Below are 68,963 nucleotides of genomic sequence, written 5' to 3'. Positions count from 1 at the left end.
GTGGCACTGGGACTTCCTGCCACGCTGATGGCTTGGGATTGTCCATTTTCCTTTGTGTTTGTTGCCTGACATGAGTGAAACTGAATTTTAAAATAAGAACTTGACAAGTGTGTAAAGCTCGTTTGACATAATTCATAAGCAGATAGGAAGAAATATGATGATACCTTGGATTATAGTCAAACGCTTTCCTCAGCCAAGATGATACAGCCAGAATCACCGTGTTTCTGTCTGAGGAAGAATTACGTTGGATCCGCTGTGAGGACAAAACCTTGACACACAGCTGCTTTACAGAAGCCAGGCAGGGATTTAAGGTTGCTAGAGCTGTTATCTGCAAGGGAGTGCCCGGAGAGCTGAAGATGAGCAGGTTAGGGCTTCAGCTCTTCCCATCCCTTTGTGGAAGGAGGCCTTGTGCCCAGGCACACCGGGCTCAAAGTCTCTGTGTAACTGGGCACTCGGTCAGTCTCCAAGGCAGCAACCCAGCTTGGAGTTTTAGAAATCAGACTGTCCTTCCTGAGGAAGTATTAATCTGATGCTGTTCTCAGTTGTTTTCCTTATGTTTTCATCACTCTGATCATACTCTCTTTCAGACATTAGGGGTTTAACCAATGCATCCCAACTAGAGCAGCTGAATAAGCGGTACTGGTACGTTTGCCAGGACTTCACAGAGTACAAATACCCGCACCAGCCAAACCGTTTTCCAGATCTAATGATGTGTTTGCCAGAGATACGATATATTGCAGGTAACTTCTAAGCTCTTCTCCCACTGTGATTGTTTGCAAATGGTGAAATCTGCCTTTGAAAAAAAGTTAATGTATGAGAATGGAATCCTTGCTCACATTTCTGGAGGGTGTTCACGTGAGACCTTGTTCTGTTCAGGTTGCTCCCTGGCTTTGAGGCAATCTCTGCCACCCAGCCAGGCCGACTCCTTGGTGTATTGTCCCCATTGTGCTGCTGTGCCAGGCACAAGTGCTGAGTGCTCGCTGTCCTGCTCCCAAGGAGCTGGACCTCACCCCCAACATGCCCATGTTCAGCACTTCACTCAGGCTCATATTTTGTTTTCTTCCCTCCAGTCCTGGCTCATTTTGTGTGGTGTGGTGTGGTCCTGCTTGTGAGTTGTTTCAGGAGGGGCAGGGAGATCCCCGCACGCTGCCTGGGCTGCTCGGTGAGCAGGGCAGCAGCAGCCCTGCAGGTAATCCCTGCCTTGGCTGCTCTGAGCCGTGGCACCTCTGAGACACGCAGGTGAAGTTCCTAGTTCGGTTGTGTCGCTAATTAGATCTGCAGGGTCTGGTGTTATTAAGACATCGTTTGTTCACAGATGTTACAGTAAAGGAAGATATTTGTCTCCTTGTGTCAAGGCTCTGTGTGCTTCGTCCTACCCTGTTGTAACAGACCAGATAATAATCACATAATAGCTCACATAATTTACTCACCGAGATCAACAAGGGAGTTTGAGGAGAGAGACAGGATTTAGTCTTTCCCAGTTTCTATAAATACTGCTCCATTGTGGAGAAATCATTTTGATCTGACTTTGCCCATTTATTTAGCTTTCGTTTCAGTAAATAATAAATCCTGTTGTGCCCAAATGGGTATCGAATGTCTAATGTAGCAGTAGGATGATTAACTGTTTCTCTGAGAGGTTCAAGGTAAAACCGTCATCAGTGGAGCTGGCTTAGGTGTCTCTCGGAAATCTGATTCAGGAATGGCTGCTAATTCTGATCTTTTTCTTAACAGGAAAGATGGTGAATGTCCCACTGGAGCAGCTGCCTCTCCTTTTTAAGGCCGTTCTGCATTCCTGCAAGACAAGTGTGAGCAAAGAGTGAGCCCAGCTTGCCTCCGGCCCATGCCTTACTCTGTGCCTCAGGCAGGGAGCGGGCTCACCTCCAGATGATGGGGGAAAAGTGATCAAGGCAGGAGGGAGGTGCTGAGACAGGGACAGGGTGTCCCTGCCATTGTAGCAAGAATCTTTTGTTTGTTTTTTTGTTTTCTTTTTGTTTTTTGGTTTTTTTTTACTCTTTTTCCTTATATATTTATTTCACGACAGAGTTGAATGTATGATCTTCAACACGATGCACATGGTTCTGTATGAATGCAGCAGATGCATTCTCCAGCAGTTTACAGAATGTGAAGATGTTTAAGGTTGCAGTGTTTGTTAGGGTTAGTTCTTTTGTATTTTGGGGCTGGGGACTGAGATGACTAAGACTACCTCAAGGAGAAGATGCTGTTCGCACACTGCTCTTTTCATCGTTTGTATCCATTAGTGTTTGTGGTAGGATGCAAACTGCCTCACCTCATTGACAGAGCTGTCAGTTATCCCAGATGGACAATGTTGGAAAAGGGGGTGTTAGAGAAGTGCCAAGCTTGGTTTGTTTGTTTAAAAAAAAAAAAAAAAAACCAAAAAAAAAAACAACCCAAAAAACAAAACCAAAAACCCTTAAAAAAAAAAAAACAACTGGAAAAAAAAATAAAAAAGGGAAGAGGACAGGGAGTGGAGATGAAGGGAAAGTCTGTCTGGCCAGTAGGTTTCTCTTCCTCCAGCAGTTCTCAGCTGCAGGCGGCAGTGCCTGTGGTTCTCTTGAATCCTGCCACCAGGATTGCAGGGTTCCCACACCAAGAAGGGCTCTCACCCCCACTCTCAGCTCAATCTGTGGGATGGTGAGCTGCCCTCCTTTCATAGCCTCCCCAGCTGGGCTGTCCCTGTTGCTGCAACACCTTTGTGTTTAATTGAAACTGTGCTGCTGCAGTTGATAGCAGGCTTCCGACATGGCAGCAGTAAGCTACTCCTGTTGAGAGAGTGAGAATTGTAAATAATTTCTAATTGATTCTTTAACATCCATTTTAGTGTTCATAAAAAGAGGAAAAACCTACTGAGGGAAGAGTCAGGGTTGCCCCTTTTAGTGTGTTCCCCCAAGATGTCATTAACTGCTGAGGAGACTTCTGCATTACAGCCATCAGAAGCAGCATTTCTGGGAACTAACTTACCCCGAGGTGAAATGCAGCCTGCATAATGGTGAGAAAGGAGTCCAGGATCCTCTGGCATGGCTTCCTCCGCTGGACTCGGGGAGTGCATGATCCATAGTTGTATCCTGCTGGGACAGTTTTGTTTAGTGGAATCCCTTCTTACCAGGAAAAACTGATATGACTACAGAACTTGGTGAGCTGTTTGTCCCAGGTGTTGCAAGGCTTAGGTTTTCCATCTAGCAACCTCCACACCACGTCAGTGCATGGAGGAATGGCTTAGTGACAGCCAGTTTGCTGTCTGAGTAATTGCTCAATCCTGGCATTTGTCTCAGTTTGAATATCTTGTGGGTAATCTCATGGTGTCCTTCCCGTGGTGATGGTGGGGAGATTAGGGGAGGTGCTCTTGTTCTGATTTCCTTCATTAGCTTGGGACAACACAGACAACACAGTCATCTTAGGGCCGTGCTGCCTTGGCTGGACTCCTTTCCCCATGTCCCTGCTGTGATCTTTTGAATGTAATTTTTAAAATACTTTGGGAAACAACTTCTGCTCACTCAGGGTAGGAGGATCCAGTTGCTCCCTTTCTGTCTTGTCCTGATAACAGCTGTGTATTGCTCTGAAGTACTGAAGCTGCTATTAGAAGAAGATGAATGTGAGGGTGAATGGGAGAAAAATGTTCACCAAAGTCATCTTCCCTTCCCTGTACTCATTCTGTTGAAACCCAGGAGCCCTTGTGAGACTGGCTTGGCACTCTCTGGTTTAGTCAGCAGCGATGTGGTGCTGCCTGGAAACTCAGCTGCTCGCTGAGGCTGCCCCTCGAAGTCGTGCTGCTGGTAACAGAAGGCCCAAGGCAGCATTGCATTCTTTGGAATTCTGCCTGGGAATCTTTCAGCTCGACAGTTTCCCTTTCCTAAAAGTCCACTAGCTGTTCGTTTTTCACTATTTAAATACGATGTTACGGGTAACAGCTGCTGGGACCAGCAGCAGTTCAGTTTGATAGAGCTTCACAAACCCAAAGTTGGTTCTGTAAATCTCATTTACTTTCTGATTGTAAAATGAGACAAGCACATATTTCTCAGGAAGGCCTTCTGCATACGTCGTATACCTCAAGTGTAAATGGGAAGATTTTAGTATATCTGTTTGTAAGTTAGAAAGTATTTCTCTGCTTTTAACTTTAATTTCCAAATAGCTTGATATGATCTTTTGATTACGGGTTATCTTCTGACTTGCTGTTCTATACACTCAAGGAATTGTTGAATAGGAATGATTTTATTCTACAATCACTGAACTTGTATAATCTGCTGATGAATGAGAGTTAGTTTTAGTAAGTGTACATAAAAGCAGTCATCTTATTGCCAAATACCCAACAAAGCCAATCCGTTTGTTATTCTGAGTTTATCCAAAATGCTCCCAAGACTCATGCTGTACCAATAATGAAACCCCTAAATTCATTCAGGATGACAAATGGACAACTTGTGTTCTTTCTGTTGTATACACCAAATTTTGTAAAGGACAATTGGCAGCATTTATTGTAGGGAGTATATCCTTACTAAACCGAGAAGTAAGGGAGAAGCGTATATACCAAACCAGAATGTAACTCACTGGACAGTCATTCTTAATACCTTCTGCACCAAGTCCTCTAATGACTTGTATTTTTTAAACAGGGTAAAGTGAATGTGTTGCTTTGCAAACTCAGGTATTATGAGAAGGTAGGAATGTAGCTAGAAATGTAGAGATGTTAGGTCAGTCACTAGATGTATTTGTGAATTTGGTTTGAAGGACACCCTGGAAAGGTTGGAATTTTTGTTCCATTCTTCACGTAACATTCGGTTTACAGGGCCTCATATTTTATTTGTGCTTAATGCTAGCAGGGGGAAGTTCATTATCTTTGGTATCTATCTGCTGTTGCTTATCTGACCTTCTGTCATAGAGGAATCAATCAACAATAATAGTCTTTGGTAGAATTTTCTGCCATGACAAGTCAATTTTTATCCCCGATTTGAAAGATAAATTGGCTGACTGACCCCCTCCTCTCCTTCATAGTATTTGTGCAAATGGAAAGCTGAAGAGTTACTTTTAATCCGAGCAAAGATCTGGGACATAAATTTGAAAAGCAGGGACTCACCTTTTCAGAAGAGCTCTGTGTAGGAACCTTGTTGCTGTTTTACAGCTCACAGCTTGTCATCAGCAGAGAGAATAGAGCAGAAGCTGCTGCTGCAGGTGATGGGGGTGAGACCCCAGGACTTGAGCAGAAGCTCTGACAACTGCTGGCTATTCCTTCCTCTGCTTGCTTTGGGTTGGGCTTCTGTCCCAGGAGCAGAGCCGTGTCCCTGTGGTGTGTCAGCAGCAAGATCTTTCCTCGAGGCTGCTGCTCCGAGATGCCAGGAGCCTTCCTAACCTGATGGTCCTGGAAATGACAACAGTGGCATGCCGGGGCAGTCCCCGCAGCCATTTTGCACACACACCAGCTGCTTTCTAAGGGTGAGCCATGCTGGTGGCTGCCATCTCACTTGTCTTTCCTTGCTGGCCTGCACTGCTGCTCAGGGGCATTGCCTGCTGTGGGACCCAGCTGTAGCTCCAGCATCTGTAGGTCTGAAGTGTTGAGCTTTTCCAGTCCGTTGTCATGTAGAGACTGACGGGGAGCGACTGAGCCATGGGGCGGGCACAGCCAGCTCAGGTTCACTATGTGAAGTCTTGTCCTTCAAACCAACTTTTTTAAACAAAAAACTTGAATTTCTTTTTATTACATTTTTTTTTAAACTACAAAACAAAGAAAAAAAAAAACCCTTCTGTGAATGTGCTATTTACCATTCATTCTTTCTTTCTTGGTTTTGATTTGAAGCTATGAAGCTTGGTGTCTGTGAAGTGTTGTTATTTCTGTATTTCTCAGGATAATAAGCGGCAATCATCCCTGCCAGGTCGAAGGCAGGAGAAAGGGGGAAACGTGGGGAACTACTTTAGGTGTGAAGCTGATTTTTAAGTTGTAGATGATGTGTGAATTGGGGGTGATGCATGAGACGTCAGCATCAAGCCGTAGCGTTTCTCTGGGTTCTCAGTGTGTTGTTTGTAACACACAGCAGCTCAGGGATAAGTATTTAAACGTGACCCAGAGAAACCCTAAGTTTTGATGTTGCGGTGGTTGCTTCTTTCATGCCTTGTCTGGAGGATCCTCTTAGATCTGATTGGAGCCTCCCCTGGATATCTGGGGGCTGGGAAGTGTGCTGCCTCCTGCTTAGCGCCCTGGGAAGAGCAAAGGGCGACGTGCTGTGCTCGTGGGGAGCTGCGCTTCCCCTATGGGTGCATCACTGCGGGGAGTGGGAGATTCCCCCCCTGTGCTCCCATGTCCAAAGCACCTCACAGTGGAACCGTTTTGGTTGGAAAAGACCTCTAAGATCACCAAATCCAACTGATGTACCCCGTCTTTTTTTATTTTTATTTTTTGCCCTCTGTGTCAAATGTGTTCAGATGCTCACAGGAAAGCTAAAATTGGGTGTTACTCAATAGGACGGTCTCTGGCAGACAGTCCCATTCCTGCAGTCAGTTGGTTACTTAGGAATTGGAGCATTTTGATTTCCAGTTGGTGCAGCTTCCTCTTGGTGCTTCTCAGAGCACCAGCTCTCAGACCTGTGCACGGTGCTCACTGCGGCCGCCCCCAGCAGCACTGGGCCAGGGCCAGTGTGGACAGTGGGGCCACAAGCTGCTCCCTCAGCCGGCCCAGTGCCTGGGGTGCATGCAGAGGTTACAGCCGAGCTGGGGGCCAATGCAGGCAACGTCTCTGCTGTGAAAATTGAATAGAAAAAAACAAGAGATACTGTGCAGTTGACCTCTAACAGGTCTATGAAAGAAGCAACACGGTTCAGTGGCAGAAATGCCCCCAAGGGCAGAAAGAAACAGAAATTGAAACCAGATGACGATCAACCTTAACAAAGCCTTTTGTGATTCATTGTTTTCTTTCCATTTATAATATGTCTTGTAATAGTTGATAACATTATTGACTCAATTTCCATGACAAAACTACCTCGTGTGACATCCTGTTTATCATCTCAAAGGGATTGTGTGAAAAACAAAATGCTGCCGGTGTTTGGTGCTGGTGCGGCCCAGAGGGAGCTCCGCAGTTGTTCCCTTGGTGCAGGAGGTGGCTCTGATGGAGCGATGCTCTGCCCCATTGCCTGCCAGCGCTGAGTTGCAGGGTCGAAGCGCTGCGGTGCCACACAGGGCTGAGCTCCGCATTCCCTTGTGGTGCAGAATGATGCAGGATGTGCTCTGCTGGCTTGGCTTGCTTGGTGCCCAGCCTGGAGCAGGCTGCAGCCCCATCCCTGCGCTGCTGGCCAGGGCTTCATGGAGCTTTGCGTCCTGGCTTATAGGGCGTGCCCAAAGCAAGATGGTCCTATTCCTTAGGACCCTCTGCAGATGTTTCCAGCGATGGTTTCTCCCAGCAGCACACTGTGTTTTTCCCACGATCCCTTGTGTAAATCAGGGAAGCAGGATGTCTCCTGGCATGGCATGCTGTTACAGCTGGAGCTGGCCCGGCCTTGCCGCGGCCCCACCGGCGTCCCCCAGCCCACACGGGGCACGGTGCCGTCCCCGCTCCGCTGCTCCGCTCTGTGACTTGACTACCTGTGGAAATGTGACCAATAAGTGTTGAACGCATGTTTAGCGAGTGTTAGCTGTATGAACTAATAAATGTGAATTGTTCTGCACCGCTGGCCAGGCTGCCGTCTGCTTTCATCCTCCACCCTGGAGAGCGGCTGTCCCATCACTGGGGGGCCAGCACTGGGGACTGGTGCTGGCCCTGGAATGTGTCTGGGTGCCACACTGTCTCATGGGGTGCACGAGTGTGTCTGTGCCCCACCGAGAGCAGGCACTGGGATGGGCCAAGGGCACTACGAGGTGATGATGTGGGTTGATGGTATGGGGCCATGGGGGGTGGCTGGGCAGAAGAGAGCTGTGCCTGGGGGCACTGACAGCAGCTGTGGGTGACTGTATGAACCCCTCGGAGAACTGAGATGGTGTGAGGTGGACACTGCTCTGAGCTTCTCATGCTTACATCTTTGTGTGCAGTGGATGCATGTGGCACTCTGGGGCACTCTGTGAACTGCTGAACATACAGATGGTGGTTCTTGGTCCTCCATGGAGCGGATGGATCTGTGTAGGGTCACTCACAAGGGTAGTGCTGTCCTCCTGCAGCAGACATTTTGACTAAGGAAAGTTTCCAGCATCTCTTTCAACAACAGAAATCCTTTTGTTCAGACCCAAAAGGGCTTTGCTCTGGGAGCAGGATGGAGGAGCTGCCTCATGCTGGGGCCAAGCCAAACAGCACAGGCTGCAGGATGGCTGCAGGTTGGTCGTGTCCCAGACCACAGCTTCTCTCTGCAGCATTGCTCACTCCTCCCTTGCTCCTTCCATGAATTATGGAGTCCCAGCAGGAGCCGTGCTGCTCTGCTGCTCCACCGCATGCTCTCCCTTTTCCTGTCCCTCTCCACTGTGCTCATTTTGCTTGTTTACAGCGCTTCTCCTCCCAGCAGCGTGGCTCTGATACCTCTACTCCATACTGCCTGGATTTATTCCTCCAAGGGGCCCTGGAGGTTGGCGGTGCATGGGACGGTGCAGAGGACACTGTACTTGCAGGGTTGGGTTTATGCAACACCAAGGCAGAGCCTGGGGACGTGCAGCAGCATGGGGGCTGCTGTGGTGGGAAAAGTACCAACCCGTTTTAATTTCCAGCTGAACCTCTGCTGACCACTGTATTTTGATTAGAGCTCTGCTTCCTTTTCATCTCCGAGCTCGGGCTGGTGACAACTGCCGCAGCCTCGTGCGCCGAGTGCCATAGTTTATCACCGAAGGCCAACTGCTCTATGAATCCAGAGCCAGCGCTGAACAAATCACGCTGTCACCAACGTCAAACTTGTTAACCTGATCTTTGGTGGATCACCAGTGTCAACATTGCACGGGACATACATTATCGGGCCCAAGGTCTTTGGGAGATGCGTTTGTCAGGCTGTTCTGTCACAGTCCCACTCTTGACCTTAGCAAAGTAACTTTCAAGGATAAGCTGCCTTCCTCTTAGAGAGAGATGCTGTCCCCCAGGGGTCACCCACAGCCAGGGTGGGATGCAGGGTGAAGATGGGGCTCCCCTTGTGGTGGGTGAAGGTCTGCAGGCATAGCTCTGGACTGGGGAGACCTCTGCTTCATTCCCCACCACTCTGCCTCCTCTGGGCTCCCACCAGCTGCTCCCACTTTGTGCAGGAGTTGGATGAAGGACAGCCACTGCTGCCAGGATGGTGACAGTGTGTCCCCCTGCAGGCTCCTGCCTGCTGCTCCCCTCTGGTGCTTGGTGAGGGGGCTGCTCAGGGTGGGGAGCAGCCGTCGGCCCCCGAGGCAGGTACTGGGCTCCAGCCCCGCGCTGCTCTCCCCACAGGGTGACCCCGCTAATCAGCTGTGAAAGAGAAAGAAAGCCAAAGAGAAATCTTTCTCTCCACTAACCTCATCACAATAAAGATTCCTATAAAGAGCTCTTATCCTTGAAGAAAATGAGGCACATAAGCAAGAATAGTAAACAAAAGGCTGTCATTTTGACCCAGGAGTGCTTCATGTTGTTGGCAACTGCCAAGAGGAAACATAAAGAGAGGCTGCATCCAAGTCCCAATTATGCAGAACTATGTGACTGATATGTCAATGAGTCCCCCCGGGAGGAGACCACCAGCGCTTCGCGGCACTGCCTGTGCACCATCTGCACACAGCGCCATGCGCCGGGCCTGCCCGCGCCCCCGAGCAAAAGCGTGCGTGGCATCGGAAGAATGTGGGAGACAAGGTAATGTCAGCGGCAGCTCCACTGCCAAAGTCCTCACCGCGCACATTATCGGTGCAGGCCGCGGAGTCAGGGACTGTGGGCAGCCGGCGGTGCAGGCAGCAGGCGGCGGCCAACAGTAGTGCTGACCACACCTGCTGCAGGCACGCTCCGGGAACGTGGCGCAGGCAGGAGGGCTGCCCTGCTGCCGATAAGCCGCGTGGATGGAGATAACATCCCAGGAGGAGATATGCTTTGCTGAGCATCAAGGCTGCGCACCAGCCAGGAGCCAAAGTGCGGCTGCAGCCCATGGCAGCGGTGCAGTGTGATGGGCTCAGGCTGTGGCCGTACGGCCCTTCGGCTGGGGCAGTGATGACAGCCATGGTGGGGCTCCGGCCCAGCGGAACACAGAACAGATGCAGTGCCGGTGCCCACCCGCCAGGACCTGGCTCCACACAGGACCCCATGAGGCCGGGAACCACTGGAGCCAGGCCGTGTCCTTGGCGAGGGCCTGTGCAGAGGAAGGTGCCCAAGGCTGCAGGGACGCATTTACCCCCGCAAACACCTTGCTTCCAAAATAGCAGGCGGGCAGCGTGAGGCCGGGCCTTCCCGGGGGAACAATGCCCGGCGGGAGCGGGAGGAAGCGCTGCGGCCGCCCTGCACTGCTCCGTCCCCGCCTCGCTCGGGGCTGAGCCACGAGCCGCTGCGTGCCGGCCTGGCGGGACCTTGAACCTGCCAGAGATTTATTTTCCCTGACATTGGCATTGCATCGGAACATCTGGCATTCAGCTGATAATTGCTGGGGATTGGGGCGGAAGCCGCCTCTCCAGGCCTGGCTCTTCTACAGAGCTGTGTTTTCGTTGACTTTCTCCTCTCTTCAGCTGCAGAGCACGGAAAAAACAACCTGGGCAGTGCAGATTGTGGCTCCCGCTCCTTCCCCAGGGCTTTGTGCTCCTTTCTGCCCATGAGGACGCACACGGGCCTTGTCCCTGCCCCCCCCCACTGCCCTGTGCCAACCCTCCAGGGCAACACTATGCTGAGCAATAGTGGAGCACAGTGCTGTTGGGGGAATAAATCTCCACTCTGGAAGGAGAGGTTTCAAAGTGGCTGCACATCAGGGCTGCTCCTTGCCACCATGCAGGAGATGGAGCCCTCAGCCGTGCAGTGCCTGCAGGCTGGGATGGCACCAGGGCAGTGTGGGAGGTGGGAAACCCATGGAGCAGCGGCTCTGCCCCCACACCTTGTCCCCAGTGCTTCCCGTGCAGCTCTGCAGCCCCAGTTCCACATGGTCTGTGCACCTCGGCTGCCTGCCGCTGGGCTCACTGCCCTGTGGCCTGCCCCGCCGTGTCCATCTCACAGCCCCCTCCCTCGCACCATAAATCAGCACAGCCCCAACGTGGGTGCTGGTGCTCTGCCCTGCCCGCTGTGCCCCCACCTCCCTACAGTTCCTCTCTCCTGGAGCTTTATCTGCTGCAGAGGTCCCACTTATCTCCTCTGTCACTTTCTAATGCTAGTTTATGAGCAGCATTTTGTAGCTTAATTATGATGTTTTTCAGCATGGTCACGTGGCCGCAGAAACCAATAAGGCAACTAAGTTGGTCCACCTCGGCCGAGCCTGGCCCCCATGGGGAGGAGATTGGCCGCTGTCCTGCACCGGGCGGTGTGCGCAGCCGGACCCACACCTCCCCAGCGGCCGCAGCCCTATAAATCCCCCAGCCCGCCCGCAGCGGACAGCGCTGCCCGGCACCCACGGAGGCTCCTCGAGCTGGAGCTGCTCACCGTTGACGCAGAAGAAGCTCTCCTGTGACCTAGGCCCTGTGCACAGCACGGCGCTGAGTCGCGTCGCGGTGAGTACTTGGCGGTGGGGAGCCCATGGCTGCCTGTGCCCCTTCCCATGCTCTGCAGTTCATGGGGTCTCGGTGACATGGCGGAGGGTGGGGACGCTCGGCACGGAAGTGAGAGCCATGCATGGGCCTCCGCTTCCCATCTCCATGAGGAGGGGATGGAGACATCAGTGCTAGCTGCGCCTGGGAAATGCAGGGACATTCAGGGGTGCCATGTGACACCTGGGGACACCCAGGGATGCCCACCCCTTCTCCAGGCCCTGTGGCAGCAGCAGGAGGCCCTGCCATGGCCTCAGCCATGCTGCGCAGAAGCGCCGGATCCAGCTGACGGGATGAGGGGGCGGCGAGCGGAGGCTACCGAGGGCTCCAGGAGTGCAGGCAGTGCTGAGCTGTGCGTCCCTGGCCCCAGCTTTGGCACAGTCCCTGCATCTTGGAGCCAGCTTGGGGGTGGCCAGCACCCACATGAACCCCGTGGCCCTTCCTGTACTCCTCTCTCAGTGGCTCTGTAGCTCACAGAGGCTTTCTGCAGTGTGGGGCTGCTGCCGAGAGGCTCCACAGGCAGCAGGAGCGCTCCTTCCCAGCCCAGCCACCCCACACAGGGGCTGCTCCGCTGCTATTCTTAGTGTGGGCTTCACGCTGGGTGGCTCTGGAGTGATTCTCTGCTGAGCCCGCTTCCTGTTTGCCGCACATCCCTGCCAGCACCGCTTCCTCCCTGGGGCACCGCGGGCCTCATCGGGTGTGCAGGATGAGCCATACGGGGCGAGCAGAGTGGGACAGTCTGTGTGGGATGGGATGTGAAGGATGGGATGTGCGGGATGAGATATGTGGGATGAACCAAGCCCTGCTGCCAGTGCCCTCCCTGCATCTTCACTGGGCACCAAGCACCTCGAATCGCAGTGACACGCAGGCAGCAGGACAGAAGGGTGTCTCAAGGAGGGCAGTTTGGCCCTGCAGGGCTCAGCAGTGGATCCTTGTTCTCGTAGCCAAACACCCTCATGGCACCCACAGCATGGAGCGGGCAGCTCCTCTGGCCTGAGTGGTGCTGTGACCCTGGGCACCATCCTGGTGCAGAACACAGAGCTGGCACTGCCCCCTGCCTCAGTCCCAGCTGTATTTTGGGCTCAGTGGCTGGCTATGTTCACCTGCGAGCAGGAATCTTCCACGCAGGACAAATGCAGATGATGAATAGATCGTACTTCTGCACTGAATGTTTCATTAAGAGTCCCTACAAATGAAGCAATTAATGAAGCAGCAGCACTGAACGTGCCACAGGGCAGTGCTGGCAGCATTGCCGTGTGCGGGCGGCCGGCCAACACCAATGCCGGTGCTGTTCCCAATGGCCGCAGGGGAGGTGCAGCAGGCCGGGCACCCCACGCTCCTCAGCCCGGGCTCTGATTAGCTCCCTGCGGCTGCCTGCCATGGAGGCAAAGGGGTTTCTCCGGGCAGCGCTGGGGGTCTGGGGCTCCGGATAGAGTTGGGAGTTAGAGTTGGGGTTGGGGGTTAGGACTGGGGTAAAGGACACGGTGGATGCTGCAGGCAGCGTCCTGTGCTTGGGTGACACAGCAGCCCTCGGTCCCTTCCTATGATGATTCCTGAGGAGGTACCCACAGCACGAGGTACCCTCAGCACGGGGCTCCCTCAGCCCACGGCCGCCCCCAACCGCAGCCCCCGGCGGCGTCCCGCTCCCCTCCCGCCCTGCCCTCGGGCTGCCGGGTCCCTGCAGGTCCCTCCTCCCCAGCCCAGCCGCCCGCCGCCCGCTCTCCCAGAGGAGGTTCCCCATCCCCCGGGGGGCTGTCCGCCCGCCCGCACCCGCATGGAGATGCTCTTCCAGGCGCTATAAAGGGCTCTGGCTCCGGCACCTGCGCTCGGGCTCCGCCGCGCCGCTCTCCCGCTCTGCACCCGGCGCAGGTCTCGGGGCCGCCCGGTGCCGCCCCGCTGACCCGCCCGTCCCGCAGCAGGGCCGCCGGCGGGGATGGACTATTCCTATGATGAGGACCTGGAGGAGCTGTGTCCAGTGTGCGGAGATAAAGTGTCGGGGTACCACTACGGGCTGCTCACCTGCGAGAGCTGCAAGGTAGGAGCCGCCGGGCGGCGGGCTGCGGGCCGGGCGGGGAGCGGAGGGGGGGCACGGCCGGGGCCGGGGCAGGGGAGCCTCCCGCGAGCCGCCCCCCGCCCGCTTTCGTTGGCGGCGATTCACCGCTCGGCGACGGGACGGGAGCGCGGCGGGAGCCGGGTGGGGGGCGGCGGGCGGCGGGGCCGGGAGCGGGGACCGGGTGCGGGCAGTCGCGGGGTGCCGGTGCCGACGCAACGTCGCCGTTGGCCGCCGCAGGGCTTCTTCAAGAGGACGGTGCAGAACAACAAGCACTACACCTGCACCGAGAGCCAGAACTGCAAGATCGACAAGACCCAGAGGAAGCGCTGCCCCTACTGCCGCTTCCAGAAGTGCCTGACCGTGGGGATGCGGCTGGAAGGTACCGCGGGGCGGCCCGGGCGGGGGGTGGGTGCCGTCCGCCCGCCGCGGTCGCTCTGTCCCTGGCGCTCCCCGGGCCGGGAATCGCCGCGGCGGCTCCGATTCCGTTTTTCCTCCCCAAGTCAACGAATAATTCGTTTTGCCGCCCTGTTTTCTGCTTTTCGTTTCTTTGTTTTTGTTTTGTTTCTCCCGGGTTTTGGCTGCCGGGGCTTCAACTTTCCGGGACCGTCTTTGCTTGGCAGAACGTTGGGAAATAGCTTAGAAATCGCTGCTTTCCTTAATCGACGATGCCAGAAGCCGAGAGTTGAGGAAAACGTTAAATATTACGAGATCGACACGAAAACTGCGGGAGATCCGCCGCAAATCACTTTTTCTCTCTGCGCGGCTCCGGGCAGCGCGGTGACACGCGTCGATCCGCCGAGAGCTGCGCGTCGCAGCGCTCAGCCCCACCGCCACGCGACGGTCGGGCTGCGATGTCCCCGAGCCCCACGCAGGGATTTCTGCCGCTGTCGGCACACGCACAGCGCGCTGAGGGCCCTCAGCAGGGAAATGCGGAAAGAAAGAACCCCCCAGCTGCGCCCTCGCCCCTTTCCCCGGCCGCGGAGGCAGCGGGCGCGTGGCGGGGCGGCCCCGCTCCTCGTGCGGGTCGTGCAGGGTGGCCGTGCCCGGTCCAACAGCCCGATCCAACAGCCGGGCTGCTCAGCGCTCTGCGGCAGCTCCGGGCACGGGACGGGCGCTGGGAGCGAGGCGAAGCAGAGGCGGCTTTTGCGCCTTCGGGGTGGGGACGGGCACGCTTCGCTTTCCTGTTTCGGGAGGTTTTCGTCCCGTGGAGCCCGTTCGGCCCCGTGTTTTGCCCGGGTGACAGCCCGCTCACTCCTTTTTGTTTCTCCTCGCTGCTCGCCGCAGCAGCTCACCAAGGAGGAGGCACCCGCCGGAGAACGGCGTTCCCGTGGGACCCTTTTGTGCTAAAAACACGAGCCCACCTTGCCTTTGTGATCGGTGTTTTTCGATCAGGGAGCCTGAGCTACACGGGAATCCTCCAGCGAGGCAGGACAGACAGGACAAAATCCAGAGGGATTTCAGAACGTCTCCGGTCCTGAAATGGAAAAGTGGAGCGCGAGGGAACAGGAGAGCCCCTTCCCTCTGTGCTCGTGCTTCGGGAGCAAAGGCGGGGATCAGCGTTTGGCATGGGAAGGTTCTGTGCGAGCACTTCTCGCACGTGCAGGGAGAATCCGCTCCCTGGGCATCGCCCTGCCCGGCCTCGGGCCGCGGGGTGAAACAGCGCATTATTTGAACGGGGGGGAGATCTGTGCTCTCAGCGCACCGCAGTGCAGATAGGGGTGCGGGCTGGGACCCAGAGATGTGGGTGGAGGCCGGGCATAGCCGGCACTGTAAGTGGTGCACCCTGAAGGCAGCGGGGCTCTTAGAGCCCAAGCAGAGGCATCCCAGTGTCCAGGCTCCCCAGAATCGAGGCATCCTTGCATTGCGCGGCTGGAGAAGCTGTTTCCATGAATAAAGAACGAGGGAGGAAGCGCAGAGCAGCTCCCCGGGGAGCACATTCCTGCTTCCCTGCAAACGCCGCTCCCGGCCGTGCCGCCGCCCTTTCAGTCTGCGTGGGGAAAGTCTGGGGGCTCGCAGCACCCACGGGGCAAAGGGAGGCCGAGGGAGGAGGGGGGCACAGAACAGAGAAGCCCGATCTCGTGGGTTGCGAACCCGCCCAGGGGCTGCTCCCTTCCACGCGGGGCCGCGCGCTGCTGGCTCGCTCCCCTCTCTGCTGCCGGGGCTGTGCGGGTGGGCCGGCGGCCGCCATGCCGGGGCCAAGCTTGTGCTGCAGAGAAGCACCTGCTCGGGTGACACATTCTTGGGTTTAACTCGAGGCTCGGAGCGGCCTCTGCCGCGCCGCCACAGCGAGCAGGGCGGTGGGGAACGGAGCAGCACGGAGAGTGCTCTGGAAGCTGGGAGGGGATTTGCGTTGCAGAAGGCAGCACACTCTGTGCTGTCCTGAATGAAATCCTAGGGCTGGTCCAGGCCCGGGGGCTGTGAAAATGAAAGCAGCGTCAGGCAGCTTAATCTGCCCCAGCTCCCGGGACTCTGCTCCGCGTGCTTTACCTCGGTGCGTTCCATACACCCAAGTATGTCTTTCTCCCTCACCGTGCCCGGAGCTGCTGAGGTGCTGCTCAGCCCAACACACAGCTCTCTGGGAAGGGGTCCCACCGTCCCCAGCCCCACTGGTCCCCATCCCCCCCACACCCTGGTCCTGCTCTTCTCACCGCAGCTCTGCTCCTTTGCCCACAGCCGTGCGTGCGGATCGGATGCGTGGGGGGAGGAACAAGTTTGGGCCCATGTACAAACGGGACCGTGCCTTAAAGCAGCAGAAGAAAGCGCTGATCCGCGCCAACGGCTTCAAGCTGGAGGCAGTGCCGCAGATCGTGTCACCTGTGCAGAACGACTATGGGCTGTCCTCCACCATCCACAGCATCCACGCTATGGCCAAGACTCTGCCGCCCAACCCCGCTGCCCTGACGCCTGCTGACTATGAGCGCGGCCCCTACGGGACCCCCTCCCTGGCCATGACTGTGCCCGGCCACACGCCTCTCGCTGGCTACCACTACTCCTCCTTCCCAAACCGCGCCATCAAGTCTGAGTACCCCGACCACTACAGCGCTGCGCATGAGGCCGTGCCAGCCTATGCATACCCAGAGACCTACCCCAGCAGTTCCCCACCTGACATACCCGAGGTCATCCTGAAGCTGCTGCAGCTGGAGCCTGATGAGGCACAGGTGAAGGCGCGCATCCTGGCCTGCCTGCAGCAGGAGCAGGGCAAGGGCCGGCATGAGAAGCTCAGCACCTTCGGCCTCATGTGCAAGATGGCCGACCAGACGCTATTTTCCATTGTGGAGTGGGCACGGAGCTGCATCTTCTTCAAGGAGCTGGAGGTAGGGCTGGGTGATGGGGGCTGGGGGGCCAATATTAGCCAGGTGGGGGCTGCAGTGTGCCAACATGGAGCGGAGCAGGGGGTTCTGGCTGAGCACCAGGATGGTCCCAGCTGGCAACATGGAGCTCGTGTGTCTGATCCATCACTGCAGTGGGGGTGTGGAGGCAATCGCAGGCAGAGTGAGCGTGGTGTCAAGCTGAAGATATAATTGAAAAACCTAACGTTGAGGAATTATGGTTGAAACAATTCTCTCTGTCTTTGGGAGGAAAATCGATGCTGTCAGGCAGGTGCCCGACAGCAGCCAGCAGGGATGGGGTGAGGACCCTTACACCTCCTAGCCCCACAATAACTGGGGCCAGCAGTGGGGGGGGGGAGCAGGGCTGGGGCAGCCCAGCTGTGCTCAGCCATTTCCATTCATAGCTGACCAAAGATCCCAAATGGGCAAAACCGGGAGATACATTTTGCAAAGCAGCCAAAGAGAGCTGAGCCACAGGCAAGGAAATGTTGTGCCCTCCCTGCGCTGCCCCATACTGACCCATCCTGCTGCTGTGGGACCAGGCCTCATGCAGGGGCCACAGGGTAGTCCTCGTGCCCAAAATAGCCCCCAGCTGCACAGAACAGTGTCCGGAAGGCACTCAGTGGGGCTGGGTCAGGCTCTTTTCAATAATATCAGTGTCCAGCCTGGATTTTGGGAACAGGGTGGCTGTTGTTTTGCAGGAGATATTATAAACAATGTAAATGCGGATCTCAGCTGCACGGCCATGTAGCCTTGTAATGCTATTGTCTTTCCAACTGTATCAGGAGAATGGGCTGTTTCTGTGTGAATCCACCTCTGAGGGCTCCAGGCAGGAGGGACAGAGCTCTTACCTGGGCACAGGGCAGCTCCACAGCCACATGGCTGCTCCCTTCCCTGCACAATGCATCAGGGCATGGCAGGGTGGTAAATGAACTCCTGCTAGTGCTGACTTTATGGCTTCACCCTAAAGCCTGTGAGCACAGTGTAAAAGCACAGCTGCAGGGATCGATGGCTGTAACACAGGCAATCCCCATGGCAAAGTCAGGGCTCCTCAGGGCAGGGACACTGTGGACCCCCCACCCCTGGAAATGGCCACATGAAGGTGGCTGCTGCTGCACCAGCCAGGGAAGGGCAGCTAGAGGCTTTGAGGGGTCAGGCAAAGCATTGGCATTTCACCAGGCACTGCACTGAGCATCACATTGGCATTGCACTGGTATTGCACCAGCATTGCACCAGCCTGCTGCGGGTACCCCTCAGCCAGCAGATCCCATTCCTGCTCCCATTCCCATTTCCATTCCTGCTGACAATGGGATGATGCAGAGCAGACCCTTTGCCACCACCTCCAGGGGATGGCCGCGGCTGGGGGTGCTGGGGAGACGCCTCTGTCTGTGCCCTGGGAAGGACGCGGGGGGAGAGGGGCAAGCGGCCTCTTGACATCAGCTCGCACGCCACGTCCGCCCGCCGGTGCAGGGCAGCCAGATTGAAAACAGATTTAACTTCCCAGATATATCGTTTCATTTAAGGGCCAGTAATTCTGTCAGTCTGCCACTGACAAACGAGGGTCCCCATGCCAATCCGCCGCGAGACTGATGTCGCCGCGTTCATCTTGTGTCACCAGGGGGAGAATTACGGACTGCGCTGGCCTTCGGAGGCAAGACTAATAATGCCGCGCGGCAGAGGGGGATTTGGGGGCCCTCTGTTTATCGAGGGCCGGCCACAGAGCAGCGGTGCGAGGCCACGCGGGCGGAGGTGGAAGAGGTCAGCGCTGACGCCCATAAATACGAACTTTAACTGAGTCTAGATGAGATGTGTCAGGGCTGAGGGAAGATTTGCAGCGGCTCTTCAGGAAGAAAAATATGGGCCAGGGGTGAAATATATTTTGTAGGGTTGTGAGTCTCAGGCAACTTTGTCCTTTCAGATGTAATTTCTTTATATATATATATAAGGAGAGAGAGATGTGCACGCACGCATTCGTACACACCCATTGTGTCTGCCTGAGGTTCATTTTATATACCAATATTGTTTAGATAGATGATACTGCTCCGTGCACGTATAAATGTCCTGTACACGTTATGCGATGACCTTTGGGTTGAGATGAGCAGCCAGGAATGTGCAACAAACTGCTGTGGCTCCAGCCTGAGGTCACTCAAAGCCCAGAGTGTGGGCACACGGGCACGTGGTGATGGGCATGTGGTGAGGGGCACGGTGGCTGGTCCCTGTCCCTGGCACCAGTTTCATTCACTCCTCGGGAGCGATCTGGGAGCTCCTGCTGGTCCCATATGCAGTCGGCTGCTCCTCTGCCTGTAGCACACATGGGTCATGTTGACCCCATCTCCTGGCCAACAGCCAGCGCGTTTTTGGCAGATTTAAAATCTCCTTCTGGCGGTGGACGCAGCAGTGATGTTCAGCATCCCATGCACTGGGGTAAATGTGACTGCTTCCTGCGGCTGTGTGCTCCCACAGTGACACGGGGAAGGGGCAGCAGCCCAGGGCTGAGCACAGCTCTGCCTGCAGGGAGCTGACCCTGCACTGTGCTCAGTGGTTTCTGCTTTGCGCTGCCCGTTGTGGTGCTGTCAGGGCAGGGGGAGTGATTCCTGAGTCCACTCACACCTTGTGTTTGCGTGGGGTTTTGATTGTGATATTTGGTGGATGGTTAGTCCACTTTCACACTCCCCGGCAGCAGTGCTGACAGCTTGTGCTCACACCCAGGAGCTGCCCGCATTGTGGGTCGGGGTGCGCCTGCAGGGACAGCCCCACACTGGGGTCTTGGGCTCCCTGGGGGCATTGCCTGCCCCTGGCAGCTCCTTATTGCAGGGCAATGGAATTTTCCATTGGCTGTTGACTGCCATCTCAGAAAGGCCTTCTCTGCAGTGGCGGAGCTGTGTGAGCGCTCACCCCATGTGAGGAGCGCTTCACTGCTGCGTTTTGTGCACAGATTGAACGCTTTCTTCAAAAAATAAAGGTCAGTTTGCATCAGGTCCTCCAAGCAGTGCTCTGCTGGAAAGCCTTGACATTAAAAGAAGAAGATCCCTTGCTTAACTTTTGCAGGCAAGCAGGGTGCGTGCCTCCTCACCAGAGGACCGACTGTATCTGGATGGCCGCGCAATAAGAGCCCCTCCTCGGCCATGGGTGCTGCAGGGTATGGGGCTACAGGGGGGATTGCCTCGGCTGCCCCGTGTGGGTGTGGGGTTGGCTCAGGCTGAGTGGTGCGGGTTGGAGTGGGAGGCTGGAGGTGTGATGGGGATGTGCTGGAACTGCCTGCAGAGGTGGGGAGAAGGCAGTTAGCAATTGTTCAAGGAAAGAATGAAGATCTCAAGACTGTTTAAGTGTTTCCTTTTGGAAAAGATATATATATATATATATATATATATTTAAGCCACTTTTAGCACAAAACCCTCAGACTGGCCCTTCTGGAGCTCATCCCAACAAGGAATGAGGCACAGGAAGGAGGTTACAAAACAACACTGAGTCTGAGCGTGGGGCTCAGCACTGCTGTGTGCGGTGGGGTGGGAGCAGGGCTGTGCTGGGAGCCCAGATCCCTGCGCCACTGCACCGCCTCCGGACAAGGGTCACCCAAGATGCACATCTCCCATTTGTTTTGATGCAGGACAAGCTCTTCCCCTGTTCTTTGCGCAACAGCTGGGCAGAACCCTCTGTCTGGCATTGCTCTGTTCAGCACTGCTTCCAGGCGGCCCCGCTGCCTCCTGCTGCACCTTGCTGCCACGTTCACCCCCAGAACCCCCAAAATACATCTCAGTGGCCCCTGGGGGTGCTGGCATGGGATCCATAAAGCTCTTTCTCATCTCATTTCTATTCCTTTTGCAATCTCCCGGCACTCGTTTATTGCAGCCTCTTCAGCCAAACGATGGCATTATCCAGCTCTATGATACCGCATCTGTCTTCCTTCCATCAACAGCAGAGAGCAAATGGCACTGCAGTGCTCTCCAGGTGGAGCTGGGGGGGAGACGACTGCGGTCACCCCATCTTTGGATGTGGGAACAGTGGATTTGGCACTGCTCATGTCTTGCAGCACCACCAGGACTGTGTTGGGCACAGCTCTGCCTTGTGCCACGTGCACCCATCCCTGCGGCTGGCTCACCTGCCATCCACCACTGGCTCTGCCTCCAGCCCCTGCTCTCCAGTGAGACTCTGGGAAGTTCAGGCACTTTGCCTCCCTGTGTTGAATATCTCAGCATTTCTTTGCAAACCCAGTTGTGCACATGTAGCTGTACACACTTAGAGCCGTGCAAATTTCTTACAGTTGCACACACTTACAGCTGTGCACACGTATAGCTGTGCATACCCAACCAGCACATAGCTGTGTGTGTGGGTATGTGAAGGTGCAGGCAGCTGGGCATGCTGTGGGGGTGCTGGGGTTCAAGCGCTGCCTATGCCTCCCCCAGACCTGCCCTGGGAGGACGGACTCTCTGTCCCTGCAATCTGGAAGCAGCCCAGAGCAGCCCGCAGACACAGAGCCTTTGTGCTGCCCCGTCAGGCTGCAGAGAAGCGGCCAATGAGAGTTTTGTTAAAGATGAGATTCCTGCTGTGTGGAGGCAAGGCAGCACTGATAAGGGGCAGCCAGCACCAGCGAGACAGACGTGCGTGTGTGAGGGACTGGGAAGCACTTTGTGGATGTGGCGTGTGCAGGGCTTCCACTGGTGGGGACAGATTTGTGACAAGTGATTCTTTAGCTGGGTGGAGGAGGGAGGGGGCTCCAGGGAAGGCAGTGGTGCTCCCTGGGTTCCTGCTGTGAGCCCTCCCCACCTGTGGCCCTGGCCACAAACCTGTGGTCCTGTTGGAGGTAGCCCCATGACTCTGATACTCCTTGGGCAGAGGTTTGTTGGGCCTCAAGCACCCCACATGGCCACAGTACAGTGCCAATGCTCTGCTCTCCCTGCTGGCAGGCCACCTCCTGCAGTGGCACACACAGATGGCTGGACTCACTGCTGTGCTGGGGTGGTGGACACAGATTTCTGACACTGCTGCCTCTCTGTTACCTCTCACTGCACCCACATTGTGCCACACTGAGCACAACACTCCCAGTCCCATGGGATGGGTGCAGGCACTGGGATGCCCTGTGGTACAGCTGGGGCCCAGCACCACATTTGAGTGCTGGTGCCAGCAGTGTGGCTCTGCTCTCTTACAGGTGGGAGACCAGATGAAGTTGCTGCAGAACTGCTGGAGTGAGCTGCTGGTGTTTGACCACGTGTACCGGCAGCTGCAGCATGGCAAGGAGCACAGTGTGCTGCTGGTCACTGGGCAGGAGGTGAGCGTGGGGCTGCACCACAGTGTGGAGCTGGGGACTGCTCTCTCCATTCTGAGCTTGCTCCTCCCTCCAGTTTGTGGTGGGCACACGGTGGGATGGGCATGGGGCCCATTCTTGCTTGATGCTGTTCCCCCCACAGGTGGATCTGTCGGCGGTGGCGGTTCAGGCGGGCTCCATCCTGCACTCCCTGGTGCTGCAGGCACAGGAGCTGGTCCTGCATCTGCACTCACTGCAGGTGGACCGACAGGAGTTCGTCTGCCTCAAATTCCTGATCCTCTTCAGCCTTGGTGAGCAGGGACTGTTGATGGGGGCAGTGGCTGTGCTCGCAGATGGGTAGAGGGGATAAAGAGGCTTTGGGGTGGCACTGGGAGCAGTGGCTGAAGCCTCAGCGCTGCCCTGCCCTGTGCATCTGGAGCTCTGGGGGATGTTCCTGCTTCATTGTGGCTGTGGAGGACACTGCATCCCCAGTCCCACGAGCAGATCCTGTTTTGATCACTCGCCTGCTTTCCCTCCTTTCAGGGAAAGCAGTGGCTGATAGTGCCCTGCAAACTGTGCTGGCAGAGGCAGCCGCAGGGGACGGCCCTATCTCCTGGGATGTGCGTCAGCAGCACTCAGGCAGTGGCTGCGCTGCTTCTGATTAGGTCCTGCTGGGAGCCTGTGGTCGGCCAGGCGGCACATTCACAGGGCTGCTCCTCACCCAGACAAAACACGGAGCTGCAGCTGAGAGCTCACCCTGCCCAGCACTGCTGCCCCCGTGGCTGCACCCTCTGCCGATCGCTGCTGTGCAGGGATGTGATGTGTGGCCCCACAGAGGGCGGCCCCAGTGCAGTGCGGCCCAGCCACCTTCATGCCCACTGTCACCACCAGCTGTTTGGTGCCGTTCCAGCAGGAGCTCTGACCTCTGGGCACGGAGCTGCTGGGGCTCAGCTGTCTGCTGTGCTGCTGCCTCACACCTCTGCCACCGCCCGGCTTCACACCATGCCAGCTGCTGCTAATTTTGCTCAGAGAGAATATGTGTGTGGGTCCCTGCAGCTCATGGGTGCTGGGGAGGGATGGGCATCTCTGTCCCATCCCTATCCCCATCTCAGAGTGGGGTTTGCTGAGAACATCCCTGGCAGTATCAGGTTCCTGGGAGCCTGGAGCCACACAGCTGTCCCCCCCTGCAGCTGCAGCATCTCCTCCTCCCAACATGTTCTTTTTTTTCTCTGGAGCTGTTTTGAAATCCACAGAAACCAGATATGGCAACTTGCAATTTCAACAGTGATAAGGTGTGGCACAAACAGTGCTGGGAAATGGGGGAGCTGGGGAGTGGGCCGTGCCCCATTGCTGCCCCACGGCTTCTGCAGTAGCATAACTGGACAGTCCTCCAATGATGCCCTGTCCCCACCCCCATCCCTGAACCCATCCCTGTCCCCATCCCTTCCACATATGGCAGCAAGCTGGGCATCATCCTCCCAGGCAGCGGCGGTTGCAGCACTGCTCTCAGCCTGGGATTCCTCATCCCCAGAGCAGCAGCTTTCAAGGAGGGCGTGGAATAAAACAGCAGTGTTTTCCCAGGCATTATTTTGCCCCAAATTCAACTTTTTCTCTCCATATTGCAGAGCTCACTTGGAGTAATTTGCCCTTCTCAGGCTCAGCTGTAGAGGATGGGATTGTGTATTATGTTCAGGATGTAATTGCCTTTAACAAGAGAATTTCCACATTTACCACTCTGCCACAGCACAATCAAAGCCAAGCCCCACTCACAAGAGCTGCCATTTGAGTTCTAAATAGATTTCTCTCCTGAGCAGGTAAAGAGATTTAATTAAAATTAGGGCTTCTCAAAATAGCAATATTTATGAGGACGGCACAGGTTAGCTTTGTTCTACAGAAGGGCTTAATAGAGCCTTAATGGATTGACCTATCATTCGATTTCATGACTTACATTCATGAAGCAGCTACTCTTGGGGAGGGGAGGAAGAGAGGCTTTTATAGCCCACATTCCCTTAAGCGTTTGCAATTTATCAGCAGCTTCTCCCAAACAAAAGGAGCTGTGAATAGGAAGAACACTTGAGGGCATAGAAATAATCCCAGGCATATCTGTATGTGTGATGGGAGGCTTTGTCACAGGACAGTCTTTGCAACTGCTGCAGTGTCGCTAAATGAAGTGAGTCAATGTTATTTGGACAACATTCTTTATTCCTTGCAGGAATGAAAAGATTATTCAAATATTCAATTAAACAGTGAATAGGGTCTTTCAGAGAACCAGGTGAGTTCATCGAGTAGAACTAGCTATTGTTGAGCCAACTCAGAGGATAGATTTGACATTTATCAATATAACTTCTTTTTTTTAATGACATGCACAATAACCTTATGCAGATAAAGAGATTTCATAACAACAACCCCGGGTAGAAGGGAGACGGCCACAATAGGAGCAAATGTGCCACAGGAGTTAAAAGGGAAGGGTGATCTGATAAGTACCAGGCACACCCCACAGGGCTGCAGCCCACACCATGCAGTGCCTGGCCAGCCCTGGCCATGGAGCCTGAGCCCCTGGGCGCTTCCACCACCAGCACTACACAGTGCCCTATGGAGAGCAGCCCTTGGTGTGGCCATGGCCTGTTGGGCTCCAAAGCCCCAAATAAACTGCAGAACCCCACTGCTTTGCTGCCCGGATCTGAGGGTTCCGCACAGCCAGGCAGTGTCCAAACTGCAAACTCAGTGCTGAGTGTGGACACATGTGGAGCTGGCAGCATGGCGAGCAGCAAACCGAGCACCTGAGCTGTAGCACCAGCATAGGCACTGCAGGCATCCCAGAGGAAGGACAGTGGAGACAGACCCTCCTGGTTCACCCAGCACGGTGCAGGCAGTGCCTGTGCCTGGCTCTGCTTTACTCCCCCCGTCTCCCTCTCTTGTAGATGTGAAGTACCTGGAGAACCACACGCTGGCTAAGGACGCTCAGGAGAAGGCCAATGCAGCACTGCTGGAATACACAGTGTGCCACTATCCGCACTGCACGGACAAGTTCCGGCAGCTGCTGCTGCGGCTGACCGAGGTCCGGGCGCTGAGCATGCAGGCAGAGGAGTACCTGTACCACAAGCACCTGAGTGGAGAGGTGCCCTGCAACAACCTCCTCATCGAGATGCTGCACGCCAAGCGGACTTGAGTGCAGTTCTCACATGGACTTTGCAGGGCTCCACACAGCAATGGGGCAGGACACGCACCTGAGACCACCTCTCCACCCCACGCCTCTCAGTGATACTATTTAACCCATGCTATGGGAGGTCCCAAATGACTTATTTTAATACATGGTAAGGATGGTTAACGGTCACAGGGCCGTGTGCTTGACAGCTGGACTGCCTTGCCAGCACTGCAGCCCTGCAGACCCTGCACAGTCAGTGCCTGACTTGCTGCCTGGCCCGGCTCTGCAATGTGAGCAGGGGAAAAGCCTATCCCGGCTCTGCTCCCATTTCTGCTCCTCTCCTGCCATCCCTGTACTCTCTCTCCACTGCTGCCCTCCCACTGCCCAGCGTGCCCCCCAGGGACCCTTGGCATACAGGGCATGGGAAGAAGTGAGCTGAAATCCCTCTCGGTTGTGGGGTTTCTCTTTGCTCTGGCACTGGTATAACGGCAGGGGATTTCTACAGCAGCAAAGCTGAGCCCTGGAGCTAAGAAACCTGCTCCTGTCTGCTTCCCCAGCACAAAGCAAGGCACTGCTGACCCTGGGAAGGTTCTGTTTTCTTAGCACTTGCCAGTAATAGGGCAGGAATTGGGGTTTTGCAGCCCTTGGCACCTGCAGTACCCAAATCCCACAATATGTCTGGGCCCAGCTCACGTCCAGGGACTTGTCCCTGGGACACTTCAGCAGGACAGGAGAGGGTGCAGGGGCAGAGGCACCGCCAGGCACCCACAGCCTGGGCAGATTCCTGGAGCTCACTCCAGCTACCAGCCATGCTTATGTGCTGCTGAGGGAGCAGCCAAAGGGCAGGACAGGGACAGAGATGGACACCATCCCCTCGCTGCCTGCAGGTGATACTGATGGAGGCAGCACTGCAGGCAGCAGGGCAGGAGGGATGCTCAGGGCCCAGCCTCATGCTGTGGGCACCCGGACAGTTGCAGCAGCACGTGGCAGCACGTGCCCAGGGCTGCAGCTGGAGGCCATGGCAGCACCACTGACACTTGGGCAAGGAGGAAGCAGAAGGGCCAGCACTGCCTTGTCCCCAGGTGACAGCAGAGATGCTGGCTTTCCTCCTGCGCTGGGCTGCGGCTTAGCAGGGCAGCACAGAGGCTCCATCGCAGCCTCCTCCTGCCCTGCATTGGGTCCTCACCAGTGCCCAGCACATAGCCCTGCCAGCTTGGTTCAGGTGTTTTCCCCGCTGTCCCATTTGGAGGGGACACTCATACTCCGCAGCTCCACGCAGTGCTGGGGCTCGAGGAGCTCTCATGCTGCCAGCCGCCAACCCCAACTTGTTAGATACAGAAGAGCATGTTTGTTTTTGCTTTTCAACGTTTGTGCATTTTCCTCCTGAAGTCTGTGGTTCAGTTTCACCTTCTTCTTTCTGTGAACTTAAAGAACTGGAGAAAATGGTTTGGGAGGTAAAAGATTTTATTTTCAGAAAATGAAAAGTGTCCTTAAGTGTCTCTCTCCCTTTCTCTCTCTCTCACACATCCTTTCCTCTCTTCCATCCCTCTCCTCCGTTGCTCCCCAACCTTCCTTCCCAGGCAGGAGGTTATTAACTTCCATGTCAGGAGTAAACCACTGTAATAAATTTTGCAGTTCATTTAAGAAGGCAGATGTTGTCTTTTTTGATTGTATTTCTGACACTCCTTCCTGGTGCCACCCCTCCTCCTGGCCTGAGAGCACCACTCAGCCCCCCAGCTCCCACCCCATGGGACCCCCAGCAGGAGGGGACCGCTGCTTTGGCTCAGTAGGTAGGCATCGGTGACTCAGGACGTGATTCCAAGCACTGCTGTGAATTGCCATAGCGACTCTGAGTGTGTTTTTCAAGTAAGCTTGAGAATTATAGCATTTAGAAGGCAACGGGCAATGCCATGTGCTGAGGGAGGGAGCAAAACCTCAGCAGGGCATCGAGCAATGGGTATGAATGCAGTGCTGCCTGGCAGTGCCTCAAGCATGGGCTCCCCAGCCTCCAGCATCTGGAGATGCTGACACCAGGAGTGGTGTTTCTGCACCCAGATTGTGGTTTTTGGCCAGTACAGAGCTGTTTTGGGGGCTGTTGGCTTCCACCAGCAGTTAAATGCCATCTGGCACAAGCTGTGCTGAGACCAAGGATCACAGAGCCCCGATCCCTCACACCGCAGCCCTGCACCACTTCCAACCTGTGAAGCTATTGCACGTGGCCATGGAACCGTTCCCAGGGACAAATTACAGGGAGAGAAGGCTGCCTTTAAAAATCAGCATTTACTGTCATCGTAACCAGCAAAAAAACCCAACACATTTCATGTGCTCAAAACACTATAAAGTAACAGGAGAAGCAGTCCAAGGCACAGAACAGAGGGAGGGGGGACGTAATGCCAGCTGGAGGGGGGAGCAACCAGCCAGATGGGAAACCAAAAGAAGGGAGGTTTTTTGTCCAAAACACAGCCAAAGAAGCTATCAAAGTTAGCTGGTTTAGAAAAGCATTGAAATGAGCCGCTGTCTTCCCTGGTGCCTCTGCTTCCCATGCAGCCCAGCCCCAGTCCTGCCCTGCAGAGTGATGCCCTCCCCTGCATGGGCACAGCCCTGGGCACAGCGTGTCCCACGCCACATCCTCCAAGTGAAACCAGCTCTGGTAGTGGCACAACCAAAGCTGGCAGTGATGCGGATCTGGGGATCTGTGGAGTGATTTCAGCAGCGCATGGAGCCCAATGGCCCTGTGAGAACCCCTTGCAGCCCCCATCCTGCCATGATGCTGGGAAGAAGCACAGTTAGCAGCCCTCCGTGGGAAGCAGCTCCTCTGCCTGCCATCCTCCTGGATGCTTGAAGAACTACCACAGTGTCATGGCACCCAGAAACCTCCTCTCAGAAACCTAAAACAAAAGAGAGATGGGCTGAGCCGCGCTGGCTGGGAGAGGGGCCAGGGTGGCTCCCTCACGCCCTGCAGGAGCCCTGGGGAACAGGCAAGGAGCAGGGAGATTTCTCCTTCAGCTGCTCAGCAATGAGCACACCATACACACTGCACAGGGCACCATCAGCTCTGAATGCACTGAAAAAAGGTTTCAGCAAGATTTAATGAAAATACCAATGGTACCATGGAATAGAGCACTGATTCTGAACGGGCTGCTCTTTCCCCATCAAGGCACAGGCCCCTCTCTGCCCAGCACTGAGGGATAGTAGCACCCAGGGCAGGGAGGGTTGGGGCAGCCCAGTGGGTCGGCATTACCTCAGCACCCACAGCACACCCAGTGCTCGACTGGCTGCAGATCCCTGAGATCAGCCATCTCCCCGTTATTTTAAAAGAAATCCCACTGAAGTCAGTATTGCGAGAGTTGCAGAAATACTCAATATTGATCACAGAAAGGCTGGGCCGTGGAGACAAGATCCATGTTGCTATGTGTGGCTTAGCAACATATAAATGTATTCAAACCGAATAATGAAATTATCGTGGGGAAACAAAGAAGCCATCACTTGAAGAGATGGAGGATGTGGAGGCCTCTTGGAGCTCTTGTTCACCAAGACAAGGAAGACGGCACTCATTGTTTGTGCAAACATGTGAACCCCCCCGGCCATCCCCTTCTTACATAATGGGTGTAATGAATCTGAGCAGAGTGCTCCGTGCAACGCGCATCTTTGTACAGCTGGGCTGGAGCTCATTACTGCGGAAAGCACGCGGCCCCTCCGAGTGAATTGAGTCCTTGGAGGGGGAGACCGAATACTGGGGGTGAGAGAGGGGGAGGGCTGTGGGGGCAGCGCTCAGCCCCTGCCTGCCTGTGCTGCAGCCACACTGATGAACCACATGCTGAGTGCTTCAGAACCTGGCCTGGCCTTTACCTAGGCTCAATCTGCCTTCACCCTCACACATACCGAACTGTTGTCATGGGCCCTTCTGTCCCGAGCCATGAACCCCACTGGTGCCCCTTGCATGGGGAGCAAGAGCATGGCTGCACCCAGTTATGGCAATGGGGTGAGGCAGATAGATTCTACCTCAGGCCCAGCACCACTTTGCTGGGCAGCTGCAAGCAGGTCCTGCCAGCCCCCAGCTTCCCCCTGCACTCCTGCCCACATGATCTCCTGGTTTGGGCAGGGGCAGGCAGAATCCTCCTGTATCTCTGCATAACCTCCTGCAGTCCTGCTGCTGGCACCGTGGTGATCTGCAATAGAGCTGGCTGGAAGTTTACAAATAAACACATTTGGGGCAAAATACCTCTCTTTGCATTCAACTATTTGGGTAGAAAACAAACAGAAGAAAGCATTGAGATGATTTGTCTCTCAACCACCATCAAACACAGAGGGCTATGGCTTGCCTCCCCTGGCAGCTTTTCCCCAAGAGTTACACAGCGTTTTGTTTTGCCAGACAAGCTGAGATGACCATGTGCAATGCCGCTTTGCCCTGGGGTCATCCCAACATTACTGCAGCTGGGCACTGCTGCCTTGTACTTCGTATGTTTAATGGCTGGAAGCACTTATCTTTGAGTCCCGTGCCTCCTTGCAGAGCAGCACAGCGCTGTGCTCACTGCCTTGCATGCACACAAGTGTGAGAGGAGGGCTCTTCTGGTTCAAGGAGATCTTCTCCGTCACCCTCAGGCTGAAGCACAGCCCAAGCCGTGGCCCCGGGTGCGAGCAGAGCTGCTCTCCAGGCTCGCAGGGAGCTGTGCACACGTGGGCCTGCTCCAGCTGCTGCTCCCTCCGCAGTCGTGTGGCTGCTGACCCAGGGAGAGGGGAGGCGCCAAGCCTGGCCTGGGGACCGGCCAGTTCTCCTAACCCCAAGTCACGGGCACTGTGAGGGCTCCATCTTCAGTGCACTCGGGGCTGTGCTTTTTTTTAACCAGATGCTGGGGGCTTACCTGAGAGAGCAAAAACAAACTAAACAGCCCACCTCTTTACACAGCTGGAGTTTAATTACACATGTGGCTCATTAAAATAGGCAGGAGCAGGTGAGGCTGAGATGCACCAATGCACACACTCAGTGTGCACAGTGCTGAGCCTGGGACTGCAGCACGTTTCCTCCCAAGCATCGCTGTCTGCCTCGTTCATGTGTCCACTGTGGGGAGGAAAGCTGTAAGGCTTCTGGGTGGCATCTTCTCGAAAACAGTCTAAGCTTGCCCTGCTTAGACACTTAATATGGAGCAAAATCAGAACCTGCTAATGCACTGCATCCCTTGACAAAAGAAAATGTAACAATACAGAAAAAATAATATCAACCCATCCCTGCTGCTTCTTCCTTGCACTGTCTGCTTGAGTGACCCCATCCAGAGGCTGCACTGAGACTGTTTGCAGCACTCATCAGTGACAGATAAAAAATAAAACAGCACAAAATACGCTGCACCTTTGTGCAGAAGAGCTGGAGACCTGTCCAAAGCCAGGCAGGGAGCTGAGCTGCTACTGCCCCCCCCAGCATTGCAGCCCAGCACAGGTCTGGGGCTTAGGAGGGATTTCTGTTTTCAGTTCTACCCACCTTCATGGTGACATTGGCCTTTCTACAACCCGAAACAGAAGAAGCTAAATGGCTGCTTTTAAGCTCATAAATCCATCCCTGTCTGAACACCCCATCTTTCCTGGCTTCCCTTCTGCAGGAGCAAGTTGCTCCTAACACCCACCCATGATTCCTGCAGCAGCTGTTGCTTTACAATACCCTGTGGCATTAAAGAGCTGCTGCCACCTCTGGATCTGGCCAAGCCGCCTGGGGCGCTGGGCCCTGCCTGCTGCTTCCTGGTGCCTATCTGCATCTGTTGCATGTCTGTGAGCTGCAGCTTCACTGCTGGCGTGCAGCAAATTGCAGACAGGTGGAGGCAGCAGAAAGGCTGCAGAGATGCTGGGAAATGCCACATGGGTGCTGGGAGATGAGCACCCGTGGCTGAACTCTGCAAGGGCTCATGGCTGAGCTGAGCAGCTGGTACTGCAGGGAGAGGCAGCACAGTAGGGCTTCTGGGCACACCCTGCTCCTCATACCTGCTGCAGCCCTTCCCAGGGCATACCCCAGCAGCCTTGCCAGGACTGCAGCCACCAAGGCACGATGGAAATAAGACACTTCCTAAAGTCTGAGCAAGCATAACCTGCCCGCCACCCTCTAGTCTGTGCTCCACAATGCAATCAGAGAAAGCAGTATTGGCATAAAATAAATTGAAGATGAACAAGGAAATGTTACCTGAGGATTTGAATGCTGTCAGCTCTACAGCCTGAAAGAGGGGAGAACATCTGTTAGCAGAAGGCATAGGTTGGTCTGCTGCATGGCTGGAACCCCCAACTTCCCCACCAAGGCCAGCACGGCTCCTCACATCTCCAAGCTAAACTCTCCTGCAGAGAGCTCCTGCAGTGCCTGCACTCAGCCCCACAGAGACGGGCACTCTGCAGGGCTCCCTGCAACTCACTGCACATCTTGGCAGCTCCACTGCTCAGCCCCAGCCCTGGTGTGAGCTGCAGCCTGGGCACTTGATAGAGGCACTGCAAAAACCAGGAGCAGAGCAGAGAGAATTTCCTTGTGCATGGAGAAGACCACACATAAATCTGTTCTGTGTGCCCAAGTGATGGTTAATGCTCCAAGGTGTGAAATTCCTGCTCCCAGCCCAACAGTGATAAATATCACCAAACAACATTTAAAAAAGCTGAAACACAAAGAACATCTTGTCTGTGTTTGTATCTTCACTTGCTTGGTGTTTTGTCATCTTAAGTGTTTTCAAACGTTTTTAAGTAGCATCTTCATCCAAACTTTTGTGCAGCTGCCAGTGACATTCTTAATTCACAGCTCCTCCAGAGGGTTACATGACTCACTTCGACAGGGAGCAGAAAAACAGCACTGACTTATATAATGCAGCATGCAGCACCCATCAGCCGGCGGTGGCATCACACAGGGCCCTATGCCCTACCAACCCCACTGCCCAGAGCCTGATGCTGTACAGAGCCGCTCAGCAGTGTGGGGCTCGTGGCTCCACAGGGGCACAGGTTGGCATGGGGAGTGGTGCTGTGCCTGTCCTTGCCCCCCCAGATGTAGGCACCAGCCTGGCCTGCTGATCACTGCTGATCACACCTTTGTTAGCAAGGAAATAAATACATCGAAAATTAAATGTTTAAGCAGCAACGATACAGTAAAGTCCTAGGTGACCCTCATACAGAGGAAAGCAGTTTCTGTCTTTGCTTGCTAGGAAATGCCATGGCCTTGGCATTTAGGAAATCTGCCTCCTAATACTCCCTGCATTAGAAAACTCAGGCCTCCGGGCTAATCTCTTTAGCCCATGTCTCATGTTTTGTGCCAGAGAGCTTAGCTCTGCTCCCAGTTTACACAGAAAGCACCTGGCTGGCTGAGAAAAGCATCACCTGTGAATCCTGGTCTGTGTTTAGCATGAAGGAGGAACAGCATTAACTGCAGTATAAATCACGGGAGATGAAAATATGGATTTTATTGAGTGGCTTCAAAATGATATGCCAGCTATAGAAGTATTATCTATTGGATAAATAAGAGCTGTCTATGTGACACAGGTTTTCAAAGGATAAATATTAGAGAGGGAAAGAGAGATCCTTCAGTGAGAGACTTATACGAAAGTAGTGTTGGATTTTATTCTGAGGAAATTACAGCACTTGTAAGTCAAGTGCACAAGGACTGATGATCATTTCAATAGTGGGAGATGGAAGTGGTATCAGAGTAGTCAAATTTAAATTGTTCTCCACTAGGCCATACCTTGCTGAGCTCTGCATCAGGCTTCTGCCAGGGGAGTGAAATGGCTGCAGAACACAGGACTGCCCTCCTTGGTCGGACGCAACCTGGCTGCTGCAGAGACAGCAAACCCCTACTGCCTGTGTTAAATCTGCAGTCCCTGGAGGAAGTCTCCTGCCTTGATCTGTACCAGCCTCTGCTCACTGCTTTACATACTCAAATTCACTGGCTCCTGTTCATTCATATACCCTGCCATAGATCACCATCCCTTCACGCTCCCCTCCTGGAGAGGGTCTGCAAGCCCTGAGTGCAGCTGGGAGCAATGCCACAGCAGGGCTGGTTCCCCACGGCTCAGAGCTGAGTGCTCTCCTCGAAAACGTTTGCTCTGGGGGTTACATCCCCACTGTGCTCTCTGTGTGGCTGAAGGTGGATGGATATCAGAAGACATTACCTACCGGTCTCTCTGGTGACATGACTGATGAAATCCCCATGGGAATTTTGCCTCCAAAGTTGCCTAGGAGTTGAAGCAGCACAGTAAGTTTGGAGACTGGAATAGAAATATTCACACTTTACTGAAAAACTTTGTGCTTTGAATTCCCTGAACACCTTCCACAGAACCAAAGGGACCAACCATAATTGCAAGTAAATTCTTGCACCCACAAACTGGATGGAGCATGCAACAGCTTCTTTCCCAAAAGCTCAAAAACCTATTTCCCATTGCCATCTTCACCTACTCTTCTCTAGGAAATTCATTTTGAGACACAAACACGGATTGTTGCCTGAAAAGAGGGCAATGCTGCATAATGCAGTTATGAGAACCCCTTGCTCATGCTCAGCCAGCCCACAGGGACAGCTCTGATCCCTCTGAGACCCACGTGCTCACAGACCCTTGCTTTCCCCAGGAATTCTTCATCCCAAGCTGTGCTCACCCTGTCTGCTCACACAGGCCCAATGTGCAAATGGGCTCAGCACCCTGCTGATATTCAAGCCTTGGGATAAATATTTTACTGTGGTCTCATGATAGAGACTGGGCCAACAGCAGTGATAACTCTCTATACCTCTGCTGGTGATGTTCTTCATTGGAGGGTCTTTCTGCACAGGGTTTGAAGGGGCACTCTCCACTGCAGGACTTGGCTTCCCAGTCTCCCAGGAGGTGGTGTTTCTTGGACTTGATAAGTAGTTGATGGGATGAGAGCAGTTCTGCAGTGACAAGGAAGAAACTCAGGTCAGTGAAAATTGCAACATGTATATTTACTGGATCCAGACCCACTTTTAAAGATTGGTTTGATCTACACTGCTTTCCCTTGGACTTGGGCTCCCATTCCACCCTGGTACGTAAGGCTGTTGCCTTATGTATGGGTAGAAGATCTTGGGTCTGCACTGTCCAACAAGACTGCAAAGAAAGGAGCCAGTCTCTGCCATTCTTCCTACACAGGACAAGTGGGAAGAAAAATAAGACTTCTTTCCAACATTATCTCCTTAAAGGAGTCTAAACATACGTAGCTAGGGCCTTCTTTTGATGGGTGAAGGATGAACAATTGGGGGCAGCAAGGCTTCCTTGAGACTTACTGTGAATGACAGTGCTTTCTTCTTGTCCTTCATCCTCTGGATGGCATTCCGCACCTGAAGAAGAGCAAGGACATTACAGAGGGCCACAGCAACAGAGCAAGACATTTTCCAGCAAGTCATGGACAAAAGCAATAGCTGTCCCAGAAGCACAGTCTGGGCTATGCCCTCTGTTGCATCTACTACAATCCCAGCTACTGCTTCACTGCTACTCTGAAGAGTGACAGAGCCCCAGGCAGGGGTATCTCTTACCTCACTGTTATAGATTGCATAGACCAGGAATATATAAAGGCCCTGAAAAGGAGAGAGCACAGAAAGTTAGAGATGTACAGCTGCTTTGCTGCTGCTTTCCGTGGGATGAAATGAGTTTGATGAATGTTCAAATGGTTGAAGATGAGGCAAAGGGGAAGATGCACAGATACTGGGCATGGCACAACGGGGCTAGAAGAACATTCCTAAAGTCAAACCTGTGAACAGGCTCTTCACAGAGAATCCAGAGAGACAGAAGGCTTCTGTTCCAGTCCCTTTTCCTCTCCCTCTATCTCACCTCACAGCAGCAGTTCAGGCACTCAGTAGAAATTGCTTTGTGCCGCTCTGGAGTGATGGAGGGGGAGCTTGCATCTCCAGATGGGCACCGCTGCTCCCCTCACCCAGCACTCTCCCACACTGCTCTTCACTCATGCATGCAAAAATCCCTCCAGAAACACCTCCTTCAGATCTCAGAAACAGAAACCACCAGGAATTTGTTGCAGGGGAACTGAAGTCCAGGAAGGAGCACTCCCTTCCCGCTGAGCACAGGGAGGGGAACCTGGGCCATCCTCCCACAAAAGGCTGCATGATGCCATGGACAGGTCCTTTGTCCCACAGAGTGACAGACCACAGTGTGCCAGCAGGAGCCTCTGATGCATATTTAGGTGATACTGATTCAGAGGCTTTTTCCAGCCTGGGCAAAGCCTTCCCAGACAGGCACTGCACAGCTTGGGATGCACAGCCTTGGACCCCCTCTCCTTCCCACTAAACTGATGCTCCTGTATGAAAGTACTGGGGACCAGCAAGCAACCAAATGCTGTGCCATGACCCAAAGCTCTGTTCTAACCCACAGCTTGTGTATCATGCAGGCTGTACTGAGGGAAGGGCTCCGGGCGAGCACCACCTGGAGGCCACAGCCAGGGGCTAATTACAGCTCCAGACCAACGATTTTGGCCTTAAGGCAGCCCTATCTGGTCCACCAGATTTATGTTATATCTGTAGGGTGTTTGTTATCGCAGCTAGATAAATCAGCTGCAGCAAGAAAAGTAATCCATCTCGTCTTCAATGAGCCTCGCTCCTCATCTGCGAGCTCTTGGCAGGCATAATGGTAGCAATACCCTGGCGCCGTGCCACGACCTGTCCTTCAGACAGCAACGCTGGTCACTCCTCCAGAGCAGATTTCTGGCCCGGCTGCAAAGGCAGGTCTTCCTTGAAATAATCATTCTGTAGGAAAGTGGAGTGGGGGAGGGAGCGCTGAGGTCAGCGGGGAGGAAAGCAAGGAAGAAGAGGAGGCCCAGCTGCAGCGACAGGCGGAAGCAGAGCTATGGCGCAGGGCTGCACCAGAGGAGCTGCTCCTGCCCCGCTGCTGCCCACACTGCCTCCTCCCTGAGCACAGCTCAGCCGCCATCTTCCTCAGCAGCCGCCATCATGAGCAGCTCTGGATCCACTCAGGGAGGGGTCACACTGCCAGCAGGCAGCCATCATTAGGGAATAACTGCACAGCACAGTGCTTTGCAGACCTCCAGATCTGTCCCAGAAGGTGCTGGATGAGTGGGAGACATGTGAAATAGCTTCAGGGATAAAGGTGCCCAGCCCAAAGCCTTGCCATGGACAGGCCGCAGCGGTGGGAAGGGCAGCCCCTCACTCTGACCATGTGTTGCTGGGGCCAAGGCTGAGGGAACAGGGCCAGAGCTGCGATGGCACTCCAGGAGCAACTAGAACACCCCCAGCTGTCCCACCTCTACCAGGACAGGTTGTGGCCACTGGGATACCCTTCCCCACTCTGTCAGCCCAGTTCAATTCTGGCTCTGCTGCCAGTGCTTGGCAGGTGCCCATTGATGTGAAGCAAGGGTAAGCTGTTAGTCAAGTTAGTGAAACAGCTTTTTCCTGCAGCTGTCACACTGGGATTTCACAGCCTGGTGCCTCGTGAGGCTGATCCAGCTGGTTTCTCCTATGGTGGCAGAGGTGTGAAGCCCTCACAGTATCAGCAGCACTGGGCAAAACAGGAGCCCTGGGATGGCCCCAGTCTCACTCTCATGGTGGTAGCAGAAGGGCTGCAGCACTGCACTGACCAATGTACAGGTTTCTTGTCTCATTATCTGGGCAGGACAGAGACTGCTGGCTCATCTTGGTTGGGTTTCGGCCGCAGCACTGCAGCCTTCTGGGGTGCAGTACCTCACAATGCTGCTACTTTGCTGGGCTGAGTTCTTGTGCTGCCTGGCTGGAGGAGGAGTTGTCAGGTGTGGTGTCAATGCACAGAGTAACCTTGAAAACAGTCTTCATTTTCCTCAGCTAAATAGAAAGCAGTCAAACAAACAAACAACTACAGCAGCAAAACTTTCCAGCACAACACCAGCACAGAAAGAAGCACACCAGCCTTAGAGGAAATCCCAAGGTGATCTATAGAAGCTGTCCTCAATAAGGCCAGCCAGAAAGGGAGCTGAAATACGATGTTTTTATCCCTGCTTTTTCTCAACTCCACAGTTTCCCACCAGCATCAAAATTCCTTTTCTAGGGTAATTTTCAAATTGACCTATACATAGCAAAGAAGGAGTAGAAAGCAAACAAGCTCTGCATATTCATGGGCAAACCCTTGACAGTTTGCCCACATAACCCGACTCATAATGAGTGTTAGGAGAAAGAAGAAAAACACAAGAAGCAGTAACTTAGAAAGCAAAGGAAGAAATCAAATCCTTATCCAGCTACCATCTCTTCTCCTATCTCACCCAAGGTGGATGTTGTTACAGCTCATTAAGGGAGTCTCTGCAGATATATCATCCTGGGGACACATTTATTCATTGCAGAAATTTGTTCTTAGCCCTTCAGAAAAAAACAGCATATGTCTGGCATACATGTTACAGCCCCTTCTGTGAGGAGGCAAGGAAAACTAAGGCTGTGTTTAAGCTCATTTAGGACAGGCCTCCTGATGCTCTTCTGGTATCCTTAATAGCAGAGATGTAGAGGGGCAGCCCTTTGGCCTTAGGACTTCCCTGTGTATGAGCTGACAGATGTGTATGAGCAGCACCCAGATACTGGAGCACCGCCAGCCACAGGCAGAACATGCCTTGGAGCAACCACTCATCTTGTGAACATGGCAGTAACACCTGGCTTTCACCCTCGGAGATCTGGGCCAATGTTACATTAAAGCCAGCCAAGTATGCCAGAGGGAAATATTGGAATCCTTCTGCTCCATACACAAGAGCTGCTGCAAGGTCAGTTTTTTATTGCATGTGTAGAGGAAATGCTAAGTCACGGCTTGAAGCAGTGATTGAGTACCTGGTGGGAAGGCAGGGCCACCCCAGGGGAGCTCAGGTGTGTGCAATGTACCTGAGTGACCAGAAGGGATGGAGCCAGGATCCACCCCTGCCCAGACCTCATTTAAGAAATGTCAGTGGCACCTGCTGGAGAGTCTTGTGTATCTGAGGCCTTCTGAAGGTAAGCTTCTTTGTTTCTGTGCCTAAAGCTGTTGCATATGAATAAATTCTCACTTGTAGCAGCCTAGGACCTTGCTACTCTGCTGCAAGGCTTTCCACTGCATTACAGTATAAAAATGAAGAGGCAGATAGTAGACTTTCAGAATCCAGATCCCAATGGCTTGAAGTATAGTAACCAATTACTCACTTGAATTGGATCCCTTAGAGTAAAATTTGCTTTCAAGAACCAGGCAAGGGTTTCTGAAAAATAGATTCGTGAATATCTAGCACAAAGCCACAGAACTGACTATGTGGGTAAACTCTGGTGTTATGTGGACTTAAGGCTAGGCTGAGGCCATGCAGATTCTCCTAGGCTACCAGAAACTACCTGTCTGTGAAGATGCCCCCCTTCTGCCTTGGGATAACTTTTCTCCTGCAAATATCAGGAGCAGTGGTGTTTAGCGCTTCTCTAGCTCCATCTACAGCTGCTTTCTTTCAAGATATGGAAAGTTTTGTGAGCCAGGTTGCTGATGCTTTGCATGGTAGGTGGCAATTCAGCATGCTTTTATGATATTTTTGTCACTGTGTGTCCCTGAGACTCAGCTATCCTGAGGTTGTGGGAATAGTTCCACCTCAGTGCAGAACAGAACACTCCTTGCTGCTGTAAGTAAGACAATTTACTTTGCTTTCTTAATTTGCTTTCTTAATTACTTCCATACTGGTTAAAGTTTTAGCCTTTTGAAGAAACCAGTAAAGTTGGAAGAAAAACAAAGTTCCCTACGTGTGTGTGAGTTTGGAAGTGTCATCTTAAATCATGTTTGTATTTTAGAAAAACTAACATAAGCAACAAGATTTGAACTAGAAAGCTGTAGCACCAGTAAGACGTGCCAGAGGCTGACGCAGAGGGGACATCAGATGAATGAATTGCACAGGGCTATATTTCATGTCTTGGGAGAAGGAGCTTAAGTTTCCTCAGACAAAATATCACAGCAGTTTAGGAAAGTTGGGCTGGACTTCAGAACTGACAAAGTTTCCCGGCTAGTAGGGCAGATGGATTACACTGCAGCATGAGAAACAGCAGGTGCCTGCTCAGCTGTTAGATGAGGATGAAGGTGGCACAGGACTCACCTGGAGGGAATTGAGCATGATGAAGACATAGGCCCAAACGATGCTGAGGTGAACAAGGATCCCACACACCCATGTCAGTCCCAGCACGGGCAGCAGCACCAAGATGGGTTTGGCTGTGGCCCTGTCAGAAAGAAAAGCTCAGAGTTACTTGGGCATGTTTAAAAGCAGAAACATTGCATTGGCACTGCACTAGGCTACAGAGCACTATGGGTTTTGGAGCACTCTGTCCTGTATTTTGTAGAGTGCTCACCTTGTCACCCAAGAGATGGTTCTGCACCCCACAACAAGTGTCTCTGACAAGGTGCTGAGCAAGCAGCACCCAAGATGGTAGCTATGAAACATTCCTTTGCAAACAAAATTAGAGGAGAAAAACCAAATATTTCACTTCCAGCCTACAATGTGCCAGCCTTGCTCTTTTTTTATCATTGTGAGTTAGTAAGAAGGGAGCTCTTTGACGTCATTAGCCATGAGAAAACAGCTATCCCCCTGGAGCTGCTGCTGCAAGGAGGGTGTCTGTAATTGTTTTACCAGCACATGGATGTCACCCTGCCCTCCTGCACTGCCCTATCTTTGTGCTTCTGTAATTTTGGGAAAATTTATTTATGATAGAGGGGAACAATGTGTGTCTAGCAGGGGTATCTGGCGCCAGCTAACAACAATAAAAATTCATAGAGGATGATAAAGTTGTGACTCAAGCAGCAGTTTTTAGAGGTCTCACTACATTAACTGATTACAGAAGTCCACACTGCCTCTCCTTCCCCATGTAATTGCTGCCAGGCTTCCTTCCAATCCACCAAGTCCCAAGCATTTAGAAAATGCTTTTTATTGTGGCAAACAGACCAAAGCCCCTGCACTGGGTACATCTTCTGGTAAGCATGTACAAGTGCTACGAAAGTAATGACTTTGAATCACTATGTTATGTGGAAAGGACTCCCTTTTTGGCCCAGATCTCCATGACATTCCAGGAAATCAGGCACTTCATGTTCTTTGGTTCCTGGAAACACTCGAGGTTGTTCCCTCACTTCCTTGTATTTACTGTTTTTCAGGATGTCCTCATGCCTGACAGCAAACTGCTCAGCAGTGCTGAGGTTAAATGTCCTCAATGGCAAAGAGTCCAACTGAGGAACTGACTTTGAGTGATGCTCAGATACTCTAGAGGAGAAAACCCTTTTTTGTCCAGACTGCCCTGACTCACACCCTGTCATCACATCCCCTGAGATGAAGATCCTCAGTTTAACATTTCCATCATTTTAGGCTCTGATCAGCCAGTGCTGTGATCTGCTCACCATATTTGTATTCCAATCTGATTCTCCAGGCTGCTGTTGGGTGTCAGCATCTTTGCTCTCCTGCGAGCGCTGGACACGGTCACCATCACCACCCGGAAAAGCACAAAGGTGTTCACCTGTCAGAAAAGAGCCAGCAGACACGTTAAGCTTCAGTGATCCGAACGGTGAGACTTTTCTGGGAAGTCAGTAACTAATTTTCACAATGTGAAGAGACATGTATCGCTCCTGAGGAAAATGAAATACTTTATAGAGCTATCTGCACAAGTATCAGATCTGTAAAAACTTGTCTCAAAACCTCTCCCACAAAATGTCTTGTTAAGTGGCTTCTCTAGTCTCCTTCAGCACTGCACCTCTCTCTGCTGCTGTGTTGTTCTGTTGTGATACTGATAACTGCTCCAAGGATGTAGCTGTTCCCATATGATGAGCAGACCTTTATTTAAGGTGAAGTCACATTTAACATATTCAATTTAATGGTTATATTAAATGGTTAAATATAACATTTAACCATTCAATCACCATTCCTAGTCAAACAGACCAAACAGGATCTAGTCAACAAAAATATATTTTAATATACAAAAGATTCTGTTCTGGTTAAAAAGATGTATTTCTATTGTGGAACTATATGTGAAGTTTAACAAAGACTCTCCCTTAAAAACCTCAAGGAAAGCCCTGTAAGCGCACATCTTAGCTGCAGAAGTGCTGGCACTGCTGACTCTGCAGTGCTTTACTAAAACCAGTCATGCAGGAATCACACCTTCCAGGAAGTCTTTGGCACTTACTGCCAGGATGAAGAGAACAGGCCCAACAAAGGCCCAAATGACATTGGTCTGAACGTTCAGCCAGCAGTGGTTGTCTGCCACGTAATTATTGAAGGAAGTTGCGAGGGTCACTCCCACGATAATGGATGGAAGGCCTGCACAAATTAAAATATATATTTAAATAAAATAAATTAGAACCCAGAAAGAGCAAGTATGACCCAAGCAGATCAGCTGAGCTCTAGGTAATTGCTTCAAAACTCTCATGACCAGACATGCTCCAGCATGAGCCAGCTTAGCCTCCTAAACCCCATGTACAGTGTGAATTTATTGCAGCTGAAACCTTTCCGAGCTCTACAAGACGTGATTTATATGCTGTCAGCATTGCTTTTTTTTTTTTTTTTTTTTAAGTTATAAAGCTTTACAAATCCTGAGCCCTGACCAAAGCAATTTACTCCTCAAACTGCTGCTTTAACAAAATGGACCATCAGAAACATAAAATGATGCAAAATACTGAAACTACTTTTTCAGTATCCATCTGGGTCTGTCTTTTTCAAGGAGCACTGACCTAAACAGGCCTCCTCTGAATATAGATCTCTGCTCATATCAATGAGTTTTATGCACCCAAAGGACTCAGAATAAAGACTGCTTAATTAAGGATGTATCTATATTTTAATTACAAATGCAGCAAGTGATTCTCTCTAAGAATGAGAATTTACCATAAGCTTCCCCTTCTGGTTCTTTGTATCGATGCCTTGGTTTTAGAAAAGTAACAGAAATGCTTTTTAGCTTACATTTTGAGACTGGCAATTTGATATGTAAGGGTAAGAAAGCCTCTGTGGAGCAATGACGGCAGGCTCTCCTATTGAACCAAGTCATACATTGGTCCAACTGCACCACTTCTGGGGGAATTTCAGCTATTGGAACTTTTGCTACAGAAAATAATTGCTGCATTTTTGAGCCCACAGTGCAGAGGAATCTGTAGGTACCCCAGCCTGTTGCATAGTAGAACTTCATTCTCCTGTCTTCACTCATGTTGACTGCTACCACCTTGCTCCACAGGAGAAGCCCCTCAACCAGCATCCACGAGAAGGCTGCCATGAACAAGAGATGAAGGAAGGCAGTGACCAGGAAACACAGCACCTGGAGAGAAATCACATCCTCCTTCAGGAAGAAATGTCCTCTGAAAATTCTGAGATTGTGCAGCTAGGAAGAAAACAGCAACTCATACATTGCTGTTCTACAACTGCTTATATTTCCTGAAGGTTTTTGTAGTAAGAAACGAGGTGAGTTTTTCTGACAGATTGCACATTACAAATGCAGAGATGGGATTCTTTCATAGGTGCAAATTACAGGTAGTTAATGACGTGTTAATAGAAGGAATTAAACTTCGGTTAGCTCTGTCAATAACATTTAGCAGGACTGGTCCTGTGAGCTAAACAGGGTATGTTTTAGTGAGCTTACCTGGTTGGTCTTGGCCACTTCACTGAACATGAGCAGAGCTTCAGCTGCAGCTAATGCAAAGATCAGGTTCTTGTGCACAGTTGTTCGTTCACTCTTGGGGACACTGGGGAAGGAGACATGAAGCCCTCAGCTGTGGGCAAATGAAGAGGTGTACATGTTCTGAAGGGTGCTTGGTGGGCTGTGCAGACCTGCCTGCGTAATGTGCAGTCTCTCTACTATTTACTGCAAAGACGAGAGTCCAAAGAGGCGAGTGACTGCCACAGTGTGGAAGCACTCAGGTACAGCTCAGCCCTATGGCCAGTGCTCTGAGGGACAGGCAGGGAGCAGGTGGAGGATCCGCTCTTATACTCACATGGGGCAGATCTGTGCTTGCTGAGTGAGAAATAGTCTTTGCTCTGTTTAGTTTATGAAAATTAGCTCTACCAGAGCAGCTTTTATGGGAAACATTGTCTGATAAATGCCTTTCCACAGGCACTGAGGTGTGCACAGTTCACGTAAGTATCTCCACGGAAACCATGGTACTGCATCCCCTCTGCAGGCAATGCCAGCCTCTCCCTTCCCTGCCCTCTGCTGCCAGCAACCAACTGCAGCTCCCCAGCTTTCTCCTGCCCATCTGCAGAACCTGACACTGATGAGCTGTGCTTTCTATACTTGTACTGAAGCAAAATATCAAACAAAAAAACATAGGCCACAAGTACCAACTCTTCTTACCCAACGACCAAGAATAAAATGAAGGTAACAACCAGGGCACAGAAGGAAACTCCACATCCGATAAAAGTCAAGGTTTGTAGTGTGAGCTCCTCCTTGGTGGTCCTCTGCCCCAGTCATGGAACAACAAAAGGCAAAACCCCCACAAATTAACAGCATGCTGCTCGTAATTCTTGCACCCACCCCACAGGCCAGCAGAGAAAGGCTGCTCACTTACCTCTATCTCATACATTTGCAGCAGCACAGCGAAGTTTGTGGTGTGGTTGCAGAAACAGACAGTGGAGTCTGGGAGAGATGTTACCACAGAGCAGCCAGCTGTTGACCACATCCCACCAGCCTCTGGGCTAACATGTGGCAAAAGAAAACATATTGAAATGACCACCCACTTGAACAGAAAGCCAAGGCACTGAGGGAATATCATGTGGAGTTGAAATGAGGAAGAAGAAGGCAACAGATGGCTCTTGCTGTGGTTTGGCCTGTGTTTCAGCAGGTTTGCCTTATTCAGTGGGCTTGCACAGGAAAATTGTCCTGAATGCTTGTGTACCTACAAGCCTTTCTGTTAGGTAACAATCATAATCAAGGCTTACCATTTTAGTTGTACATACCTCATTAAAAGTCACTTGCTTTTGAGTGACTTTTCCAAAGGAGAGAACTCTATTCCAGCAGATAGCAGATATCAGAGAATTACAGATCCCTACTTTTACCTCTACATTTATGCTGTTATGTTTGTTTTTGCAGTGGAAATAAAAGCTTATGAATCTAGTGACCTGAGCAAGAACAAGGCACCTGAGGCTGAAGTTCCAGAAGGCACAGATGGGCCCCACCAGCTTATCAGGCAGGTCCTGCAGGAGAGATTGAAAAGAAAAAGTTGCACAGCCACACATGCACATGATGAGGACTTGTGGCAGCCACTTACTGGGCTGCAGAGTAGCAGAGCAAGGGCTGTCAGAGTGAGACATCACCTCCCGGGAGAAACAGAGGGCAAGGTAAGAGCTGGGTGTGGGACACGAGAAGCCCAAGAGTTCTGGAGGCCTTGGGCAAAGTCTTGGCACTGCCTGGAGGTCTGGCCGTGCCGCACTCCTAGTTGAGGTGGGGAGGGTACCTGGCTGTGGTGCTGCAGGCGGTAGCGCACAGAGGTACTTATCTCCTGGTAATCGCTGAGCACGGTGGATGAAATGACAGCAGTGCCCACTGCAGTGCTCAGGTACCTGCGAGGGAAAGCACGCTGCTTACAGACACAGCACCGCCGGGCGTGCTCAGAAAATAGGATATAAAGATACGAGACAGGGCACACAGCGCCTCCGACCCGTCCGCAAACAGAAACTGCCCTGCGCTCCAGTAGCGAGACTCGGAGCAGCCGCGCGAGGGCCGCGAGCAGCGCGGTGATGGAGAGCCGGGCAAAGCGGCGGATGCTCGGGCGGCCATCTCCCCCTGGCGGCCAGGAGCTCCGGGAGGCAGCGGTCCTTCTGCGGGGCTCTGCGTCCCGTCTCCTGCTCTGCAGGATCTGAACAGTCCGTGCGGCAGCCCCGCAGTCCCTAACTCACCCGACAGAGAAACTCTCTCAAAGGCACGCAGGGGACATTGTGGTGCACATAGCACATGGTTCCACAGCACAACTCGGACCAGGATGCATAGAGGCATCTCTGCCTCCCCAGAGCCCTGACTGCCGGTCCTTTCTATTTGCCTCCCCGGATATCCAGGGACAAGGGTGACTGGGATGGGATGGAGCAGGGTGGATGTCACCACAAAGGAGAGGCACTGAGAAACTCAACGTGGACTTCAAAATGGATTCTCCCCAACGCCTGTGGTGCAAGAGGGTTTCTGCTTCACTCACTTCTGTCCTCCATCAGAGGCAGCCTCATCTTGGAAGGCAGCACTGCTGCCTGGGCCAGGCAGGCAGCGCTGCAGGGAGCCGTAGCCAAACCACATGTTCTTCACTGTGACCCTGCGGAGACCTGGACAGAGAGAGCACTGTAGGATGGGTGTGTGTACACAGGGCAGGACCTGCATCTCTGGGCAGCCCACATCTCAGCACTGCTGCCCCAGGATTAGATGCATGATGCTGTGTGCCTTGGGGTCCCCCACCTCCAAGCTATGCCCATAGAGAAGCTGCAGATAACCTCCCCCACTACCTTGCTCCCTTTCATGGAGGGCGTCTCCTCCCCACGCTCCTCCAGACAGCCTATGAGCAGAGAAAAGACCCTTCCTGCTGAATGTGCTGCAGAAAGAACCATCAAACCACAGGCTTCATGGCCTACCTTTGGCTTTCAGTCTTTGCATCTCTTCAACAGGAATTTCAATGAAGTCAGGCCTGTCCTCCTCAGGGCTCTGGATCAGGTATGTCTCAGTGCTCAGCTGCTGACTGCTTAGCTCCAGCTTCCTGACCTCCATCCCTGTAGCAGAGGCAAAATCAGGCACTGAAGCAGGGTTCAGCTTTCCTCTGGAGCTACTGCGCAGCAAAAAGCTGTCAGGATATTATAACCACAGCCAAGAGTCACAGCAGCAGATGGAACCTGAGCCAGGTCCCTGTGAGATGCTCCCCTGTGCTCTGCACCTCACCAGTGCCACTCACCAACATTCTGATGCTGGATTGTGATCTTTGTCCTCCCTGAGTTCAGCAGCGGGGCCAAGAGTGACACCACTCTGTCACAGAGCTCAACTACAGCCATAGGACCTCTGACAGCCTGGAAACACACAGAGAATAACAGAAGTCAGCACCTGCACTGCCAGCTCACACTTCTCACACCTCACAATAGTTTCCGTAAGTGCTTAGTCTTTGGCAGAAGAAGATGTGTTGGGACTTAGTGCTTTTGCTTTGCTTTTTTATGTATGTCCTCTTCAAAGAAAAATGTTCCCAGATCCTTCAGCAGCGGTGAAAAGACTTGCAAGCAGGGAAACTTGCCAGTGCTCATAAATAGCCACTAAAACAGAAAGCAAACAAATAAACGAGCTTCTGGGAAGCAAAGAAACAAAGTACATTTTAGACCAGACTCCTGAATTTTGGTCAGACTCTCAAATGACCTTGAAAGGTTTTCTCTGCTGGAGGTGAGCAGGTGACACAGCACAGGTGTGATGCAGGACAGGTGCCACCCCTGTGCAAAACAGCCACAGACCTCCCAGCAGCAACAATTAGGTCCTTTCTCCTTTTGCAGATACATCTTCTACACCAGCTAAACTGAGCCAGGGCTGGTTTTATGCCACTATCAGGAAGCTGTGAGTAATTGTGGCCACAATGACCACAATGACTTAGCTTAGCAATTCTAAGCAAAGAGGGGAACTCTAAGCTACTCTGGAGGTTCCTGGCTCAGTTCCCCAAGTGCTGGCCTAGCCAAGCTCTGTCACTCTTTTCTCTGAGACAGGTGGAGAATGTGGGCCGTACAAAAACATGTGAGCCGTACAAAAGACCCAAGTGAGAAGGGAAAAAGCCAGTGAAGAAAATCCTCACGGGGGTGGGATGATGGAAATTCCCCTCATAAAGTCTGATGGTGATTTGAACAGTGTGGGGTCTGATGACAGACAACTTCTTGGCAGCCTGCTCATGGAAAATATAACAAACTGGAAGTGCCCTGCCAGAAACAGAAGGATGTGGGAACAAGGAATTTACGTAATGCCAGGAGTCCACAAACCATGTGCGATCCTGTAAATCTGGGCTGTCAGTGTGGAGAAGCTTGAAGAGAGCTGAGCTGGCCTTTGGAACTAACCCTTTCCTGAGCTGGCACAAAGGCTGTGCCCCCATGCGCGCTGCAGTTACCCAAGTTCCAGAGTATGGCCAGAAAGGACATGCAACCATGCAAAGAAGTCTTCAGCTCATGGTCATACTACAAGCCAAGGACCTGCACACAGAGCAAATAAGCTGATGAGGCACACAGCTGGCACATCACCTGGCTGATGGATGACCAACTTTCAATATTCTGCTCTTCCAGGATTAACTCAGTCACTTCCACATAATATTGGCCCAACTGCTCCAGCATCTCCAGCTCCTCTCTCTCCTGGACTTCCACATCAGCAACTTGCTTTAGTAACTGGAGAACCATGAGGAGGTCAGAGGACTCCACAGGTGTCTCTTCTTTCCTCAGGACAGTTGCCAGGACATCGAGAGTACCGAGAGCAACAGAGAGGTTCATGTCTCGGACATTACTTGTAAAGATGTTCTCAGGGATCTGCAATAAAAAGGATATCTTAGGTCAGTGCAGAGCTGTAATCTCTGCATGATCACCAACTATGCAGTGTGCTGAGACCCTGAGCAACACACTGCATGCCCTAACCCTAACACCAGCAAATGGCACAGCTCAGGGCAAGGAGCTCTTCTCTGACATTTTGAACACTTTTGTTCCCCTCAACCTCATCCAACCCAAAGCCACAATTTGCTCAATCACAGCACAAGTTACAGCTGTGCTGGTCACACCCTCCAACAGCAGCTTGGACCAGGCCACAGGCATAGTTTTTAGCAAAGTCATGTCAAATACCAGCAGAAACCAGCAACCTCAACAGCTCCTGCTGCTCACAGTGCCCTGAAGCCATCAGCTGCTGCAGGACTCACCATCATCCTCTTTGCAAGCGTGTTCACATGGCTGACAAGCAAATGGCTGGATTCCAGCTGAGCTTTTTTTAGTTGCCAATATGCATCTGAGAAGAAAACAAAAGCGTAACCATAGCTGTTCAGTCTAGCAGTGTGGCTGACATATGCTCTGCTCAAAAGCTGGGGAATGCACCTCAGATGCTGACTGAGCTTGTAGGAGAGCCAGGACAAGGAGACCTCACAGCTGCATTTTATTTCTAGTACAAGATCCCATCTGGAGAGACAGCAAAACTTCTCTGTATCCTCCCCATCACCCACCACCAAGTCTGGAGATGCGGGGACTAGGAAGCACCCTGCAGCATGGCATCCAGAAATCACCTAACTCTATAAGGACCACTTCACTAGTAAGTAACAATATAATCCATCAGGCAAACAAACTGAAGTCACTGCTAGGGCACATTTTCCATGCAGTCTCTTCAGAGCAGACACTGGGCCTCCCCACTGCTGACTATGAACCTAGTTTGGACCCCCAGGAATGGATGCTGTGGAACCAATGAATGAATAAATAACAGATGCTGTACCCTTTCTGTAGCGACAGATAAAAGGCAGAGACTGCAAACAAGATGTGTGGCGGAATCCACTGCTGCCAACTTCAAAAACTTGACATTCTTCAACAGGCCCTGTAGAAACACACACAAACAGAGGGCCCACCACTCCCCAAAGACACGTCATACCCAAGCAGATCTTGTTTCCTGTAGGCAAGGCGTGAGCTTTGCTTAAGATGTGAACTGCTCTGAAACTAGTCCCACTGAGCAGGGCAGGGACTGGGCTCAAAGTGCTTCCAACAAACAGAAAAAAGTGGAGGGGGTGGCAATGCTGGGCCCTGAGTTCATATGTTACCAGGACTGCCAAACCAGTTGGCAGACAGACCCATCCCCCAGCAGACCATGGAAGCACCAGGTGTGCAAATTCCAGAAACACCATCACTGCCAAGAAAGCATTTCTCATGGAAGAGAGAATAAGTTTCATTAGCTCAGGGCATCAGATCAGCGATCTTTGTTGGGTGACTGCAGGGGTTTTCAATGACCAAGGGTTTCATGACAGTTATGGCTCTAATACAGTTTGGAATACAATCTAATACACTTTGGAAACTGCTCATCCCAGCTCTGAATCTCTTTGCACTTTCCTTTCCAAAGGAGATGGTCTATTCCACAGACTGCACAAAATTCCCTTACTGAGGACAGGATTTGTTTCTCAGACCATCCCTGCTTGCTGACCTCATGCAGAGGAAGGGAGGACTTACCTGGGCAAAGAAACTGTGCAATCACTTCCTCAACAGTGCTTTCAATCTCCAGAGCATTCAAGCTCCACCCAAACACAAGCTCTTGTTCTACCATCCAGCATGACCGAACATTCTCAATCTGCTCCACACTCAGGACTTTCTGCCAGATATGCAAGTCTGTGATGTTCCCACTGAAGGACTCCTTTGCCTTGAAGGTGCCCCCCAGGGAATCTTGATCCTGCCCAATTATGAAAGTGCCCTGGCCATAGATGGCCTGGGGGGCAGCCAGCCCCACAGCATACAGACCGCTCGCAGACGCCCTCCTTTTACCATCAGCATAGATGGCCCAGGTCCCGTTTTCCTGCTGCCAGGTCACACAGAAGTGATGCCACTGTCCATCCGCACGGAACATAGGCAGGTATGGGGAATGGTGCCCATGGACAATGAGAGCAAATCTAACAAAGCCTTCCTCATCAACAAAGCCACGGAGCTGAAATTCGTTAATAAAAGCTGGCACAGCATAGGAGAAGACAGTAGCAATCTCCTGAGTCCTGGTGTCCCACTGGAGGTGGGCACAGGCCGTGACAGCAGGCAGCACTGGGAAGTCAGAGAGCACCTTCACATATTTTGTGTCTGTTTTGTCTCCAAACACCAGGACTGGCACAATATGGTTCCCTAGAAAGAGAAATTCCAGCTGACATGAGCAAGTTTTGCCTATGCTTCTTCTTCATCTCCCACTTATACTCACGTCTCCATTTTGGTTTGTGCAGGACCCCATCCCTTTCGTTCAGCCAGACAGAACCTCTGATGTGGTGGGACTGCAGCAGTTTGCTGAAGGATGATTGCTCGCTGTCTGGGGGCTCAAAAAGCAGCTGAGCAAAGCGCTGGTCACAGAACCTATCTGCATGCCACCAGTCCAAAGCAGTGGGCACATATTCATACACATGTCTCAAGGTCTCTATCATGACAGGAACAAAATCTGAAGGAAAAAATACACAGTAGAGCGTGTGCTTCAGGAAGCAACAGGCAGCCTGCAGGATGCATGGTGATGGGCAGAAAGCAGTGTACTTGGCTGCACAAATGTAACTTTAGACACAAAATAGGCAATCAGGTAAGTTTTTTTACCCTCACTTTTGCAGTAGAACACTTTTAATGCATTGCTACTCAGTGCTGAGTATTGCTTGTAAAAACATAGCAGTTCTGATGAGAACACTCACCTTTAGAAGTCTGATTCTCGGCAAGGGCTGCAGAGGTAAAGAGGGTCCTGGACAGACTGCCAACCTGTTGGAAAGGGTGTTCTGTCACACTCCCATAAAGCGCTGACATTGTCTCAAATATTCACATTATTAACATTACTGTAAAACTCACCAGAAAGCTGAAGAACCAAGAATCAGGTCTCAAGTCTCTCATGCTGACCAACTGTCAAGCTTCCAGCCCTTTCTAGAACAAACAAGGTATTACTGGAAGTGCACTGCAGAGGAAGAAGCATTCTGCAGAAAGACAATCCTTGGAGCAGGGCTGTTATTCTCAGAAAGTCTGGAATTACAACCAAGAAAAGTGCTTTCTGAGGCACCTGTCCTGGGTGTTCTCTCACCAAAACAATTCTCAGTTCTCCTTGCAGAACGGAAGGTATCAGTCTAACATCTGTTTCCAGGATACAGAGTAATTAATGATAAAACATATATGGATGTGAGATATCAATAGACGGGCAAGTTAACCTCTTTATCTGCATTAACTAAATAAAAGAGTCATCATAATTACATCGTTAAGCACTGCCAACTCACGGGTAGCTTTTCACATCTCTTTTAAAGTCCGAGGGAACACAGCTCTGGCATAGCTCCGGCCGACCTGCAGCCCCATGCTCTGCAGTGTTACACCCGCCTGTGCTGGGCATTCTGCTCCGGAAACTGGAGCGCAAGGCCGTGTAAAGCCAGCAAGGGCGTAGATAAGGGTTTGTAAAGAGACAAACATGGGAACTGGCAGTGCGACCTTCAGCGCAAACAAGCCCTACAGCTGTCTCTCAGCAGTGACACTGCGAGCTGTGAGTAATCTCTTTGCCCTCAATGGGACTCTCGCTGTACCGTGTGTACAGTAAAACTGCAGTAAAAGCACTTTGCTGCTAAGGGACTATGGAGATGTGTTCTGAAGCCCTGACAATAACAACGATCTCAAATGAGTCTTCCTAACTTCATCAGCGACATTACGAGCAGGGAGCACACCTCCCCGCCCGACGGCGCTACCGGGGAAGTTTGGAACGGGGGCAGTGAAATAAGCCGGGTATGGGGGAGCTGGTAGAGATGCGGCTGAGAGGCGGCTCCGCCAGAGCCGTCGAGGAGGACAGAGCGGCAGCGGGCTCGGCATCACCGCCCTGCTACTGCGGGGGGAGGCCCCGCTCTGCCCCGCGCTCCGCACCCCGCTGCCACATCCCGCAGTCCTTCCCGCTGGGCGCCCGGCCGCCGGCCTCACCCGTGACTCGCACCGGTGCCCGAATGGCGGTGGCGATGCGGAGCTCCGGGAGGAGCTGGGCTCGGACCCCCGGCCACAACGGAGCCGGCTCCCCGGCGCGCCCCGCGTCCCTACCCCGCGTGCTGGAGGGGGCTCTTTCCAGGCAGTCAGCGCTCCGTGGAAGTCCCCTTCTAGGTTACTGCAGGAAAGCTGGGCCCTGGCAGAAAAAAGGAGGCAGTAGGGAATTACCGGGGATCCTTATAGCAGCGAGCGTCGAACAGGAGCGTGCTCAGGAGGTCCGTGTGAAGAAGATCAGCCCTAAAGGGATGATTACAGCGCGGAGCGGGACAGGCTCAGAGGCAGGAGCTCCAGCGGCACCGTCGGCGCAGCCCCGGAGCGACGTCCCCCAGCTTCACTTCGCTGGCATCCCCTCAGGGCCGGGCCCGCAGCAGCCCCAGGGCCGGGACAGGCCGGCTCGGAACACGCGAGGGCTGGAGGGCCACGAGCAGCGCCATGGGCAGCGCTGCAGCCGCCTCGCAGGGCCGAGCTGCCCTTTTGATTAATGCCCATTCACTTTTGCTACAGCAACAGGCGCACAGTTCCCACTCCTCCCTCTGCGAATGCTTGAATCACACCATGGATTCACGGGCAACTGGCTTTTGTTCTTCAGGGTCTTCGTCCGGGAATGAAGGCAATTATCACATCCCAGCGCCTCTGCTTGCCGCAATAAATCTCTCACAGAAGAATGGACCTTTGAGGCAGCTGCTCCGGGGCTGCTTAGTCACCGCCGCCAGTTGGGAAGCTGCCCTGGCGCACACAGCGGCACACAGCGCCCAGGGCTGCACCGAGGGGCTCTGCAGCTCCTGGTAGCTGCCAGCACTGCTCCGTGGTGGAGGGAGTGAAGGGGATGGGCAGCATCCAAGTCCAGACTGAGGACCTTCAGCTGAAAAGTGCAAAGTGTTTTCCAAACTTAGCTAGACAAAGTTTAGTAGGAGTTAGTTACTCAGCAGATAGCAAACTACCTTCTTTATGCCTGTGCTTCAGATTGAGTTAACCAACTTTTTGCAATGGCACTAATTGTAGTTCCCTGGTAGTTAGATCTAGAATCCAGACCACAGCTCCCAGCCTCACTCCTCTTTATGACAGAAAGCATCCTCTGTGCATGTGCAGAGGTGAAGAAAAGTTTCCAGTGCCCAGTGAATGCTGCCTGAGTTTGTAACCTCATCCATACATGTTCTTTAGGTTTGAATTTGAACTAATCCCTATAATCACACACTGTTGGAAGGAATCAAGGTTGGCTCTAGCAGGCTTTGTTGAGTATACTTCACAGGTGTTGTAAAGGAAGAGCAGCAGCTTCAGCCACATGGAAGCTGGTACCTGGCACCTCACTGTCTAAAGTGGCTTTAGGTGTCTCACCACCTAAAGCCATGCCTGCCCTGAAGGGCCCTGAAACTCAGACCCCCAAAAAAGTCCAGGAGAAGGGAAGCCTGGGCTGCTGGAAACTTCCTTCTGGATGCTTCTGATCCCCACGGCTGTCCTGCAGCCACACATACATGCTGGCTCTGCAATCTGTTTGCTTCTTGCCATGGCAGCAGAGTCATCATCGCCAGTTCTGGTAATTCATCACTGTATCTGCACTAATTCACACAAAGCAAATACTCAAGACAGTCAGCTGTCTCCTTAAGGCACCCGCAGTTCATAAGGTCAGCCTTCATTCCATACATCTCAAAATCAATTAGAAATAACAAAGTTCTTAATGTTAAGAGATGTCCATCCAGCGCAAAAGACCTCAGCAAGCAGAGGTGTGACCTCAGAACAGTAAGATGGCGAAACCCCAGTGTACTTTTAATGCCTGCAAATCTCTTTAATAAGCAGAAGAGCAAAGGGCAAAATGTGTCGTGCAGTTTGGGTGATGCTGTCACTGTGGGTTAGCTTATTTATAAATAGGTTGCTATTCTGTTTCCATGTAGTCAATTAAAAAAATCAGCTCAGGTGCATTTTAGGAAGTGTTATCCTTACCAGTTAGTAAATCCCGATCTACCACCCTTGAGGCACATCTTTCACACAACCCATGGAGGAGTTTCCCAGCACATGGGCTAGCAACACGTTAATCTTTATAAATCAAATAGTTGCCAAGTGGAGTAGAAAGCCATGTGTCTAAATAGGATGTATTGAAAAATGGCACAAAGTGATGTGTGTGTCAAAGATCACTAGGTCATGTTGCAAGCCTGTCCCTTGCAGAGATATCCTTCAAAACAACATCTCCCTAGCCCAGCTGTAGATGTTATTCTACTCTGGTATCTGTTTATTTTCCTCACCATTTGCTGCACAAAACTGGCCACCTCTCTGACCCAGCTCCTCCTCATTGAATTTATTGCATCCCAGATTTTGCTTGAATTAGATTCATTAGAAACAGGGCTTGTCAAGTGCTGACTCAGGAGGCACTAGGAGAGAAGATTCGGACCTACATCCTGCCCACTAATTATTTTAGTTTCACACATCTGAAAATTTCCCAACCTGCTGTTTGTGCCAGTGTCTCACATAAATGAATGCTACAGTTCAATTCTGCAGTTCAAAGATCCCTTGGTATCCCTATTTATCTGCATATGGGGGTTCCCCTTTGCTTCTGCAAGGGGCACTTGCCACAGGGCTGGGGAGGACCTGAAACAACACTCTGCATCCTAACAAACCATCTTTAACTGTTTCACTATTCATTATTCAGAAAGAAAAGTAAAGCAGTTGCTCCTCCTCTGAGTACTTGAAAGGGGACAGTTGTGCTGTTTGTGAGTACACAGGTAAGGATTTGAAAGTGAGAATCACAGAATCATGGAATATCTGAGTGGGACCCACAAGGATCATCGAGTCCAACTCCTGGCTCCATGCAGGACCACCCAAAATTCAAAGAGAATAACCTCCCGCTTCCTCAAATTCAGAGACTTTCCTGGTGAGCACAGAGCCCAGATGTCTCTCACATGCCAAAATTAAAATTCCAGGCTGCTTTTACAGGCCACAAATACTTTTGCTTTTCAGTTCCACTAACAAAGCCTTCCATTAAATGCCATCCACCCTAGCATGAAGTATTGCAAGTTGACAGTTTGTAACTTCCACAAATTAAAGTCTTGGCAGATTTAAGGCTGAGAATGTACCATCTACCACTGCAACACCAAGACAACTAACGGATTTCTGAGCATGTTGTATTTGACGTATCCCTGAAACAGACTCTTCTGTCCTTCCCACTCCTCTGTGGGCTGGCTGTCCTGCTAACCCCTGCTGGTGGAAGGCCCACAGTACCTGGCTCTGCTCCTGCAGCACCTCCAGGTCAACTCTCCTGAAGAAAGATCCTCAGTACTCAGAAGGAAATTAATCAATATTTGGACATCTGCCTTGCAGTGATCCACTCATGGCACAACTTCCTGTTGCTCCAGCTGGCAGGGACACCTCAGCTCAGGACATCCCATCTCACTCAGAGGAAGGCACCAACTTGCTTGCTTGTGAACATTAGCCCACACATGGACTGAGCTATCAGAAGCATCATTGTCTGCAAAAATCTACACAATTCAGTCACCTCCTCTGGATGAAGACACAGTATCACCACTTAACATCGCTGCACACATCACCCCAAAGACTGGTCCATATTTAGACAGCCAAGCAGAGGGCAGAGAATGCACAACTTGCTCTTTGGACTTTGGATTGTGGATGCCATATCACATTCACAGCTCAGCAGAATACACAGGTATGTCCAGCTAATTCTTCAGGTTTCCAAACAAGTTTATTTATTCTGTACAACAGAGGTCTGCAGTGACTTGCTTTTATGGCCAGATACCCACATGTGGGCAATCCCATCATTTGTCAAGTTCTATTTTCTCTCCCACTCTCCTCCCAGGTCTGTCACATCAGGACTGACCAAACTTCCTGATGCTACAAGCTTCACATCAAGAGTCCGGCATGTCAGAGATATGCACCGCAGGAATTGAGGGGAAAGGGCATAAGTTCAGAGGTAGGAAGTGCTCCCCCTGCCCAAGGGGATGGAGTGACCCATGCACACAGGTCTCAGGAGCCTGTCTGCACCAGCTCACTGCTTCACACAGCAAAACACACAATTCTCCCTGCAGCCTCCACGCCTGATGCCAGCACAGACCTGACCTCAGTATACAGGTCGCACCTGAGCTGCTTGCAGTAGGAAACTGTGTGAGAGCTCTGGGCAGAATACCTGTGCCTCCCCTGCCTGTTCTGTGCCCTTTGTGCTGCTGAGAGTGCAGTTTGAGACCTGTAACTGAAGATGCATAGTGGGAATTACTTTGTAGTGTATAACAATCATAAATCATATGCCTGAGAAGATGGAGCCAGTAGCAAGATTTTCCTAATTTACCTCTGTGACTTTTCTGGTGCCTAAGAGCTGGAAGAATTCCTCCACCAGCAGAAAAAGTTTGAGACTTGCTGATCAATTCTGCCTGTTCTGGCAGAGAGCTCTTTAGGCTGAGTTGGGCAGCTTCCAGCTTCAGAACTGGTCACAAGATGTAGCTGAGACTAGTTCTGTGGCTGCATAGCATCCAGGGCCTCTGCAGAGTTCATCCTTTGGGAGAGTTTTGTACATTCAATGTGCCGAGTATGGAGCACTGCCCAGGGCTCTGCACTTGCACGAGCTGGCTGGAAGCGTGCTCCCCATGCCCTCCCCAGATGGTGATGCTTTGCCCAGCCCTGGTTATGCAGTGCACAGCTCCTGCTGCAGCTGCAGGTCCCGAATCCCCCATAGTGCTTATTTCTTATGATAACCAATGATAACTATGAGATCTCTCAGCTGAGAAGAAACTTCAGGCATATATTTCCAAAGCAAACAATCCTGTTCCAGTGTTATTTTGCTTTCTAGAGACTTGTCTGTAGAGTTAGATTTAACCAAGGTTTTTTGTTGTTTTTGTGCTTTCATATGCCCAAACGTCTCAGTGAGGATTGTTCCAACAATCTCTTGTGGACATGCCAGCCTTAATCGTGTTCTTCCAGGCCCTTCTCATTGTCTAGGATAAAAGCACAGCACAGAGCCTCCCCTGCTAATTGCCAGCTCTCTGTTTTCCAGTGACAGGTGCATTGTCTGGAGGAGCAGACTCAATTGTGTCCCTGCGCAGGAGGGCATCGGCTGCTGATGTTAGAGAGCCTTTCAGCAGAGCTTGGGCAAGGCTTATTATTCAGTGTCATCATTTACAACAAATCTGTGTAGCCTAGGAACTTTTAATAGAAAAAAAAAATAGGAGCTGCCATTATTATTCATCTTTGTTTTTTGCCCAAGCTGCTGACTGCTCCTAAATCTCCCATCCTCCTACAGCCAAGGCAGGGCGTTTGGTTCTGATCCTTTGTGAAACACTAAATCTCTCTGATAACTGTTTCCCATGGTCTTCTCTGAAAGTACTTTGCTGGTTTCACCAAAAACACGTTATGGATCTTCTTTAACCTGTAATCACATTTAGCAAAAACTTTTCAAATCACTGCTCCTGTGAGGTCCATTCTGAAGCAGTGGGGATGGGCAACATGCATGAGCTCAGGTTCACAAACACCCCTGATGTCTGGCTGGTATCTGACATCCCTGAGACCCAGGGACAGGGACCCTGTACCTGCTTTCTGCACCAGGGGCCCTGCTGCTCTCACAGAGAGAAGGCAGCAGCAGGAGAGCTCCTGCAAGATGAGAGTAATAACCATGAGAATGATGTTAGACACAGATTGCATCTGTCTTTCCCATTTTTCACATTAGAGGGTAAAGCTTTCCATGCATGGCTGTTGTGAGACACCAGAGCTCCAGCTATCAGTACAGCAACACGCAGCACGCAGCACACTGCTAAGCAGATGGCCCAGGGCTTTGCTTCAGAAACTTGGCCATAGAATAACCACCTTTGTACTGCAGCTACTCATCTCAGGCACAAGATAGAAGGGAGGGTCCACAAACAACTGCCATAAGCAGCTCTACGTCAACTTGCAGGAATGCAGATGTTGAAAAAGAGGAAATGTTCTGTGTCTGTTTGAGCTGTGTGTGTCTCTGCTGTTCGGAGCACTGCTTTGGACAGACTAGCACAGGCAGCTGGGAGAAAGTCTCCCCTTCTTTCTTCTCTGTCCCATCCTCTCCTACTTAATCCCCAGTGCAACATCAATGCATGCATCCAAGGACCAGTGCTGGCAGACCTGTGACAGCAGGCAGTGTGTGAGGTGGTGGCAGTGCTGGGAATGCAGGGAGCCCTATGGCACTTCCCTGCAGCCCCTGGGCTGGACAGGGGTCCTGCACCTCCCTGCACAGGGACTTTTCACAACTGAAGCTCTCTTCCTCCTTCCCAATTGTGTAGTTTTGCCAGTTTGTTCTGCCAGAGCCTAAATAAAGCTGAAAACTTGCTCCAACACTACTAACAGAAGGACTTCTGCAATTGTCAACAGAACACGAGAATTTCGGGCACTTGTCCTAAACAGTATTGACAAGTGATAGACAGCACAATGATGTCAGTACCGTAATGCTAGAAAATACCATGAGATAAGCATCGGACTTTCCTGTCTAGCATCCTACAGCACCTAGCTAACAGCAAGCAAAGGACTCCTCATGCCCTTCCCTTGTCCCACTTGTGGAGGGGAGTGGTCTACTTCCACTTCTGTATCTCTGCAAGCTCCTTTTCCCTATTCAGAAAGTTGGTGGGTTTTGTTTGTTTGTTTTGTTTTTGATTTTCTTTTTTTCCCAGAAGATCTTGGAAACTCACTCTATATCTCAGTGTGTCACCCCTTGACGTTGCCACTCTCCCAGCTTCAGTCTGTTCTTTCAGATTTTAGTAAATAAGCCCTGTGGGACCAGGTCACACCTCTAATTCCTCTGTGTCTGAACACCTCCAATAGGTCTCTTGCTTTCAGAAACAAGATGTTATACAACAGAAATTCCCCACAGACCACTTTCTGTCCCAACCTGAGTGAGCACTTCCTTGGTTAGCCATAAAAGAAAGCCACAGGTTAGTAAAGTTTTAGTCTGTCTGTCTCGTTATGATCTGTCAGAATTGTATTTAAATTCCTCTGACAGATTCTTGGCCTGTGGATTGTTAACAGATCGTGGTTGAGGCAAGATGTTGAAAATTAGAGTGATTTTGAGCAGGAGAGACACATGGTGCAGTTATTCTCCAGTTCAGTGATTATCTCTACCTGGCTCCACTCCTAACAGAAGTTCACCTTGGGACATGGCAGTCACTGCCGGCATGCTGGGGAACTTGTGAATGTATTTGCCGGAATATGTTTGAGATGGCCATGGTGAGGGTTTGAGCCCAACAGCACCATGTGCTTTCAGCTTCTGGACAGTGTGCATTGCCTCTGACCACAGACACACACAGGGCTGGGTCATGCAGGGACCCGGTACAGTCTCCCAGGAGTTCTGCAGGCATTAAGCAGGAGGGAAACAAACATTCTATTGCATGGAGGTCTCTGGAGGACTATAGAAAACTCATGTAAGTCATTTGTGTATACAGTGAAAGGCATCAAAGATTGCAAAACAACAGGTACGAAAAAGCCTACATGAGGTGTTCAGAAAACATTCTTAAGATCAGTTTTACCTACATATGTGGGACTGGAAACAGGTATTGTGTCAGGATGAGAGGGAGAAACAAGTGTTTATCTGAATCTCAGCCAGTGTTAACCAGCAATAGATGGAGCTCGTGGTGCACCGAGACAGCTTAGAATGAGATCAGAGCCCTACCTGCACATCTGCAGGAGAACCAGCCGCATACCTGGGAGGATAGGAAAAGACACTGCATTACTAGAAGGTAAAACAATAATTGTAGGACATCTGCTTGGTTGTCAGGGACCAAGAGGGAAATAAAGCTGTTGTCCCCTCTAGCTAAAATCTGCTGTTTCCTTTTCCCCAGACTCTCAACAACCAACTGCTCCACAGTTTGTATGCCAATCCAATTTTGATGCCTGTAATTCACCCCAGAGACTATTTATTTTAACTTTATCAAGTGAAGAGAAAAACAACTGTGTTAGAATTAAAAAAAGAGCATCTGGCAACGGGATATTCCTTCTCTCAGACAGTTTCCCAGCCAAAGCAGTGTGCAGAAAAATGGGAACTTCAGTTACCCAGGGGTTGAGTGAAGGGGGAGAAGGGAGTGCGACCTGCAGGTTCTTTGTGTGCTCATCTTCAGGGTGTTCTTCTGCAGCCCGTAGGAGTCAGTGCTTTCAATACATGGTGCACTGCCTCAAACCAGGCAGCCTGGCCCACACCACGCAGAGCCAATGCAACCATGTGTGGGACACTGCCTGATGTAGCCTATGCCAAAAGAATCATCCCCAGAACACCAGAGGGGAAAGCAGACATTACATGAAAAGCTCAGTCACTTTAGGTAGCTTTGCACTTTCATTTATTATTGTAGATTCTTCACAAGACCTAATTAGAAAGTCCCGGCCCGGCCCCGCTGCGCGCGCAGGTGGCCGCCCCGGAAGCGCTTGTTGCGACCGTGACGGAGCAGCGCGGAGATGGCGGCGGTGTCGGTGCTGCGGGCCCCGAGCGGCGGGTTCAGCTTCGACAACTGCGCTCGGTGAGTTGCGGGCCGGGCGGGACGCGGGGCTCACAACGTGGCGCGGGGCTCACACGTGGCGCGGGGCTCACACGTGGCGCGGCTCTCCTTGCGTTGCAGGAACTCGCTCCTGGAGGCCGAGCTCGGGCAGAAGGGGCAGCGACTGCCCGCGGCCCGCAAGACGGGCACCACCATCGCGGGGATCGTCTTCAAGGTGAGCGGCGGGGGGAGCGAGGGCCGCGGAGCCGGGGCGGGGCGGGCGGTGTGGAGGGCTGTGGGGCGGTGCGGGGCCGGGCTGAGGCCTAGTTCTCTTCTGGCAGGATGGCGTGGTCCTGGGAGCCGACACGAGGGCGACCGAAGGGATGGTGGTCGCTGACAAGAATTGCTCGAAGATACATTACATTTCTTCCAACATCTAGTGAGTATCGCAGGTGTTTGTGGTGTGATGGTGTTGGTAATGGATGGGGTCTTTAGCTGTGTGCTTTGCCGGCAGCAGATACTGAGGTGTACTTTAAGACGTTGATTTATGTTTATTAGAATGGGCTGCTCGTTGTTTGGCCTTTCACTTGCGTTTCGCTTCATACTCTGCAAGTATTGGCTGAGTGGGATATTGGTTTCCTCAGGTTTGCAGCGAGGGAAAGTGGTTCAGAAAGTGCAAATTCTGCCATGGGGCAGCAGAGGAGAAAAACAAAGCAGTTATGGGTGTGGAATGAGCTGGAATAACTCAGGGAAAACATGCAGGAAAAGAGCTTGAACATGTTGAATAACACAACCAGGGCTCTAGTTTGGCCCTGACTGGTTATTTGCTTCCTTGCTCACCATGTAATGACTTGCTTACCTGTAATGACTTCCAGCTGTTGTGGTGCGGGCACAGCTGCAGACACTGAGATGACAACTCAGCTGATTGCTTCCAATCTGGAGCTCCATGCGCTGTCTACCGGACGACTTCCACGTGTGGTCACAGCAAATCGAATGCTAAAGCAAATGCTTTTCAGGTGACTAGGTGCTCTCCTATTTATTAGCTATGCTGTTAAGGCCCCTGGCTGTGATTTGTTCTTGTGATGGCACGTCTGTGTAACCTCCATAACAAGACTTTAGGAAAGATTTAAGAGTTGTTCTTTCCTTCATAGTTATGTGGACCAAGATGAAAGAAACAAAGCCTGCAGTGTTCTAGAGAACTGGTGCTGCAGCTGTTAAGTGTTGATTAATATTACTGGAAGTTGTGCTGTTGTTGTCCTGAGGAAAAATTATCTGCTTGTTTGCTTGGTTGAAAACTGTTGTATTCTGGCAGTTGTACTTCTGTCAGCAGTGTGACTTAAAACGTGCCATTAAATGAGGGCACGTTCTCCAGACCTTTAAGCTTTTCAATCCTGTTTTTAATACTGTTTTTCATAGTAAAAGATGCTATTGGAAGAGAAGAATGAAGTAAGTGTGTACACCTGCAGTTTATTCAAGCTATGGGAGACTCTCCAGAAAAATAAAGCCTAAACCAAACAAAACTCCACAAAAACTATGTTCAAAGAGATAGATTCTAATAACTCATCGTAGTTGCTTGATGCTGCATTGCTGGGCAGTTTGCCTTAAGTGTGTCATAAGACACAGCGAGTTAAAAAGCTAAAGCATCCAAGAAGATCTCGTGGAGGAAGCGAGCATATGTTTTCTTCAAAGTCCCTAATTATAAACTTAATCACAGATGCAGGAACTTCGTGTAATGTTATAAAATGGAATTATCTCCTGGTTGGCACAGACATAGCAGCCAGCCTTCTTGCTTGTCCACTGCGTGCTTGTTTTGATTGATGGTGAAGTAATCACGTCTTAGTTAATCTCACAGATAGGAAAAGCAGTCTTTCTAGTACAGTGGTGTGTCTGGTGTAAGCATGGAGGAATTCTCAGATGTGTGTATTATGGCTTTTAAACAAACAAAAAGCCACACTGCTTTTATCTCAGATTCATGTGTAAACATTGTTCCTAGGTATCAAGGCTACATCGGTGCTGCCTTGGTTTTAGGAGGTGTAGATGTCACTGGACCTCACCTATACAGCATATATCCCCATGGATCCACTGACAAATTGCCTTATGTTACCATGGGTAAGTGCTGCCTCCTTTGTACTGCAGTGTAAGAGCATTAAGACTTCCTGACTTGAGCATTCTACTTTGCTGTCCAGAGATAACCAGTGTTTTAGTTAGCTTTGGGATTCAGTATTTCCTTGAACATGTGGTCTTCACCCCTTGCACAGGAATAGCAACGATGGCTTCCTCAGAGCCTGAGAACAAAACCATTCTTTAATCTACATGATTGCCTTGCTTCTAACTGTCGCTCCTTTGTCTTCTTTGGAGATACTGTGTTCCTCTTCAGCTGTGGTCCTCGTATTCCAGGGGCAGAGGTTTGCTTCGCAGGAGCTGGTGTGTTGATCCAGAAATTCCTACTTGCAACTTAAACATAACGTTGTCTGTCTTAAGGAAGCATTGTGGTGCCTATAGTTGGATACAGGTGTTGAATCCCTTCACATCAGTGCTGATCCTTTTTTGGTATTACTGCCAGTAGTTTGGGATCTGAGAGTGAGGAAAAACCAAACCAAACAGTAACAGTTCTTGTGCATAAAGCTTTCATAACTGCTAGAAAAAGCACACAAACCAATCAACCTTGTCATCTTTTTTTTTTTTTAATTATTATTTTTTTAATTGGAGCTTTAATATATTCCTCATTGCGTAGAGGGGAAGGTGTTCTGAAAATGAATGCCTTTGAGATCACTTCTTAGTATGCTAAAAACTGAGGGAAAGCTTAGAGGAAACACTGAGATTCTGGTATGCACAAACCAGGTCTGTCCATAATGTATTTTCTTTTATGGGGAAAAGCAGAAAACAAGCAAAGCAAAGCTTAGAGAAGTGTCTCACGATGTATCTCTTAAAGGTTGAAGAGAATGAGCTTTTGTGTGGGACAGCCAGGTGTGAACCTATATGTACCAGTAAGTGTAGCACCTGTTTTGAGAGGCTGTGGCCTCTGAATTAACTTGCCATACTGGAAGTTAACAAAGCTATTTTTGACACACAGCCTTTTAATTAAAGCTTTCCACGTCTTTGAACTGCTAAAATTCCACAACTGTTAAACAGAATGTTGCAGTTAACTGTATGGCAATGAGAACTGTGGTTCATTTACAGTGATTCTGCAGAGGTGGTGCTAGACCAATAGGTGGTGCCATTACCTTAGGAACTAGTGAATTATTTCCTTGGCAAATAAAACCCGTGTAACAGTCACGTTATGTGATGCCATTGTTTAGCCTCTAATATATATTTTAAAAAATAAGTGTTAATCTTTGATTTTTGTAATTGCCTTATACTCAATGTTGTAGAAAACTGTGAAACCATAATGGACTTTTAGCTGCCAACTGCGAACAGTTAATTGGCTGAATACAGTCACACAGCTGCCGTTATGTACGTGGTTACTTTTGTGCCTATGTTTTAAAGGATTTAAAATGTGGTATTTCTGAACATCCTGACTGTTCCTCCCCAAAAAAACCTGAAGTAACAGAGTAAGCTCAATTAGGTAGGGAGCAGACGTTCATGGGATTAATTGTACTGCAGCTTTAGCTTTGGTTTGCTGTCAGCTGTGCCAGATCCGCCTGCTGATTGCACGTTCCCTCTGTGCAGGATCCCACACAAAGCCCTTCTCAGCACGATGTCCTTTACCTTTCTGCTCCTGGTACGCTGTGTGTGTTTGAGTGAAAGGAGATTTGCTTATGTGTTGTATCAGTGAAAGATGGAGCTGAGGCATAAAATGTATCAAAGGTCAAATCAAAGATCAGAATAAGAACTGTGTTTCTGTTTATTTAGAGTGTGATTTCACCCCCTCCCCCAGTGTTGTAAGGATGCTTTATTAAATCAGCATATGTATCTTTGAACAGTTATTTTCTGGAAATTAAATAGAAGATGTTTTTGAGGTGTTGGATTTTTGTCTTTAATGTGCATAAATATCTTGCCTGGAATATGTTTGTAGATGGATAAAGCGATGTCCTTCCTTGCAAGGCATATTTAAAAGATACTCAGTGCTTACTCAGGAGTGAAAACATCAAATTAAACTGTTTATGCTGACAAAGGACAAAATTGGATTTCAGCAAACGATGCAAGATTGTCTGATTGCTTGGCTTGTCTAGGAAAGCTTCTGGCCAAGACTCATAATGAAATGCATGCATAAAATTAAACTAGTTGAAGTCTGTAGTTCAGCTTTCAGAAGCAGTAAGTATGTTCCAGCAGTCTCTGGTGGCAGAAAGCAGTCCCCTGGTGCCGGCAGTGCTCCATATTCATAAATCAGCTCTTCATGCACTGGCAGTGCTGTCCTGCCGAGCAAGCAGCACTGCTGAGCCACGGCCCCTCGGCCGGGAAGCGGGCTGAAAAATGATCCCGATCGATGGGGCTGTGGAGATCACTAGGTTTCTACCCAGAGTGAGCAGCAAATTGAATAGCAATGAGTGCGTGTGAGTAAGTGCCTTGTCAGGGAGCCCCGGCACTGATGGATGAGGAGTGCTAAATGCTGCTCTCTCCAGGCTGTGCTCATCTTCTGCCAGGGGAGCAGGCAGGTCCTGGCTGATGGAAACGGGCTGTGCTAAGCGCTGAGAGCTCTCCTGGTGGAGGTTCTGCCTATGGGCCTGGTTCTCTGGCTGGGAACACTGTGGTGGCTGCAGACCACAATGGGAGGAGCCAGCTGTTTGTTCTGCAGGTATCGACAACTCCCTATTCCTGTAAATGGGATGCTGAAGTGGTACAGCTCCTTGTGTGAACTCCAGATGAGGTTTTTAAAGTCATTTTCAGTCAAATACAGGAGGTGTTTGAATGACTCGGTTGTGGACGCTTAATAAATTGCCAGCGTTCCTTGAAGAAGCAAAACAAACTCGTACAGTCTCATAAGTCATCTTGTTTGTGCTGATTATTTGACTGAAAAATACTTGCCTTTGATTTAGCTTTGCATTCCAGTTTGTATAGTTCTTTATGGTTGTTTTTTTTTTTTTAGCAGTCAGTGCTTCTAGATCTTTAGATGCTAGATTAATACTTCCCAAGCATTCCTCTTCTAGAGGTGTAGCTCACAGAGCAGGTATGCACAGGGAATCCTTTGAATCAGTGCAGTGCTTTTGCTTGTGTTCCCACAGCCAGCTGGGTCCGGGCTTCCAGGGTGTGACAGGTGGGTGTATGGTGTAAGTGTGCTTCAGAGCAGCTCCTATGGCTGTTGTCAAACAGCAGATGTGTTTTGGTGGAGGAACTCAGGAGTGTATGTGTATTGTGGTTCTGAAAGGGCAGTTGTTACAGCTGGTGCTGGTAACAGAGAGTTTCCGTTCTGATGGTCAAGATGACAAAAATCTCTTCTTTCTGAAGGTGTTTTGTGGTGCTTCTGCTAGGGCTTTTTATCTTACCCTTACTCTTTGTAACCAGTAGAGAAAAAGGATTTTTAGGTGTAGATGTTTACATGTGGGTACAATTAAGACTTTTGACAGCTCTCAAGAAACCTTTGTTATGGGACTGTCTGTGTTTCTTTAAAGTTGATAGTAAATGGTGATGGTTATTTCATGTACCGTAGCATGAGGAGCTGCTTTCCTTTTCCCCTTCCTCGTGGAGCCTGCTGAGCTCTGACCAGCTCTTTGGTGAACTGCTTTTAAAAAGGAGTTGGAGGAAGAACTCCAGTCTGTGCCATTTATGGAATTGTTGAAGCATTCCATTGTTGGTTGGCTTATTAGACACTGCAAGTCTTAAGAAATGAAGACCATTGCTCAGTGCTCTCAGTGTAGAAATTTGTCAGCCAATTTCTGTTAGGTTTTCATTCTGGCAAAATGTTTTAGGCTTTACAGTTTCAAAGACGCCTTATCTGAGGGTGGTGTTTGTGTTCTGGTTCCAGGGTTTTCCCTTCTGCTGATGGTAGGCCTTCAGCAGGGTGCCTTAGGAGTATGGTCTTAAAATTGAAACCTGGTCTCAGAACCCTTCTTCCCTTTTGTTAGAGATATTCCTATGTTATTCTGCAGAAAGAATCATGTTTTAAGTCCATGTTTGTTCTGGAACGTACCTCATTCTGCACTCGTTGCAGGGATTGGTACAAGCCTTTTATTTGGCGGTTTGTTCTGTGATATCAGCTGTTTTTATAAGCAGTTCATTTCTGCTATTACCTGCTTAAAAATCCTTTTTATTCCCAGCTTCAGCATTTAAAAAAAGGAGTCACGTATTGCTCCGAGGTGTGAATGAATAGTCATTGCCTGTAATACAAGTACACACTTGGAGCGTCCTACTGCTTTTAGATGTGATGTATTTGGTACTGTAAAGGTAATGATCCTCAACCACAGCAATATTCTGTAACAGGAATATCTGTCATATTCATTGGGATTACCATGTTCATTGATTTGTGTCTGTAAATCTGCTGTTTCTACCCTTTAAATTTGATCTATAATTGGACCTCCTTAAATGGTTCAGATAAGGTAGTCTGTATTTTCTCAACAGTGTCGCTGTCAGCTTCTCCTTTTTCATTATACATTCAGCAGACTTGATAAAATCAGCAGGACACCTCATTTGAAACTGTTTAATCGCTGCCTTTTTCTTTCACTAAACCATTGAGGTGGTCAAGCGATATACACAAATCATTTTAAATAGAAAATACGGCGTTCTCTGTGACCCAGCTAAACAGATAGCAGTATGCAAAACAAGTTAAAAAGTAATAAATGCCAAAAAATCTTCTAATTGGAGTAAAAAATGGCAGCTAACTTTGTGCGCTCCCCAAAAGTAGCGCGCTGAAATATGTTGAGGGCTGCAGACAGACGAGAGCTCTTCCTGAAGGTTCTGAACAAAGCAGGTTTACAGTTCCAAACTGTATTGTTCTGCTTTTTGTATTAATTTATAGAAAGTGTGCTTGTAACATGTGCCATTGAGTGCTGCGGGTGCAGACGGGCTCTGCTGCGGTGTTGTACAGCAGTAGCACCGGACTCCTGTTCTCATCTCTGCCATCTGGTCTGTCAGTGCTAACAGTAAAAGGGATGGCACGGAGCGATGGGAGCAGAGCTGGGCAGGAACCACTGGGAACATGGCAGGTTGTGTGTGCTGGGAGCTGTGGAGGTTGGTTGGGTGCAGCAGGTCGCTGTGTGGGTAGGCTTTGATTACATGTACTACTGTTTGTCAGCTTTTCCTTTAAAAACCTACCAAATAAACAAAGAGAACCAAACTCCTGTGTCTAAATATGGTATCAATACATTGCCTAAATAAATGTCCCACTTGTGTTGCTGCAGGTTCTGGCTCACTGGCAGCTATGGCAGTTTTTGAAGATAAATACAAACCGGACATGGAGGTAAGAAATGTTATTAAAACAAGTGTTTCTTTCTGGGTAATACTTGCTGTTAAGAATTGAAGAGGTTTGAAGCTATAAAAAAAGGTCTGCTTTAGCATTTTGATGTATGGATTTCCACTTACTGCAGAGCTGTAAAAAAAAAAAAGTTGGGGTGAAGTGGATTTTAAGAAACAAATAATTTTTCTCAGATCTATGAATGGAAAAGCTTGTGTGATTTTAATGTAGATGAAAGCTTGAAATCGACTTCAGGAGTTGAACGACCTTTGCATGGTCAGTCTTGCTGTTTTTCTGTTGGCCATCGGTCAGTCTCTTGTTTTTTAATGCTTAAAAACAAAGAATGCATGAGTGTAAATCAACAAAGTGTTCAAGTGGTGTAGGAAACCCATTAGATTTTGTGTTAATCAGGTTATGAATGCAGAACTAGCAGCTGCTTTCTTACTTTTCCTGTCTACCCAAGAACTGGTCAGTGGGAGATTTGCAAGGTTGTGAGTTGTGTTTTTGCTGATGATATTGATCAAACCTGGAAGACGTTCGTGTTGGTCGGGCAGTTTTCCAGTGGCAGAACTGGTGAAGATTCAGCAGCAAGGAGTTGTTTGGTTCTTCCCAGATGTGGCCCTGCGCTCTGTCTGAAACAGCTGTAGGTGCACATGACTACCAAAGTGCAGTAAGATGATGTCTGTGTTTCCTCAGTATCTTAGGTAAGATCTGTAGAGACCAGACTTCTGGCCTTCAGGGTATTCATAAATGCTGTCCAAAAAATGGTTATCTTTTAATGGGTGCTCACGGATCTTCTGCCATGCAGCACTGCAGTAGGTGCATGACAGGAGGGACTACTGGGTGTGGACTTCCTGCTCTTCTACTGCTGTGGGAACAGCACAGTCTCTTTTCCAGCCTCTTGTGTGACTGCGCAGTTGGCACGTGTGTGCTATTCATACTGAAAACAGGGACGAAATCTTTGGAATCAACAGCTACAGCATAATAAACCCCTTTCAGAGACACAAATGTCAGAGAGCTGTGTGATGGAACTGAAAATCTTTCCTCACCCTCAGCTACTTCTCGAGCTTGTATTTTAAGTCATTCTTTGTGTAAGAGCAACCAAAAAAGGCACCAAAAATTGGTAAATTTCCAACTTTTCCTACTTAGAAAGGTCATTCTAATTAAATTGTCTTCATACGCAACCGTAAATGGCAACAGATACTCACTGCTAAAACAGGCGCATAGAAACGCAGCGTACCAGTTTGTTGAAGCAGATAT

General features: G+C 51.0%; 4 protein-coding genes across 14 annotated transcripts in view; 3 read left to right on the top strand and 1 right to left on the bottom strand.

The window, feature by feature from the left end:
* The window catches only part of NR6A1 (nuclear receptor subfamily 6 group A member 1), a 73,440-nt gene extending 65,776 nt beyond the window's left edge, over window positions 1-7,664 (top strand). For all 3 annotated transcript variants that reach the window (XM_015879492.2, XM_015879491.2, XM_015879494.2), the window contains 2 exons: window positions 588-740; window positions 1,732-7,664. In XM_015879492.2, the coding sequence (XP_015734978.1) occupies window positions 588-740; window positions 1,732-1,820 (242 nt within the window). In that variant the 3' untranslated portion in view covers window positions 1,821-7,664. The remainder of the gene's footprint in view (window positions 1-587; window positions 741-1,731) is intronic.
* A 3,718-nt stretch (window positions 7,665-11,382) lies between these two features.
* NR5A1 (nuclear receptor subfamily 5 group A member 1) lies at window positions 11,383-27,048 on the top strand. Of its 3 annotated transcripts, none has more exons than XM_015879434.2 (7): window positions 11,383-11,592; window positions 13,545-13,663; window positions 13,919-14,060; window positions 16,355-16,995; window positions 22,157-22,276; window positions 22,416-22,563; window positions 25,174-25,421. In XM_015879434.2, exons 2-7 carry the CDS (start codon window positions 13,562-13,564, stop codon window positions 25,419-25,421), a joined length of 1,401 nt encoding a protein of 466 aa, XP_015734920.1. In that variant the 5' UTR covers window positions 11,383-11,592; window positions 13,545-13,561.
* A 610-nt stretch (window positions 27,049-27,658) lies between these two features.
* ADGRD2 (adhesion G protein-coupled receptor D2) lies at window positions 27,659-52,770 on the bottom strand. 7 transcript variants are annotated; one of them, XM_015879432.2, is made up of 26 exons: window positions 52,128-52,769; window positions 50,802-50,873; window positions 50,651-50,714; window positions 50,182-50,412; window positions 49,455-50,108; window positions 48,733-48,831; window positions 48,173-48,258; window positions 47,514-47,792; window positions 46,205-46,316; window positions 45,891-46,025; window positions 45,467-45,587; window positions 44,735-44,840; window positions 44,419-44,474; window positions 43,850-43,976; window positions 43,636-43,739; window positions 42,925-43,027; window positions 42,450-42,603; window positions 41,485-41,618; window positions 40,706-40,821; window positions 39,420-39,540; window positions 34,882-34,923; window positions 34,633-34,686; window positions 34,122-34,263; window positions 33,519-33,577; window positions 31,561-31,591; window positions 27,659-28,285 (listed from the first exon to the last, which is right to left on the bottom strand). In XM_015879432.2, the coding sequence occupies exons 2-26, from the start codon at window positions 50,841-50,843 to the stop codon at window positions 28,278-28,280; spliced, it is 3,180 nt and encodes a 1,059-aa protein (XP_015734918.1). In that variant the 5' UTR covers window positions 50,844-50,873; window positions 52,128-52,769; the 3' UTR covers window positions 27,659-28,277. The 7 variants fall into 7 exon arrangements, with proteins under 7 accessions (XP_015734918.1, XP_032304011.1, XP_015734911.1 ...); XM_032448120.1 differs by lacking the exon at window positions 27,659-28,285 and adding an exon at window positions 28,294-30,259 and having other exon boundaries at window positions 52,128-52,770; XM_015879425.2 differs by lacking the exon at window positions 27,659-28,285 and adding an exon at window positions 30,292-30,530 and having other exon boundaries at window positions 52,128-52,770.
* A 7,517-nt stretch (window positions 52,771-60,287) lies between these two features.
* The window catches only part of PSMB7 (proteasome 20S subunit beta 7), a 20,041-nt gene continuing 11,365 nt past the window's right edge, over window positions 60,288-68,963 (top strand). The window contains exons 1-6 of the mRNA XM_015879439.1: window positions 60,288-60,418; window positions 60,518-60,611; window positions 60,718-60,815; window positions 61,252-61,392; window positions 62,370-62,485; window positions 67,651-67,709. Of these exons, the coding sequence (XP_015734925.1) occupies window positions 60,357-60,418; window positions 60,518-60,611; window positions 60,718-60,815; window positions 61,252-61,392; window positions 62,370-62,485; window positions 67,651-67,709 (570 nt within the window). The 5' untranslated portion in view covers window positions 60,288-60,356. The remainder of the gene's footprint in view (window positions 60,419-60,517; window positions 60,612-60,717; window positions 60,816-61,251; window positions 61,393-62,369; window positions 62,486-67,650; window positions 67,710-68,963) is intronic.

This window comes from Coturnix japonica, chromosome 17 (assembly GCF_001577835.2).
Source record: "Coturnix japonica isolate 7356 chromosome 17, Coturnix japonica 2.1, whole genome shotgun sequence".
Taxonomy (NCBI): domain Eukaryota; kingdom Metazoa; phylum Chordata; class Aves; order Galliformes; family Phasianidae; genus Coturnix; species Coturnix japonica.
Note: the sequence above shows the minus strand (reverse complement) of the source record. Positions and strands in the feature narration are given on the sequence as shown.

Bases quoted from the DNA above. Each gene is read 5' to 3' on its own strand.
- NR5A1 (XM_015879434.2), top strand. From the start codon at position 13,562: ATGGACTATTCCTATGATGAGGACCTGGAGGAGCTGTGTCCAGTGTGC. The intron at 16,996-22,156 runs GTAGGGCTGGGT...GCTCTCTTACAG, and splicing joins TCTTCTTCAAGGAGCTGGAG to GTGGGAGACCAGATGAAGTT. The intron at 22,277-22,415 runs GTGAGCGTGGGG...TTCCCCCCACAG, and splicing joins TGCTGGTCACTGGGCAGGAG to GTGGATCTGTCGGCGGTGGC.
- ADGRD2 (XM_015879425.2), bottom strand. From the start codon at position 50,843: ATGAGAGACTTGAGACCTGATTCTTGGTTCTTCAGCTTTCTG. The intron at 46,317-47,513 runs GTGATGTGCCAG...GTGTGTTTCCAG, and splicing joins GTTGGTCATCCATCAGCCAG to GCTGTCAGAGGTCCTATGGC. The intron at 41,619-42,449 runs GTACCTACAGAT...TAATTTGTGCAG, and splicing joins CTACTATGCAACAGGCTGGG to GCCTTCCATCCATTATCGTG.